General features: G+C 42.9%; 1 protein-coding gene and 1 long non-coding RNA gene across 2 annotated transcripts; one reads left to right on the top strand and one right to left on the bottom strand.

Moving 5' to 3' along the window:
* The first annotated feature begins 35,771 nt into the window (after positions 1–35,771).
* HTR2A (5-hydroxytryptamine receptor 2A) lies at positions 35,772–68,606 on the top strand. The gene is made up of 4 exons (XM_064440860.1): positions 35,772–36,223; positions 36,712–37,366; positions 42,235–42,435; positions 63,496–68,606. Exons 2-4 carry the CDS (start codon positions 36,952–36,954, stop codon positions 64,293–64,295), a joined length of 1,416 nt encoding a protein of 471 aa, XP_064296930.1. The 5' UTR covers positions 35,772–36,223; positions 36,712–36,951; the 3' UTR covers positions 64,296–68,606.
* On the bottom strand, positions 50,804–59,907 carry LOC135318232 (uncharacterized). The gene is made up of 3 exons (XR_010376562.1): positions 59,801–59,907; positions 57,408–57,499; positions 50,804–52,006 (listed from the first exon to the last, which is right to left on the bottom strand). It is a non-coding gene; the product is annotated as an uncharacterized LOC135318232 (long non-coding RNA).
* Positions 68,607–72,089: the final 3,483 nt, after the last annotated feature.

The raw sequence follows: 72,089 nt of genomic DNA, 5'->3' as shown, positions 1-72,089 counted from the left end.
TCATTAGCTTTTCATTGCTTATGGGGTTTTGTGGTTTAACCCAGCAGGCAGCTAAACACCACACACCTGTTCACTCCCTCCGCAGTGGGATGGGTGAGAGAATTGGAAAAAAAGGTAAAACTTGTGGGTTGAGATAAAGACAATTTAATACAATGGAAAAGGAAGGGAAAATAACAATAATGATAAAAAAATACACAAAACAGGTGATGCACAATGCGATTGCTCACCACCTGCTGAGCAATGCCCAGCCAGTTCCCAAGCAGTGGCTACGCCCCCCTGGCCAACTCCTCCCAGTTTTTTTGTTCAGCATGACATCATACAGTGTGGCATATCCCTTTGGCCAATTTGGGTCAGCTGTCCTGGCTGTGCCCCCTCCCAGCCTCTTGTGCACCTTCAGCCTCCTCGCTGGCAGGGCAGCATGAGAAGCTGAAAAGTACTTGGCTTAGTATAAGCACTGATTAGGAACATTTAAAACATCAGTGTGTTATAAACATTATTCTCATACTTAATCCAAAACACAGCACTATACCAGCTACTAGGAAGAAAATTAACTTTGTCCCAGCTGAAACCAGGACAATACCCACCCCTTATTCTGTACCATCTACATGATGCCCAGGTCCCGCACTTCCCAACACATCCCAGTTAATCACCACCACCTTCCCTGCCTTTTGATATATACACACAGATATCATTCCCTTAGTCTATGGGCCATCCCTTTAAAATGTCTGTTGAATTCATTTAGTCTATGAGTTTGGGCTCCATCTCTCAGAACAGTCCTTCAGGGCAGGAGAAATATGTGTGGTGCTCAATTGTTGCATGGCCAGTGCTTGTCTGGTTCTATCACTGCACTTTGCTCAGTTTCATCAAAATGCATTCTTCATTAATTTGGGTGATTCTTACTGTTATACCATTGATATGGCATATAGTGACCATAGTAGTGATGATATACAATATTATGTAGCTATTAACATCATATAATTCAAATCATTGGCTGTTCTCACCCAAAATCAAATCCCCTTGTGCTACACATTGGACTTCCCCATCCTCCTGCATCACCCACCAAGTGCATCCAGGTCCTTGAGAAAAAGCAGTCCCATGGGGGGCTTTGCCTTTGCCTGAGGCAGGAATAACCCAGACTGTCTCCCCAGCATATTTTTTATGTGCACTACAGGGACTTTATCCCCTTCCACAGTACGTAAGAGCTCTGACTGAGCAGGACCAGCTCAATTGGCAGATCCCCTAGAGTTGACCAACAAGCTGTTTTTTGTTAAATATATATCCCAATGTTTGAATGTCCCAGCACCCATTGCTCTCAGTGTAGTCTCTAACAGTACATTGTATCATTCGAATTTCCTGGAGTCTGGTGCACGGCAGGAGATGTTATATACCCACTCAATGCCATGCTCTTTGGCCCAGGTGTCTATGAGGTTGATTTGGAAATGAGCCCCGTTGTCAATTCATTCTGGGGTGTCATGTCACCATAAGACCTGTTTTTCAAGGCCCAGGATAGTGTTCCAGGCAGTGGCGTGGGATCCTCCATAACACAGAGGTTTTAACCACTTCGGTTGCTTGATTGCAGCGCATGTTTCACATTCGTGGATAACCTGTGCAATAGCGCCCATGGTCAAGTCCACCCCTCGATCACGAGCCCACCTGTATGTTGCATCTCTTCCTTGATGGTCTGAGGTGTCATGGGCCCACCAAGCTAGAAGTAGTTCACCCTTATGCTGTCCGTCCAGATCCACCTGAGCCACTTTAATCTTAGCAGCCTGATCTACCTGCTGGTTGTTTCGATGTTCTTCAGTGGCCTGACTTTTGGGTATGTGAGCATCCACGTGACATACTTTCACAGCCAGTTTCTCTACCCGGGCAGCAATATCTTGCCACAATGCAGCATCCCAGATGAGTTTGCCTCTCTGCTGCCAGTTGCTTTGCTTCCACTGCTGTAACCACCCCCACAGGGAATCTGCCACCATCCATGAGTCAGTATAGAGATAGAGCACTGGCCACTTTTCTTGGTCAGCGATGTCTAGAGGTAGCTGGATGGCTTTCACTTCTGAAAATTGCCTCAATTCACCTTCTCCTTCAGCAGTTTCTGCAACTTGTTGTATAGGACTCCATACAGCAGCCTTCCATCTCTGGTGTTTTCCCACAAGATGACAGGACCCATCAGTGAAGAGGGCATATTGCTTCTCATTTTCTGGTAGTTTGTTATACAGCGGGGCCTCTTCAGCACGTGTCACCTCCTCCTCTGGTGATATTCAGAAATCTTTGCCTTCTGGCCAGTCCATAATCACTTCCAAGATTCCTGGGCGACTGGGGTTTCCTACTCGAGCCCGCTGGGTGATCAGTGCGATCCATTTACTCCATGTAGCATCAGTTACATGATGTGCAGAGGGCACCCTTCCTTTGAACATCCAGCCCAGCACCGGCAGCTGGTGTATCAGGAGGAGCTGTGCTTCAGTACCAACCACTTCTGAAGCAGATCGAATCCCTTCATATGCTGCCAATATCTCTTCCTCAGTTAGAGTATAGCGGGCCTCAGACCTTCTGTATCCATGACTCCAAAACCCTAGGGGTCAACCTCAAGTCTAGCCTGGTACTTTCCACCAGAGGCTCCAGGTAGGGCCATTCTCCCCGGCTGCAGTGTAGAGCACATTTTTTACATCTTGTCCTGCCTGGACTGGCCCAAGAGCTACTGCATGAACTATCTCCTGTTTAACTTGTTTGAAGTCCTGTCATTGCTCAAGGTCCCATTTGAAATAATTCTTCTTCCGGGTCATTTGATAGAGGGCTTACAGTCGGACTGTAATTTGGAATATGTATTCTCCAAAAACCCACAATGCCTAAGAAAGCTTGTGTTTCCTTTTTGCTAGTTGGTGGAGACATGACTGTTATTTTGTTGATCACATACATTGGGATCTGGCAATGTCCGTATTGCCATTTTATTCCTAAGAACTGGATTTCTCGTGCAGGTCCTTTGACCTTACTTTGGTTTATCGCAAAATCAGCTTTCAGAAGGATTTGGGCTATTTTCTTTCCCTTCTCAAAAACCTCTTCTGCTGTGTCTGTCCCACATGATGATGTCAACAATGTATTGCAGGTGTTCCAGAGTCTCATCCTGTTTCAGTGCAGTCTGGATCAGACCATGGCAAATGGTAGGACTGTGTTTCTACCCCTGGGGCAGTCGATTCCAGGTGTACCGGACACCCCTCCAAGTGAAAGCAAACTGTGGCCTGCACTCTGCTGCCAGAGGGATTGAGAAGAATGCATTAGTGATATCAGTTGTGGCATACCGCGTGGCTGCCTTCAACTCCAGCTCGTATTGAATTTCCAGCATGTCCGGCATGGCAGCACTCACCGGCAGAGTGACTTCATTCAGGCTGTGATAGTCTGCTGTTAGTCTCCACTCTCCATTAGACTTTCACACTGGTCGTATGGGACTGCTGAAGGGTGGGCAACTCTTGCTAATCACTTATACTTGCCAGTAACATTATCATAGTATTACTGTAGACACTGTAATGGCCACACAGCTGCAGCAAGGAGAGGTGAAAGGAGCAGCTTCTGTTGTAGGAAATAGAATAAAAACAACAAATAAGATAATTTTCATTCCCCCCCCCCCCCACTTTCTTCTCATACGCATTAGCACACTCCTCATATATATACGTAAAGACATATATATGTATTTCTCAGGAATAAAAATAACTAAAAGAAAGGACCTGACCTTGGACTTCAAATTTTAGCTCCTCTGAAGGTGTTAGCAAAGTCCTTTCATCTAACAGCAATACTCAGCTCTGACTGCTCAGGATAGAGCCCAGTACTGTGTGTCAGGCACAGGGAGCATGCTCAAAATGGTGTGGGGAGGCTTTTCTGCATGCCTCTCTGCAGATGCCACAGGATTCTAGCAAAAGTGACAAGAAAAGCAAGTAACACCCTATAGTCATCCTTTATAAGAGGCTTAACTTGATGACAGCCTCACAGCAATACGTTTTCCATTATGCCTTTTCCCTAGCAGAACAGCTCCAGTACCACCCCTCTTCTTTTAGCAGGGCTTTACTTTGTGAGGACCCTGACAGCCAGCAATATTGTCCTCTGAGTCTTTGACAGAGCAAGTTCCCCAAGGAGAACTCAGGTACGTGCATGGAGGAAAGTCATTAAGAACTCAGATTTCAAAGCTCTCTTATTTTGTGTAAGGAGTGAGGGATTTCCTATTTGCAGTTGTGTGGGTTTTTTCCCACAGAAAAAGAAGAAAGAAAATGAGAAATACATTCCCAAAATCAGACAGTCACCCTAGCTGGGACTTACTCAGGTACCCAGAAAGGCAGATAGCAGGTCTGTGAATTCACTTCAAGCTAAGGCCAGGTTCTGTTTAACACAGGTTTTCTTGTGTAGCCATGTTTTAGAAAAACAATACCTCCCAGGCCTTCAGATATATGTCATTCTCTGTGTATGCTTACTGAGATCAATTCATAATGAAATAAATAGTAGTTTCTTTTAAAAGATTCTAGCTAGTTGTACCCCAAACTTACTTCATGATAACCTAAGAAATGCTGCTCAGCTGAAGAGCAATTAAGAGGTAAGATGAAGGATGACAGTCAAGAGAGTGATGGTGTAGGCTAACAGCTTGTAGCTGGTGTGAGAAACCCAGTTATTATCCAACAGCAGATAAATAACTATTCTTAACCTCACCCTGTAAAGGAAAACAAAGAGTGCCTGCCACAGTGTGATTTACCATTCCCTAAACAAGACAACAGAAGAGAAAAAAAGGAAAATAAAAGTTGGCGGAGGAAAAGGAGCTGCTGAGGCAAGCACTACCAGCCTCAAAGGAAGAACTGGAAAAATTATAAAAGTGATCAGAATGAAGAACCTGTGATACCTGGAACAGAAAGCTGAATGTTTTTGGTACCCATGTGCCCCTTGGTACCCCAGGTACCCCAAGTATCCACTGCTCCCTGGACAACAGAGTGGTCAGGTGATATTAAAAAGGACTACATATCACTGCTTATTTTTGTACAATTTTGTTTATTCCCAGTAAGTTTCTCCATTAGACTTGTACCATCTTTACCTTCCCTGCCAACTGTTTGCTTGCTGTCTGGGTTTATCCCTTCAGCTACAGTGGTGGCAGTGAAGCAGAGAAAAAAATGGTGAGGGACCAGGAAAGGAACAGCTTAGGTGACGGCAGAGTTTCTTTCTAAAAGAAAAAGCTGTAGGTGAGAAAATAATAATAGTAAGACAGTGTTCAGTCAGTGGAGTGTAGCTTTAAGTGCAAATTAAAGCTCAGAGGAAAGTGTAACTCTGAAATTGGGCTTGGTGCCAATTAAATAGAAATGCAGCCTGAAACTCTCTGCAAAAGAAACAAGAGTTCCACAGCAATGTCACAAAAGTCTGTTTCCTTCACTGGAAGATGTCTTTCTCATTAAAAAAGCCACATTGACTTGTTCTTGTCTCAAAATAACTCGAAGTTTTCTTCCTTTGGTTATGACTGTTCAGTTCCTTGTCATGGCAGGAAACTGAGTTAAACTGATGAGTTGCAGTTGTAATTTTCTGGAGTCAATTTGAGGTTCATGCAAGATCATCAGGGAGAAATATATAGAGCTCCATGTGGGAGATGGGGTATTAGCGTCGGCTCTGTGTGTGATATCCCCTCTTCTCCAACCCTATTCCAAAATGGTGCATAAACAAGCCAAGTACCCTGCCAGTACCTACTACTATTGCACTGATGACTTCGATTTCTCAAGTAATTTACAGATGACTGAAATGTTACCAGCTCCCAAATTCAGTCTCCAAAATCTTCGCTGCCACTTTTGACCATATGTGTCCTAAATATAACTTGTTTTCTTCTATGAGAGGTATGATTAAGAGACTTGGTGAGCCTTATACTTTTAAAATTGACTCTAGAATTATTTTTCTGTTTCCTACTTTGCAGCTTTTAGAGTTTCCTGTAGCATGAATCCCCATTCTCAGTCTAGGGACTTTGTTACAGCTTTGCCTTTTAAGATCCTGACTGGAGATTACACCAGGATATACAGCCGAGTAGACTAGGGAGCAGCTTGTAAAGAGACCACTTGTTGGTACCTCTAGGCTGTATCTCTGCTAGCTGTCACTGTCTCTGCTAACAAAGGAAGGACATTACAGAAAAAGTAAAAAAAAAAATATCTGGAGTTTATAGTAGATTAGAAGCTGAATATGAGTCAAGAACATGTTGCTGCGAGAAACTTCAATGCAATTGTGGGATGTACAAACAAGTTTCGTAAGTGGCAAAGAATGCTATTTTTCTGCCCCACGCAGCACTGTTGAGAACCTGTCTGGAGTACAAAAGTGTAAAAATAATGGGAAAATCCCAGAACAGAGTAACTCTATTTCTGAGAGCTTTAGAAAACAGACTGATAAGAAACAGTTGTCAAGAATTTTGTTTCTTCCACCTAGAATAGAGACTTGAAGAAGGACATGACAACATAATTCTCATTAATGAAAATACTATTACAAGAGAAACAGAGGTCAAATGTTTTCATGTCCACCAGGTGTCTTCCAATATAAACAAAATTTTCATAAAGAGGACTGCAATCAATGGTTTCATTTTGCACCACACGTGGAACAAAAAGTTCTTTGCCACAAGAGATAAATATCCAAATATAAGGAAAAAAAAACATTCTAAAGGCAGTGATATGTGGAAACATGGATCTTAGGAATATTTGGTACTCTTAACAAGGTTACAAGCAGTGCCAAGGACATACACTTATCCTTCCGCAGAGAAAGGAGATGCCAAAAGGAATTCTTCACATCCCTTCCAGGACTAATAATTTCTGTAATTCATGAACTCATACATGTGCACAACAGAAATCCTACACATTCGACTTTCAGAGTATCCCACCAAGGTGCCCCAACACAGAAACAGCATGCCAAATGCAAAATAATGTTACTGTCATCACCAGAGGCTCCCAGAGAGATTTCATACATCAAATATCTGTTGGTATTAGCTGCCAAGTAGACAGCTGTCCTAGTAGTGAAGTCCTCCCTTTCATGGTTCCTCTCCTTTTACTGGTGATGTTTCCTGCTAGTCTAGTACAGATTGTATATAATCACTGTTCTCTCTCCATTTCTGCTTACAGCAATTTGCTGTCTTCATAGAATTCAAGGACCTTTTGTTTTATTTTATACTGTATATAATATAAATATATGATCACTATAAACCATATGTTAAGCTGACTCTTACAACAGAACAGCTGTATTGGATTTAGTGGGATGGTTCAAAAAGCTCTCAAGAGCACTTACTTTATAATCACTGGAGCAGGTTTGTAGTCCTCTGACAAAGTCCCCAGTGAACTCTTAGCAAGCACATGCCTACTCATGATGTGATATGATCCAGGTGGTAAGAGGAAAGCAGGATAGACATCTGAATAGGGAGGTGCTGTTTCAGCAGCTGAGACTTTACTGAAAAGAAGTGCTTTGTAAGCAGGAGGTGTTGATTGCTGCTACAGTCCCAGCCTAGATTTAACAAAAGCTGGACCACAAAAATGTGTCACATGCACAGTATTTTCCCTGCCTTCGCCTTCTGACTGAAAAGAAGATGAAATGGAAGAATAATGTGTAATGTACTCCTAATGATTTATCCTGACAAACTGTGGTACCTGAGCTCAGTTTAGGTCTATAGTCATCATCTGAAACCCCTTATCACCTATAGTGTTTGCATACAAATTATATTCCCTCCAAAGTCTCATAAATCCTAATTAGCTTTAACTCTGATGCCTTAGAGTCTCTGGTTAAGGAGATTATAGTATCTCACTTTGCTGCAGGATCCCTCAAGAAGCAAAGTACAGCATTTGAAGAATAGTCTGGTATAAGGTTAATAACCTACAAGCACCATGTTCAGACCTGATATCTTTAATTAAGAAAATGCCAGTTGTCCCATTTGGAAGTTCATAAGAAAGAATAGGACAGACAAAAGCAAAACATTTACAATAGGAGAGTGGCCATTTAGCAATGCTGTTCTTGTGACTTCCTTTAAGAAATATTCATATCACAAATGTATTTTATACTGGCGTCGTTTACCACAGAGCAATCTGGGAGCTTGCATCTGAACTATACCCTTACTGGTTTGTAACTGGAAGAGTGCTGAAGGGCTTACTACATTGCTGGTATGAAATGTTGCCTGCAACCTGGGAAGCCCATTTTCCCCTGGGTTATTGTTTTGTCTTCCTATCTCTAATGCTTCCTTAAAAGACACAAAAGCCAGTTGCTTCTCACCCTCTGAAATTCTTGCCTTTATAGATAATGGTCTGTCATACTCTGTGCTTTTTTCCCTTCTGTTCTAGGCTTGTCCTTTATACCCCCAGCCTTTATGGCATGGCTATCAATTTGCTTTTTATTTCCTGCCTGCAAACCCACACTCCTTGTTCCTTTTTTTCACATATGCAAATTTACTTTCTTCCTCAGATATGCTTTTTGAGTGCTACCTTGGAAATTCAATTTGAGCTTCCCTGAGTTAACCTCAGTTTCACTTCACTTGTTGACTGTGTATTCCCAAATAGTTTTTGCAGCATTACAGTCCTCTGCCTATCTTCTTACCTCAGAGAGAGACCTGTAAGGTGTCAACAAGAATAGCATCCATTTCCACTAACGTATTTTAAAGCAAGACTTCTTGCCACATCTGCCTGCACTAAGGCAAACACTCCAGAATGATTTTGTCTTCTTGCAGACACGTAGAGTGCCGTATACACAAATAACGAAGCATAACAAGCAGAGCTGGTTTTAAAAGTATTTCCCATAGGAAATGTTGACCCAAAATTTAAGGGTAAATATGGTTGCCTTATCAAAAGCAAAACCTGTAATGTTTGGATTCCTTGCTATCACCTTCCTCACTGAGTTGTTTTTCTTCTCTCCCTCTCTCTTTCCTTCTGCTGGAAAGAAGTAAGGAAAAAGAGTAAATAGGAAGAATGGAAGAATTCCCCAAATTTTCCTCCTCTAAAGAGTCTCATTCTGTTTTCTTCCTCTCCTTCCCTCCCTCTTTCACAAGCACACTTTTAAAATAGAAAGCAAGGAAGTAAAAGAAACCCTGAAAACTCCTCAACTTTTTATTTTCTTTTCTTTTTAATCTTCTCTCTCCCTTCCCATTTGGAAGGGGAATAAACCACCAAGATACATATATGAAATGACGGAGTTTTCCACATTTTTGCGGCAAACTCCAAAGTCTTCCCGAAGCAAAGCAGTTTATTCAGTTCTGATAATGGATGTCTGTAAGGTGACAAGGTAAAATAAAATGGTTTTCTCTTAGGTCACAGTAAGCAGCTTGAGATCTTAGGTAATATGTAAAGTTTTCCTTTGACTTTGCTTCTCGTTAAAGCATCCTCTACTTCCAAAGGTGACAGACAAACAGCAGCTGTGGGCAGTTTAATTACAGCTGAGTCTGCAGTAATGTCTTCTGCAGAAATTCCCCTGCCTTACATATTCATGCAGCTTTTACCCTCTGCCTGTCTCTCTTCTCAAATTCAATTTGTCCTCAACTCTTTGCAGCATGACACATCTCCACAGGGTGTTTGCATCTGTATTTCAGAGGGATATTTGGCTTCCATACGTGCACAGAAATTGCATCTGCTCTGCTGAATCAGAACATACATCTGTGCGTGAGACTGGATTTGCTGTGCGTTCAGTGGTTGCACCATGAAAACTTCTGAAGCTATGGAAGAGGAAGGGACAACAAAGAGTCCACATTCGGGAGAGCAGGGCAGAAATTTAACCTCACTGATCTCAGGATGGGGGGCTAACACAGCCACATGCTTGTGTCCACAACACAAAGCAGGGAATGGCCTCTCAACAGGGGCACACACAGTCCCTGCTGTCCTTTTCCCTATGAAACCTGCATCTCCGCCAGCCACTTGCAATACCAGAGAAGCATACAATGAAGACCGGGAGCACAAAACCACTGAACAATGAACTCTGGCTATTTACGTTCCCTGTTGACCACAGGATGTTTAGCATTGGGTGATGCAGGTGTTAGGCACAACATGTAGTAGGGTGGGTGACAGGGGGAGATTTGCACTGCCAGGCTGAAGGAAGAAGTACAATTTGAGGTCACATCTTCACTTTTCCCCTGGGCTTCCTGCAGGATGACATCTGCCATCTCCCTGCCAAAACACAGGCATATGTTCTGTTAGCCAGTGTCAGCAAACTGCGTGGTGATGGGTACATTTCTCCTTACACAAGCAGAAGACTTTGTCACAGTAAATGACTACAGTGCTAAACCTAAAAGTGTCATGAAAGGGTTCAACCCCTCTGAAGAACTAAATCTTAGTTTCTATTTGTCTTCTTACTCGGGGAAAAAAATAGAAAACTAATGTTATTTCTTTAGCTGTGACAGAAAACAGAACTAAGAAAAACATTTTGGAAGCTGAGAGTTTTTCCTTTTATATAATAATGCACCAAACCATCTTAAACTAAAAATTTTACAGTGAAAATAAATGTAAGGTATGTGCTGTTTCTTACCATGTAATAAAGAACAATAATTCCTCCCAGGAGGAGACAACAGCACTCCAAGAACTTTTGCTGTCCTACTTACAACAGCAATTCAGCTAGCTATCTCCTGGCACCAGAGGTATATTCAGAAACATATTCCTTCCTATATTCAGAAATCTGATGGCAGGGAAAGAAAAGAGCAAACACCTACACCTCCCATGAGCTGCTGTTAGCACTCATTGCAATGAGTTAATAAGAAGCTATTTGGTCCCACAGCTTCTATGCTCCAGTCAAGTTGGCTGTGGTTTCTAAGAGCTAGTGGGACTGCATGTCTGGAGTGTCAGTTTTTGATTTACATTTATTTTCAACTCCATTAGTCTCTTAAATATTTTTTTCAACAATCTACCTTAGACCACTGCCAACAGGAGTATCTTCTGCCCAACAACTACTCTCTGGTTCCAGATGCTAGAATGCAAGATTACAGCCAGGATTAGGCATTTGGGGTCTAAGGCTGGGCAGGTCAGAGAGGAACAGCCACTGAACCAGACACTAGTGCTTCATGTCTTGGAAGTGGAGCAGCAGCAGCAGGAAGGCCTGAGGTCCTCTTGGACCTGGTGATAGGCAGTCTGAGAACTGGCTGCAATTACCAGCCAGTTCTTCAAAACTGCCTCAGCTTTGTTTCTCACCTGGACCTGTGACCTGGTGATCCAGTGGGTGGCTTTTCTTTATGAGTCAGAACTGATCAACTGCCTCACAGAAACAGGTATAGAAGCTGGTATAGTCATCTTTCAGCTGAGCTCTAAAAGAAAGACTTCTATCATAGAAATAGAAATACCAGCTGGATCCCTATAAGTCGATGGGGCCTAATAAGATTCATCTGAGGGTACTTAATGAGCTGGCTGATGTCATAGTGAGACCTCTCTCAATGATTTTTTAATGCTTTTGGGAATCTGGAGAGGTCCCAGTTGACTGGAGACTGGCAAACATTGTCCCAGTCTTCAAGAAGGGCAACCGGGATGACTCCAGTAACTATGAGCCTGTCAGTCTCACTTCTGTGCCTAGCAAAATTATGGAGAAGATTATTCTGGGAGTTATTCTGAAAAACACCTGAAAGACAAGGCAGTCATTGGTCCCAGCCAGCACAGGTTCATGAGAGGAAAGTCCTTCTTAACAAACTTTATTTCCTTCTATGACAAGGTTACCCACCTTTTGACCAAGGAAAGCCAGTCATTGTAATCTTTTGGATTTCAGTAAAGCTTTCAGTACTGTCTCTCTCAGCACCCTCCTGGACAAAATGTCCAGCATACAGTTGGATAAACACGTAATGCAATGGGTGAGAAATTGGCTGGCGGGTCGGGCCCAAAGGGTCGTAGTAAATGGGGTTACATCGGGGTGGCAGCCAGTCACTATCAGGGTTCTGCAGGGATCCATCTTAGCATCAGTACTCTTTAATCTCTTCATAAATTACTTGGATGCAGGACTGGAAGGAATACTAATTAAGTTTGTTGATGACACAAAATTGGGAGGAGCTGTTGACACTCTCAAGGGGAGACAGGCCCTGCAGAGATATCTAGACAAATTAGAGAGCTGGGCAATCACCAACTATATGAAGTTTAACAAGGGCAAGTGCCAGATTTTGCACCTGGGGCACGGCAACCCTGGATGTACAGACAGACTGGGGGATGAGAGGCTGGAGAACAGGCCCGTGGAGAGGAATCTGGGGGTTCTGGTCAACAGCAAGTCAAACATGAGCCAACAATGTGCCCTGGCAGCCAAGAGGGCCAGCCATGTCCTGGGGTGCACCAAGCACTGCATTGCAGCCAGTCAAGGGAGGTGATTGTCCTGCTCTGTTCTGTGCTGGTGCGGCCTCACCTTGAGTGCTGTGTGCAGTTGTGGGCACCACAGCACATTAAGGATACAAAGCCACTAGCGAGTGTCTAGAGGAGGGCCACGAAGTTGGTGAAGGGTTTAGAGGAAAAACCATATGAGGAGTGGCTAAGGTCACTTGGTTTGTACAGCCTGGAGAAGAGGAGACTGAGGGGAGACCTCATTGTGGTCTGCAGCTTTCCCACAAGGGGAGGAGGAGGGGCAGGTGCTGATCTCTTCTCTCTGGTGACCAATGATAGGACCTGAGGGAATGGCAGGAAGATGTGCCAGGGGAGGTTTAGGTTGGATATTAAGAAAAGGTTCTTCACCCAGAGGGTGGTGGAGCACTGGAACAGGCTCTCCAGGGAGTAGTAACGCACCAAGCCTGACAATATTCAAGAAGCATTTGGACAGCGCCCTCAGAGACATGGTGTGAATTTGGGGTTGTCCTGTGCAGGGGCAGCAGTTGGGCTCGATGATTTCTTGGGTCCCTTCCAACTCAGGACATTCTATGATTCTATGAAATAGAGATTTCATAGCATCTTCTTAAGTGTCCTGGTACTGACCAGTGCTCGCATACTGCATCTCTGGTGGTTTTCTTCTGTCTGCATGAATTCCTAAATTAATTTTCTCATAGAATGTACATTGGGGTCTTATATTTTTAGGGTAATGTCTCTTAAGACAGAAGGCTACCTCAATTCCACAGAAAAAAGAAGAAAAACTTTTCAAAGATAGGGTAAAAATTACCCAGAGCTACTAATTCCAAAGTTAAGCACTGAGAAATATTTTCCCTATATATATGAAGTATGCACAAATACACTATATATAATAGATATATAGTACTATACATAGGGTGTAGTAATAATATAAGTAGGGTACTAATTTGATGTGCAATGAGGAAATGTCAAATTGAATTTGCAATACTTCATAAAATTCAATGTTTGAAGAGATTTTACTTACTTATTAAGTTCTAGTCCAGCCTTTTTGTTAGACTTCAGTTATTGTTTGTTTGTTTTTGTTTTGTTTTGTTTTGTTTTAAGTAAAATATATGTACTGATTAGGTAAGTAACCATTTCTTTGTTGTCACTGCAGTTTCCCAGCTTTACAGAAATCTTCTGCTCTCAGGTATTATTCTCAGTCATGTTCTATATACCTATACAGGTTATTCTGTTATTCTGTAAAACTTGCTTGACAAGGAGAGGGTTTTAGGAAAAAAAAAAAGAAAAAAATAAAAAGCCCAAGTCAACCCCCCTCCATATTCTTTTATTTCACTAATAAAACATTAGTACCTTGGTTATGACCTTTGCTCTGACTCTGTGTATGATTCAGAGAGTATCCATAACAGCCCAACTGGTGTGCAAATAATGGTCAAAAGTTAATTTTGCAAAAAGTATGGAAGGATTAAATGCATAGTAAGTGTGCTCTTAACTTTAAGGGACATTGCAGCTGACCAGCATTATGCAAAGTGTGAATCAGCATAAAGTAGGTAAATTTTTTTTTGTTTTCACCAACACTTGAAGCTCTAAACTGTGTTGAGTGCACCTAATTATAGTATAGTTCTTTGAACAGCGGACAACATATCGGTGCACAGGAGTGCCTCTATTAATTATCAGCTCTTGACAGAGGTTTCAAAAGTGTGCTTATAAAATGTTCGCTAATTTCTAGTAGAAGAATATTAAAACTGTGAGTATCTCTTTTAACCCAGTGTGAAATTCTTACAGTACCTTCCTGCTGGTAGCCTTCAGAGGCTACCTTATGCCTGGGAGGAGGAACTGCCATCAGTAAACTCACAACTCCTCATCATCTCTGAGGAGAAACAATATATCTTAGTGAAGAGAGATCCAAAACTGGGATGTCCCCAGCTTCATGAGACTGTGCGTGGGGAAGGGGATACATTCTGTAAGTGAGGAAAATGTGGCACCAACCTAACTTTGGCTTTGGCCATCAAGCCTGTTCCCACTGGCTCCAATGGGCCCACTGCAGGGCATGGCTGAGCCCAGCAGCCAAGATGGTGGCACGTCTGGGAAAAGTGTTTAGGAAAGGGCAAAAAATGCGAGACAGAGAGGAGAGAAAAAAAAATGTTAGAAACAGCAGTGTGAACACCAAGGTCAGAAGAAAGAGGGGAGGAGGTACTCCAGGTGCTGGAGAGGACCACACTGGAGCAAATATCCACACTGCAGCCTGTGGAGGACCCCATGCCAGAGGAGGTATGCAACCTGCAGCCCATGGAAGACCACCCACCAGAGCAGGTAGGTGCACCGTAAAGAAACTGCAGCCTCTGGAGAGCCCATCTGGAGCAGGTTTATCTTGAAGGACTGCAGCCTGCAGGAAGGGCCCATGCTGGAGCAGGAGGAGTGTGAGGAGGAAGGAGCAGCAGAGAGGAACAGTTATGGACTGACTGTAATCCTCCCTGCCCTCCATTCCTTATTTCTCCTGTGACACTTGTGAGAGGTAGAGAGTTGGGAATGAAGGAGTGAACTTGAGCCTGGGAAGAAGCAGAGGGTACAGGGAAGGTGTTTTAGTTTTTGTCTTTATTTCTTACCATCCTATTCCATTTTTAATTGGCAATAAATGAAATTGATTTTCCCCAAGTTGTGTCTGTTTTGCCCATGACGGTAATTGGTAAACAATTTCCCTGTCTTTTTCCTGACCCATGAGCTTTTTCACACAATTTTCTCTCCCTGTCCTGTTCAGGAGGGGGAGTGAGCAAGCAGCTGGGTGGGTGTTTGGCCCTTAACCAAGGTCAATCCACCTCACCATTGCACAGATGGACTTGGGGAACTTGACACGTGGTCTGCTGGAAAGAGACCGTCTCCTCTCAAAAGTGTGCAAGATGATTATCAATGTTCATATGCTCAGAAGCAGTTCATCCCTGTAGGTGATGACTAATGTAATCATGAAAGTACTTGCAAGTACAGATGAAGCCAACAAGGAACTACACGGAAATAGCAAAATCTACCCTTTCATCTGAGCTGAGCACTCAATTCCCAGTTTACCTCAAAGGCAGAAACTCTGTTTCAATTCACCCTTTATTCAATAAAAGTTATTTTGCTTTTCTGTCAAATGCAGCAAACTATTTAAGCCTCAAATTTAGTGGAAGGGCAATTTAATTAATTCACAGAGTTATTCTTTTAATTGGATGAATGAATCAACTTTTCTGAAACTCAAGAAAGAGGGGTTATTGTCTTGGCTTCACAGATGCTACTCCTGCTTGTATTTCAGCTAGCACTAGAAGCAAGGTTATTTCTCTCTGAGGATGTCAGTCATCCTGTGGCATCCACTGCAGTTTTATTATTTTAGTAACATAAAATGGAAGAAAATGGACTGTTAAGACCAATGTCTCCCCTTCTTAACATATTTTTAAATGATGGAAATATTAATTGGGCTGACACCAACTTGATCATCAACTATCAAGAAAAAAAATAAACAATGACAGGGGAAAAGATTCACACTTTGGTGAGGAAATATTCTTCTCAGCTTCATCATGCAACTGTGGCACTTGATCCACCTGAGCACAGGCTGGTAGATGAGACAGAAGTGATGTCCACAGAAGTGTTGTCGGTTCCCTTTGCCATGCTAAGTAAAGCAAATTCAGTAAAATGGTAAAGAGGAAACAGACTAGTCTACACTAAAATAACAAGAGGCTCCTCCTCCATTCTGGCAGGACTAGCTAGTTGAGACAGTATAAAACCAGGACTGAAAGAAATCAAAAACTCTCAGTAACACCTTTTTAACCTAAAACCACCCTGTCCTGAGGTGGAATTGTCACTCTGTGAACAAGATATGTCAAGGGAAGGATTTTTCTTTATATTTTCAGTTGCAGTGAATTCTTGGGTCATTAGGAAGCGCATAGCTATCATGGTCTCAGCTCCAAACAGCAGGAGCTTATAGATGTGCCACAATGCAACCAATGCTCCTGCTTCCTCTCCCCTGTCCTTCCCAATGCATGGGCAGACAGGAGTGGGCAGTGTGTATTATCAGTGTTTGTGTTTATGTACCATGCATAAGCTGAGGCTGGGGCTGAGCACATGGTCCCCTGATGGCACCAGGCACAGTACAAAAGCTAAATAGGGCACAGTTCTTGCCTCCAGAAGGTTCTAAGTAAGTCCAATGAGACAGGAAATACTTTAAAAGGAAAGAGAACAGAAAGAGGTGAATAGGCTTGGCCCAGGATACCTACTGCCAGAGCTGGGAACTGCTATCAGCTCTCAGGTGTCTGAGGCCCTGTCTTTGATACTGTGCTTGTCTTAAAACCCAGTTGTTTTTGAACATGCTTCCACAGGACCAGCAGTAAACAGTGTCAGAGAAAGTCCCTTACAAGTGAGACATTCAGTGCCACCAGAGGGATTATGTGTAAGAACTCTTTTTTTTTTTTTTTAAAAAAATCTCCCTCAAGCAGCAATATTTACAAAACTGGAATTCAGGTAAGGCAAGGAATTCATATTCTATGTCTGCACTTGTAAACACCAAGGTAGATGTTGACTTTTAATTATTTAATTTTCTCACATTTATATTCCTAAGAGAAATTACACATTCAGTTTACACAGATATATTGCACTTAATTGTTTATCATCATTTGGTATAATATTAAAAAGGTCAAACAAATGTTTTTAATACCTATTGTGAGGTCCTGAGCCCCTGTGGATTACAATGATAAAGTTTTCCCTCTAAACAAAAGAGCAGTCTACATATGAATGTGCACAGATGAAATGGCTTCAGAGGTGGGAAAAAGGCAAAAGTAAAAAGAGGTAAATGCTGGTTTAAGTCCCATGCACAAAAGCACATTTATGGAGGTAAATACTGTCTTCTCTGGAGGGTGGAAATATGTGTGCACTGTTGCATCTGAAGTCCTCAGCTGTGACCTCCTCATTGCCTGTTCCTGAGCAAAGACCCTGGAGGGAAGGCAGCGCATGGTTCTGCTTGTACAGAAGTCTGATAAGATCATTCATTCCCAAGCATTGGGACTCATCTAGTGTTTTGCATTCATACTTTGCAGTAAAGGGAAAATTAGGGGGTTTATTAAACAAAACCATTCTGCAGAAAGCTTTGCTCTCTTTTAAACCCTTTCAGACTCTGAGGAAAAACCTTTCTTTTTCTTAATAAAATATTCATTTTTTTCTAACAATATTTCAATATTTTTCTAATGAATGTTTTCTTTTCCATAAAGCTCTAGTAGACATCTTATGTCAATGACTAATTGTGTAACTGATTATCGTTTAAGGTCAAGATACGATCTTGTGCAATTCAGGTTAGTTCTGCTGAAGTCTGAGGAGTTATGGCCAGTCAGACTATTTTCCAAGATGCTGTGAAGTCTGTACCACTGCACCACATATCCTCTCTCTGTCCGTGCCAGCAAGTGAACCTGCAATGATTAATGCATTGAGTCTTATACACCTCCTTCCCCATTCAGATCAGGGCTGAATTTTCCAGTGGCAATGCCATTATATGCTGGATGAGGGTGTGGTCATCAGTGTATTCCCTTTTCAGTCCTAAATTCCTTTGCATGTTTCCCACATGCAAAGCCCTGAACAGCTTATGAGCTGCCTACTGTGGCTAAATAGGAAATTGTTTCAATCAAACATTTTCCCACTCCGTGATGGCTATATGTACTGTAACTTCTGTGCATGACTCCCACTGACAATTTAGCTTAATATGAATGGGTAACATCACAAAATCTTTTGGCAACAGCAGTGTTAGGATGCCAACCAGAGCTGTTGCCATGAGAGGAAGATTAGTTTAATCTTCTAAACCAGGGGATGATATTTTAGCTAGAAATGCTACAAACTGTGAAGAACTTAATCTGAAAATGAGGATATGGAGTTGTACAAAGTACAGCTGATTTAGGCATGTACATGACTAAACCAGTATGACATTACACTGGCTGTACTTTAGTTTTTATAAATCATACCTTAATACTATAATTGGTACCTTTATTTTGACGGAGGAAGAAATGTCAGAAATTGGTATTCGCCGTGTTTCCTCAGACCAATATTGTTCTGAACAAGTTTCACTGTGACTGTACAAGTAAAAATTACAGTAGGATTTAGGGTTTGGTTGCCATCTTCTAGACTGTCACAGTTAGAGCTGATTGCTAGAGATGACAAAAAACCCTCTCCAGACACTGAGTCTAATTCAATGCAAAACATTTGCTGTCACCTATGTATTTTCCAAAATCCTCATTCACAAGGTTCCCTGTGGTGGATTTCTCCAGAAAGGGAACAAAGTAAAATGGTGGAAGAAAAATTGCCTCTTTTCAAACCAGAAGGGAATTTTTTTTATTTTATTTAAGATGAAGCTTAAACTACTGAGCTGTTCCAGCATGGCTTGTGAAATATAGCACCAGATCCTGTGGAAGTATCATTAAAAAAAAAAATCCACCAGGCTGAAGGCAGTAGCTTAAAGGCAAGGAGTGAATGGAGGCAACTCTGTGCTTGGGGCAGCAGGCAAAGCCCTTCCCTGCCCACCTCACCTTCTCAGGTGCCTCTGTACAATAGGTATGAGGCTCTGGATGTGGAAGGCTAGTCATGGATGATGTGGATGATGGTCAATCTACACCAGAGATGGTGCCAGTGTCAGAAAGGCCTACCCCACATATCATGACCACCTCCATGAGGAAGAAAGGGCAGGTTATATTTGTAGGTGACTCCCTTCTGAGGGGAACAGAGGGTCCAATATACTGGACAGACCCTCCCCTTAGGGAAATCTCCTGCCTCCCTGGGCCCTGGGTTAAGGACATCACTAGGAAACTTCCTAGCCTGGTATGGCCCTCAGACTATTACCTATTCACAGAATCACAGAATCACAGGTTGGAAGGGACCTCAGAGATCATCTAGTCCAACCTTTCTAGGAAGAGCTCAGTCTAGACAAGATGGCCCAGCACCCTGTCCAGACAATTCTTGAAGGTGTCCAACGTGGCCGAGTCAACCACTTCCCTGGGGAGATTATTCCAGTGGTGACTGTCCTCACTGTGAAAAATTCTCCTCTCATGTCCAATCAGAATCTCCCCAAAAGCAATTTGTGGCCATTCCCCCTTGTCCTCTCCATGTGACTCCATGTAAAAAGGGAGTCTCAATCTTCTTTGTAGCTACCCCTTAAGTACTGGTACATGGTGATGAGATCCCCTCTGAGCCTCCTTTTCTCAAGGCTGAACAAACCCAGTTCTCCCAGCCTATCCTCATATGGCAGCTTCCCAGTCCTTTGATCATCTTGGTGGCCCTTCTCTGGACCGCTTCCAGCCTGTCCACATCCTTTTGAACAGAGGGGACCAGAACTGTACACAGGACTCTAGGTGTGGCCTGAAAAGCGCTGAGTAGAGCGGGATAATTACTTCTTTCTCTCTGCTGGCAATGCCCTTTTTGATGCAACCCAGCACCCTGTTGGCCTTCTTGGCTGCAGCAGCACACTGTTCGCTCATGTTGAGCTTCCTGTCCACCAGGACCCCCAGGTCCCTTTCCACAGAGCTGCTCTCCAGCCAGGTGGGTCCCAGTCTGTGCTGCACTCCCGGACTATGTCTTCCCACGTGCGTGACCTTACACTTCTCCTTGTTGAACTTCATAAGGTTCTCTTATGAAGTTCTCTTATGAAAGCCCACTCTTCCAGCCTATCCAGATCTCCCTGCAGAGCAGCTCTCCCTTCCAGAGTGTCTACTTCCCCACTCAACTTGGTGTCATCAGCAAAATCCATCAGGCTACACTTGATGCCGGTATCCAGATCACTTATAAAGATATTGAATAACGCTGGGCCCAATATCGATCCCTGGGGGACTCCACTAGTGACAGGTTGCTTTCCCATGTGGGTAGCAATGAACCCCCAGCATATAGTCCAAGGGTGATCTAAAAAGACTTCAGGGCCTTGGGATGGTTGGTAAGGGAATTTGGAGCATAGGTTATTTTTAACTCTCTTCTTCCAGTTGCAAGCAGGAATATTGGAAGAAACAGACACACACAGTCTGTTAGTGTACCCACCCTGGTCAGTAAGACTGGCAAACTGGTAACAATGGATGAGGAGAAAGCTGAGGGACTCAACAAGTTCTTTGCCTCAGTCTTCACTGGCAACCTCTCTTCCCACGCCTCTCGAGTGGATGGACCTCAGGATGGGGACAGGGGGTGCAAAGTCCCTCCCACTGTAAGAGAAGATCAGGTTCGTGACTGAGGAACCTGAACATGCAGAAATCTATGGGACCTGGCAAGCTGCATCCCAGAGTCCTGAGGGAACTGGCTGATGTACTTGCCGAACCATTCTCCGTGATATTTGAAAAGTCATGGCAGTCAGATGAAGTCCCTGGTGACTGTTGAAAGGGAAATGTTGCACCCATTTTTAAAAAAAGCAGAAAGGAGAGCCCTGGGAACTACTGTCCTGTCAGCCTCACCTCTGTGCCTGGGAAGATCATGGAACAGATCCTCTTAGAAGCTATGCTAAGGCACATGGAGGACAGGGAAGTGATTTGAGACAGCCAGCATGGCTTCACCAAGGGCAAGTCCTGACTAGCCAACCTCATGGCTTTCTGTGATGGAATGACCACATCAGTGGACAAGGGAAGAAAAAAGGATGTAATCTATTTGGACTTCTGTAAGGCCTTTGACATGGTCCCCCACAACATCCTTCTCTCTAAATTGGAGAGATATGAATTTGATGGGTGGAATGTTTGGTGGATGAGGAATTGTTTGGATGGTTGCATCCAGAAAGTAGTGGTCAACAGCTCAATGCCCAGATGAAGATCAGTGACAAGTGGCATCCCTCAGGGGTCTGTACTGGGACAAGTACTGTTCAATATCTTCATCAGTGACACAGTGGGATCATGTCTACCCTCAGCAAGTTTGTAGATGACACCAAGCTGAGTGGAGCAGTTTACATGCCTGAGGGATGGGATGTCATCCAGAGGGACCTGGACAAACTTGAGAAGTGGGCCCACGTGAACCTCATGGGGTTCAACAAGGCCAAGTGCAAGGTCCTGCACCTAGGTTGGGGCAATGCTCAGTATCAATACAGGCTGAGGGATGAAGGGATTGAGAGCAGCCCTGTGGAGGAAGACTTGGGGGTATTCATGGAAGAAAAGCTGGACTTGAGCCAGCAATGTTCACCTGCAGCCTAGAAGGCCAACTGTATCCTGGGCTGCATCAAAAGAAGCGTGGCCAGCAGATTGAGGGAGGTGATTTTGCCCTTCCGCTCTGCTCTGGTGAGACCCCACCTGGAATACTGCATCCAGCGCTGGAGCCCTCAGCACAGGAAAGGCATGGACCTGTTGGAGCAGGTCCACAGGAAGGCCACAAAAATGATCAGAGGGCTGGAGCACCTCTCCTGTGAAGAAAGGCTGAGAGAGTTGGGATTGTTCAGCCTAGAAAAGAGAAGGCTTCAGGGAGACCTTACTGCAGCCTTCTAATACCTGAAGGGGGCTTATAAGAAAAATGGGGACAGACTTTTTACAAAGGCCTGCTGTGATAGGACAAGGGATAATGGTTTTAAAGTAAAAGAGGATAGGTTTTCATTGGGCAGAAGGAAGAAACTTTTTGTGATGAGGATGGTGAAACACTGGCGCAGGTTGCCCAGAGAGGTGGTAGATGCCCCATCCACGGAAACATTCAAGGTCAGGCTAGACAGGTGTCTGAGCAACCTGATCTAGTTGAAGATGTCCCTGCTCACTGCAGGGGTTTGGACTAGATGACCTTTAAAGGTGTCTTCCAAGCCAAACTGTTCTATGATTCTATGTTCCTATATAATATTCTGTAAAGAAATCTGGAAAGCAGGGACATGGGACTCCTTGCAATTTCAGATTAGTTTTCAGAACCAATGTCTCAAGACCCTTCTGTGGCAAGGAGTACATGCAGTCAGAAAACCAGCATGGAGAGTGATGAACGAAGGAGTCAAAATTATCATGGCCAAATGCACAGACTTCTGCAAGAAAAATACATTCAGTAACTTATAAAACATACTGATAGGGCTGAGATCAGCAGGTGCATCAAATATAGATACGAGTATGCCACTGGCCAGGCAACCCTTCTGCAAAATCTGCCCTGTAACTCTGCCTAAGTATAGGTGCATTTTTCTTCCCATAAGACGTGAAACAATTCCACATTTCTTGAGGTCTGGGGTATAAGCAAGCTATCAGAATTACATTCAGAGGCAGTCCTGCTTTGTTTTTCTCATTTATTTGTGTGTACAAGGCAGCGTAAGCACCGACAAATATCTTCCTGCTCAGAACAGGAAGGGAGATACTTGCCGGTTCATAACAATCACGCACAGACCCTCAGTGTTGACTGCTGAATTGTTTCATATGGAGGAACTGCCCAACCCCTAGCTCCTGTGCTCAAGCAGGCATGCAGTTAACCCATATGAAAATGCCCAGCCATATACCATGGAACCTCCAGTTGCACTGTGAACACAAAGCGTCTTGCAAAATGAGGTTTCTTGCACTGTCTGAAACCCCTCTCAAGCACATGTAGCTGGAACTAGGAATGGTGAAACCACTATGACTGATGAATGCAGGCCATTAAGTAATCAAAAAAGGAGCTTCCTACCTCAAACTTGCTTACTGTTTGGGAAATTCTATCATGGGAAAATCATATTCAGTATACCCTGAATGCTTATGGGTGTGGCAGTGCCAAAGACTTAAAATAGGATGGGTCAAGATTGCTTAACACTGACATTCATGTTTGCTGAAGACTATTTCCAGCAGGAAATCCTGGATTGTACATATAAAGAAGAAAAAAAGCAGAGATGTGGCTAAATTCCTAGGAATAAGAGGGCAGCTGAAAAAATGTGTAATTACTGCTCAGAAACAAACCAAACCAACTATTATTTTTACATGCTAATCTCTTCCAGTGGGTTGCTTGCAAACCCCAGTGGGTTGCATGATGCTTCTGTGGCTGTCACCCCCTGGGAAATTCCTGTGACCATTAAGCATCATGGAGCTAAAACCAAACCCAACTGATAAACAGGGCTTCCTTATGCTAATTGCAACAGTAAATATTTTTCAGAGCACCCATTTTCCTGGAGGAACAGGCAGGATTTCACAACTTTATCCAAATATTGTAGCTCCTACTGCATCAGACGCACATCTCTGGAGGGATGTTTCAGTAATAGCAGAATATTCCCCTTCTAGTGCTATAAACTAGGAGATGAATCACTGAATAGAGATTCCCCTTAGAGTTTGGAGTCCTCTTGCTTCCCTGCGGGAGTTTTATCATTAAAGCTCTTACCTCTGCCAATCTTCTTTGTTGCAGTGCCCTGTTATGTCAAGCACATGGTGGTGGAAGACTTCTCTGTCTTAATGCCTGTTCACTCTGCTCCATCTTACCACACCACATCGTCCTATATCAAGACCTACTCTCCGTTCAGAAGTCCTCCCAGAGCATTAGCTCATTTTGAGGTTGCAAATCCAGCTTTTCCATGTTCTCTGCTGCACCATGAAGTCTGCTTTTCTCACCCTACACATCCAGCTGGCGATAAATTTAGTTGACAGCGGTACTACACCACTTCCCTCTCCCCCACTATCCCTCTATCCCATCAGCTGCCACTGCCATATCTCTTCCTCCTGCCACCTCCTGCCTACTTGGCCTCCCCAGTTCAACCTCCCAATGTAATCCTCACTATACCCTCTGCAGCTATCCTGCTCAAAAGTGCCTTTTTCCCCTCTGATGCTCACCAGTCCTCCAAAGCATTTGCCTTGCTTTATCCCCTTTTCCTGTCACCAGCCTCTCCCCATGCCTGACTTTTCCCAAACCCTTTTAGCAATGACAGGGTTAATGATGGAATGAAACAGCTGTGAAATGGGAAGGGCAAAAGCTCCTAATTCACTTCCTCTTTTTTTCATTTCTCCCCCACCCTGTTTTTAAGGGGAAAAAAAAAGCTGCAAATGGAATTTCAAGGACTGAATGTGGCTGAAGTTGCACGGGAGGGGACAATCAGTTCCAGCCGAAAAGGCAGTGGGAAGAGAGTCCAAGCAAAAGCAAATTGTCTCTCTCCAGTTGTAAAATGGAAGAACAATAGGATTAATTATCTTCCACACTGGTGGCAAGGGTTTGGCAAACCTGCCCTGGCTGCTGTATTACCATCAAAGCTGAAATGTTAAGACGTATCCACAGTGAGAAAATGTAAAAATAGAGCAGCAAAAAGGATGTGGGGGCTGCAGGAAGAAAGATTTAAAAGGCTATGCATAGAACTGGACTTAAACACATCTGCAAAAGAAAAGGGACACAGCGATTTTCTTATCAATATTTGAAGGGTCTGAACACCAAGGGGAGTTACCTCCTTCCGCAGAAAGGATGCATTTGGGAACGGTGGGTGAAATCACAAAGTGAATTTAAACTGCCCCTTGTGGAGGGGAAAAAACCAAAAAGGCCTTACATAGGAAGATATTCTAGGAAGTGGGTGTCTCATTGCTTGGGGTGTGGAGAACTAGACTGATTCAACAGAAGCACACTGCTTGCAGCAGTCCTGCACTGCCAGGCACACGCAATAGATGACCTAATCAGTTTTTCCATCTGTTCACTCCATGTTCGGGATTAAATGACCACAAACTCAAGATTTGTATGTGTTTATTAAAGCAGTCTAAGATTGGTTCTTTTCACTGTGTCCCACAATCTGGCATCACTTCGCTTTCCTCTGTTGCCAGCACAAGCACCGCTTCAATTATTAATGGAGTGCTTTTTTTAAAGGTTTCCTATCCCATTATGTTAAATCTCTCTTGGAGTTGTACTACTGTGTAATTAAGTTTAATGCATTTGGGTTGGAGGCACAAATAAGGTGCATGCTGTAGTAGCAGTGTAATGATGGGATTTTTCTCCAGCTGACAATACACCCTGGAGCATTTAAAATTTTCAAATTTTTAATCTAATGGCTCATTCCTCTTCTTTACCAGGGAGCACACATGAGATGGAGATAACGGGTGGAGGCACTGAGCTGCTTATCTCGCAAAAGTCAGTGGCTACAGAGTGTATGTGAATCCAGACCAGTAGCTCATCCCAGAAACTGCAGGGGGCGGGGAAACACAGAAATGAGACTTCAGGAGGTAATTTGCTTGTCGGTTTGGACATTACAGAATCACAGAACTCTTGTGATTGGAAGGTTGGAAGGGACCTCAGGGATCATCTAGTCCAACCTTTCTAGGAAGAGCTCAGTCTAGACAAGATGGCCCAACACCCTGTCCAGATGACTCTTAAAGGTGTCCAACGTGGCCGAGTCAACCACTTCCCTGGGGAGATTATTCCAGTGGTTGACTGTTCTCAGCGTGAAAAATTTTCCTCTCGTGTCCAATCAGAATCTCCCCAAAAGCAATTTGTGTCCATTCCCCCTTGTCCTCTCCATGTGACTCCCTGTAAAAAGGGAGTCTCCGTCTTCTTTGTAGCTATACCTTAAGTACTGCTACAAGTAACTGCTCTCACTTGCCAGCACACATGGATGCCAGGGACCTTACAGGAACTTGGAACAACGTATCTAAACATCCATATAGCAGCAACAGGATGGGGAAATGGGGAGCGAGCCTGATCCCAGACAGCTCCAGGCAGGAGGGATGCACTGTTCTCCAGCATCACGTTTGCATTTTCCTGGAGCTCAGGGCCTCCTGGGACGGCTTTTCTAAAGCACCAGGCTAATTTCTAGTTTCAGTGACTGTATAATAATTAATTTTCCATAGTCTGGACAGTGAGGTGGGTAGCACTGATTTGTTTATTCTAGAGAACCACCTACAAGTCACAGTAATTACTGTGTCCCCATGCCGTAAAGAGTTTGCAGAGTGCAGCCCGTAAAATAGGCCTAGATCAATTCTGTTTAGTACTTAGAGTCACTGAGATAGTTCATGCATTTTGATGCAGGAACTTCTCCTCCACATCCTCCAGCTTACAGTTTGTGGGAGCCTCATTCCACATTCAGTTTACGTTAGTGGCAACACTATTGCTTTTGGAGAATTCACTGTGAGTTAAAAGAACTTTTTGCTTTTACAAAGACTTCCTTTATTTGTCTTGGATCATGCTATTTTCTTTGTTCACCTATCACCACCACAGGGTTCAGGCCGGATGCACCAGTTCAGCAGCCTGATATTTAAGCACATATTTACAGGAAAAAAGGCATTCAACAGCAGTCCTTGACTCAGGACTTAGACTCTGCCAGGCTGGCAGGGCCAAGGGGTTTTGGCCATTAGAAAACAATTCAAGGCTCATCTCTTGTGAGGCGTTTGGGTGGATGCCCAATATACTTTCAGAGGCAAATTTCTGGCTTGAATCTTGCATTTTAATGCCACGCGTTACATTAAACACTACACACAGACCACCGAAGAAGCAATTCAGCGCAATGCTTGCAGCTCTCCTGTGTGATGTATTGATTCCGCCTAGCATGTGCCAGGTATGTCTTGTAGCCTTAACATTTTCCAGCACCACAGAACAGTTGTTTTTGTTCCCCTCTCGGTGTTTCTTGGGGACAAGGTATAAGGCGCAAATGGCAGAAATTACCTCCTTATAGCAGAAGTGTCTCTCCAAAGTCAGTGTTCTTAATAACTCTTCCTACAAAGCAACCAGAAAAGGAGATGCGCTTTTCCCACAGCCTTTCTCCTGTGGATTGTGCAATCCAAAGCCTCGTTATAAAACCAGACACATATAGACATGCAGCCGCTAACCTCTGCCAAGCAGTCCATGGTGGGACTTCCAGTAGCATCAGGAGCCTGCCTCTGTGAACAAAAGATCACACATCCCTATTCTGAATTCGCTCCCCATTATAACCCATGCAACTAGCTATGATTTCTTGCCTACACATAGTTTCTACTGAAAGCTCACATGTCCATTCCAAGCCTTCCTTTACTAAGGTAGGTTCTCTGCTGTTTTCTCTCAGGCTTTCACTGGATTTCTAGTGTCAGAGGTATTCAAAGTCAGTCTCAGACAGGAAAGCATACTGGCACAGCACCTTGGGAAATGGCAGTAAGAAGATCCCTATGGATCGGATTCTGCCCCACTGCAGAACCTGGCTCAGATACACTGTTTCCCTCCCAGACCTAGAAACATGCTGGAGTGAAAACAGGAGATTTTGCATTCACATTGATTTACCAGGGTTTGAAAGATACTGGACTCCCCTGCCAAGCTCTCCTTTTCTTAGTCCAAACAGGGACATGGGTCTAAGTTACTTGGAGAAGTTTTTCTTTCTGCAGCATGCCTGACAAACACATGGAGATAAAGTAGTCTAAGAAATACTGAAGGATAAAAAGGGCATTAAAATAAGGACTTGACATTGTATGAAAGCCAAGAAAGGATTAAAACTTTAAAGAGAGCCCTCCAGGACCCTAAAGACTCTTTTGGACAGAAATGTAAACTTTTTTTTTTTCCCCACTTTGTGTGTTTCTGCATTTGAAGTAACAAACTTCAAACCATGGACGTGGAAAAGGGTCATTCCTGGGCTTACAAAGGAATCTAGCTGGCCACAGTGAGATGGAAGGGAGTTTTTGTCAAAGGCTTATCTGACTCTGCATACCTGATACCTGATTCTTATGAATCTGCATACTATAACTGATAGAGAGATTTTCCTTCCCTCCCCTTTCTTCCCTTCACCCATCAAACATCAAATCTCCTAAACACCCACCACTTTCTGTTCTGCAGGTCCTGCAGCACTTTGCAGCGGCCCCTGCTCCTGGTATCTCTCCTCCTTATCACTGTGAACATCTGCTTTCACATCAGTGTTAAAAGTGCCTTCCTTTTCGCCTGTGCCTCTGCTCACCATGTGAGAGCTGTGGTACTGGGCCCAGTTAGTCACTGCAGTGCTGTGGCTATCGCCACCCTGTATCTGCCAGCATGTCCCGGGAATGCTGTCAGCCTGGAGGGCTCTCCTGGATTCCTCCCATCCATCCTGTGGGCAGCCCTAGGGTGCTCATGCATCCTCCCTGCCCTTGCTGCAGTAGCACTGGCAATCTTCATGAAGTTTTTCCTTGATGGTATCTCACAAGGACATGTACAGGATAGCTGCCAAGGCTAGATAATATGCTAGCAGCCATCCTCATGAGGGATATGTATGCCGTGGGAAGTACTCTGATCTGCCCTAGTCCTGCGACTCTTTCACACACATACATATTCCTTGCAGTGGGTCACGCCAGCATGTCCCTCCAGACTTTCTCACGCGAGATCGCTGCTTCCCCTGGCCAACCACCCCCAGTTAATATACTGGGCATGACAACATATGACATGGAATATCCCTTTGTCCTGTTTGGATCAGACCTCTTGGCTGTGCCCTCTCCTCTCCCGGCTTCTCATGCACCCGGCAGAGCATGGGAAGCTGGAAAAGTCCTTGACTAGTACAAGAACTACCCAGCAACAACTAAAACATCAGTGTGTTATCAACATTGTTTTCAAACTAAGTCCAAAACAGAGCAGTATACCAGCTACAGTGAAGAAAATTAACTCTATCCCAGCTGAAACCATGACAGGCAGGTAACTGGAACAGACCAGCAGCTAAGTGGGATTTATTTGTGTGCAAGAGAGTGATCTAGGCATTAGTTCAGTGACCCTGCATGTACCACAGAAAGCTGCAGTGTCTTGTGTTGTATTAACAGACATTATAAAAACTTGCGGTTGGAAGAAAGGCAATAACTTTTACTGCCCAACACTTTAATACTCTTAATGGTAATGACCGTTCCCTCATTCCGGCCTCTCATCAACAGCTCTCAAGGAAGTACCATTACGAAGGTGTATTCCAGTACAAGAGACATCAGGCTCAGTTCATTTAAAAGAGGTATTTCAATAAAGCTTATCAAACATTCAGACTAGAGGTGCCCTCAGGGATTCCCATGCCTGCCCCACATGGCTCTGATGCTCAGCTGAAGCCCATGTTTGTGTGATACCTGTATGTAAGATATGGAGATGCCCAGTAAGTGTGGGTTTTCCTAAAAGACTATAACATAAGAAGTCAGTCTTTTATTGGACTCCACAATACAGCGGTGCTCAGCCATACGTTAGAGTGTGGGAGGGTATAAATTACACTACATAAAGTGATTGGGTTCTTCACTTATACTCCAACTTATAGTACTTGCATCCCTGGTGGAAATTGATAGAAAACTTGATATTTGGATCCTTGGTGGACTGAAAAATGAGTAGGAAGAAAATTAAAGCCAAAATGTTTACAGAGATGTCAAATGTCACTGGAAAAATATTTTAGCTTTCAGTAGTATTCCACTTGTTTCCTTAAGTGATTCAGTGCTTTAAATAAACAGTTTTGATTGCCTTAAGTGTTCTAAAGAAAAACATTTGGATTCCAGTGATATTCAGGAACTACAGCACAGATAAAGCAGTGTTTATTAAGCCAGGTAAATAATAACAGCTTCTTTTACAAACCAAGTTGTAAGTTTTTGTGATCTCCTCGGGACCTACATAACAGAGTTTTATGGGTTCTGTAGAGGGTACCTGTTCACAAACTGAGTCTAAAAAAGAAGGTGGGAACTAGTTACATCACTAAGCCAAAAGGATGCTACATTTCCTCTGGAACACCTTAAATTCTAGTAAAATTATTCTGCAAGAAATACAGCATTTAAAACATTGGAAGTAAGCAACAAAGTCTCAGCACAGTCAGTTGAGCTGAGTCAACTAGTAGACAGTGCTGTATCTAGATGTAGAAAACTATTTACATACCTGGCATTAACACAGTTCTTTTATTTTGCAGATCTGTCTCAGCTGTCACTGTTTTAAGAACCAGCTGCTGTGAAGACACAATTTGTAGCTTGTGTGTAGCTATGTGAATCACCATCTTACATGAAATGATTAAGGGATGGGATCCAGCACAGCAGCCCAGTGAACGAGTGCCCCTAAATTTACTGACACAGAATCAGTGGAAGCTTTTCCATTGACTCTCAGTGGAGAAACTCAATGCCTTTCCATCAAGGCAATTGTTTTTCTATGCACCTACAATTTAGGTAGATATCTATCTTAAACAGGCAGACTGGACCCTAGTCTATAATGCTAACCCTGTTGACAAGCCAAATATCATAACTGATATTTAAGGACCCAATCAGCCAGCGTATCTCTGTCGGCACCTTCTTGCCAATCCACATTGCCCAAACAACTTGACTTAATGCTGGACTATGTTTGCAAAAAGAAAACAATTTTGCCTAGTTTCACACAAAATTAGACCTGTTGGGGACTGTCCTTTACAGAACTCTTGCATGCATCCATTAAAGCTGTTCTAATCAGTCAAATATAAGTAAACAAATCCTGATAGCAAAAATCTTACATTTACCAAGGAGGAATAACTGCTTATTTCTAGAAATATATTCCACTTTCAATAACAGACATTCATACTGATGCTAATTCATGTGCTGCATAATGTTTTCCACTTTGATGGTTATAAATTACATACTGTAACTTAACAAGTTGGAAAATGTGCTATCCCAGGAATAAGAGAGGGAAAACATAACAGCAGTCACCTGCCAGTTTTAATAGAGAACTGTAACAAATAGCAGCTATATCTATTTTTTTAAGAGCCCCACTTCAGGGCTGCAGCTGTTTAGTTCTTCTATATTTAAGGAGCAAGAATGGTATGCAAAGAAAAAATACTTGTAATCTTAACTCTTGCTGGTCTAGCAGGTCCCCACCTATTTCACAGGTCTCTGGTACCATCTGCCATATGCTGGTGAGCCCATGAGCTTCTGGGGAGACGGGAAGTACAGACGTATTTGGGTTACTCTCTGCCACCACATAACGCTGCTAAGCCAGCAGAGGTGACCCACCTCTTTGGATTCAATATTGATTTTTTTTTTAAAATGCTTCTCCATCCATCAGTGTCCAAGTAGAAGTGTAGCAAGGTCCTCAAGGATTCGGCTTACTCTTGCTTTTCTGCTCCTGTGCTACTAGAGAAACAAAGAAAAAAGAGGCCCAGAGAAATACTGACAAATCCGTGCCTGGAACACAAAAAATTGAAACAACTTCTGTCTTCCTTTTGCAGTATTGTACTGACCTTGAGCAGGAAAAAAGCCTAATTTGAATAAAGCTGGACCTAAAATTACAAGTAAGCATCAGCAGTGAATACAAGAAAAAAAATTAAAACTTTGTCATCTTTTACAAAGCGATGGCATTTATTGGAGGAGGGGAAAGGAAGGAAGGATGAAGCGCACCTACCTTCTCCTGCGGTGTCTATCTCCCGATAAAAGGATAAAGCAGCTTTTTACAGACAGGCCTACAGATGATGCTGGCTTGGCAGAAAGTTCCCACAATGCCACCTTTGTAATATGGTGTATGGTTTTGATTACCCCATTAAAAAGACGTTATTTCACTAGATAATAGCTGTGGTCATACAGGCTTTGGATGATGACCAATGTTAATTGTGGGCAGCAAGAGAGACAGTGCATCTTTAAGCCGTAGACTGAAGCAAATCAAGTGCCAAATGCTCACTACTGTTTGGCATTTTAAATTGAGGAAGAAATTAGAGGAAGAGATTCTGGTACTAATGCTGGAATATAGAGCTTTATGTCATGGGATTTGCACTGATGTGTGTCTGGGTGAAATAAAATTCATTCTAACATGTGGTTAGAAAGCAGAACACCCTACAAATCACCAGGAATACTGCACGTCTTTTCAAAACTCATGAATGACTGAGACAATCTGGCTTTTAAAAGTAAGGGATAAACCACAACATCACCTAGGACTGAACAGAGACTGAAACTAGCATTTTTGTGTGGGATAGACATGAAAGTTTAGAGAGTTTCAGTTGCTTTTATATACATATATATGATATATATTTGCTTATTGCAGATTGCTCAGTATATATTACACTTAGAAATTATAGTTAAACTGAGTGATTCCAGCTTCCGCTTCAGCCTCAATTCAGTTCTCATTCAAAAGCAGTCCAGACCAAATCAATACAGACAGCCAGTTTCACAGCAGAGACCCCCACACCAACACACCACTTACTCCCCACAGGTTTTCAGACATCAGGACCTGCGGCCCATGGGAGGACACAGGGTGCTGGTGCCACAAGACCCAGCTTGCTCAGGATCATCACCCGTGGACATCAAGGGTGAGGGACACTGCTCCTGCATGGATTTCGGAAAGATCTTGTCAGCCTGTTCTCACCTCACTGCAACGGCATGGGTTGAGAAGGGTGAGAGATTCAGAATGAGCTCGACTGCAGAGCGTGCGTCGAAAAGAGAGCAGTGCTGTTTAGTTATTTGTTCTGGTTTGTAATAACTAGGCTCTGATTCACGTCCCAAGGTGCCACAGTATTAACTGCTCCAGCAGCCCCTGATAAATGTAAACAGAGATACCAAATAGTAGTAGTCTTGACCACAACACAAATTATTCACATTCCACTTGCCTCACTTTTAGATGTCAGAGTGAATGATTAACCTCTGCAGTTTATACATTCACTGATTACACAATCCACTCAAAACATCAAGGATGGCAATGGCAAACTCAGAAACTGGGGATTTTCATACCTGAAATAATCCTGAGAACGCTATGTTTAATTTATGTAAGCTACGCTTTTACTTTTCCTCTCTCAGATCAAATTGTTGAAAAGCAGCATTTCTAGGAAGCAGTTATATGCACTATGCCAAGGACAAAAACCCTGCCCAAGAGGACGGGTTAGTGTCCTACGACATTTCCAAGCTGAGCTAGGGAACAGAGGAGGGGCTCTCATGAATCCGGTACGTTGGTGCCTTCCAGAAATTAGAAAGCAATATGTAGACTGTTCCAGTGCCAGCTGTGTTTCCAAAGAATGCTTTATGTCTAATGCAGACCACATTATTGCCATTTTAAGCTAAGATTTCACTTAATTTACATAGACTGAGACAGACTGCTGCTGTCTCTGTTCTTAGTGCAGACATTCTGCCTGGGATTGCAGGTCACAGCACGTGAAGTTCTGCCGCTATCAGACCGCAAGCTTGTTCGTTTAAAAATGGAAGACCATGGGGCCTACAGTTTTCCAGAGCTATTCACCTTTAGGAAAAGCAATGACCAAGACTGGCTTTAGACATGACAATATCTCACTGCTCTTCCAAGGCAGAGTGCGTCATCAGTTCTGCCAGGAGAAGAGACCACATGTGGAAGCCCTGGTACACTCCTTTCACTGGGTTCAGGCCAGGAAGGTTGGATACTTTTTTGTTGCTTGATGCCTGTAAGGATAGTATATGGAAGGGAAGACATTTTCAGGTTCGTTCTTTGTTAAAGTCAAATAAAACCCCCTGAGATAAACAATTATACTTGTGCTCAGTAGCACATCCAACATACTTTGCTAGAAGACATCGTAAGATCATGGTTTTGTTTCTGACATACTGGGCCACATGGAAGTGGTTTCTGACTCATCCAGATTTCATGTGCAAACCTAAAAAAGGCATTTCATCTACCTGTGTCTCAGCTTCACATATATCAAATAGTTTTTGGGGACGGACACACACACACACACACACAGAGTAGTGCTCAGAGGGCACTCGGACCTTATGGTGATGTGTCTACAGCTAGACCAAAGGAAATGGTTCAGTGCCTATCTGAAGCACTTATAACTGCACCTGCAAAAGTCTTAGTCAAGGCAACATTCAGCCTGTTTGCAACTACCTTCTATGTTCCTGATGTCCAGAGTAGAGACACAGCCTTAAATGAGTCATTGGAACAGAGGAAGAATGAAGTATCTGAGTGAAAGTTATGCCACTGCAGTGAAGGGGAGATAAAGCTGCTCTGTAAGGAACAGGAAGGTCCTTCAGGCATCCACTTCAGGTCTACAGGGAGCTGCAGATGCAAAATCAGGATTCACAGGCCTTTTACACACAGCCTATTTCTTAGCGTATTCATTCAGAAAAGTAGAAGTCCAGGTCCAAAACCTTCATCTCATCCTTGGAGAGGGAGAAAGGTGCACAGCTCTGCTTGGTGAAACTGGGCTTTGCTGGCAGCTACAGCCTCTGACCCACAGTTTGGGTATTCACCTGCAAAAAAGTACCTCCCACCCATGACTGTTACACTAAAGAGTCATCAGAGCCTGGAGGGAGCCATCTAAGAAAGTAACGGGACACCTGGGTTCCTCACAAAGGATTATATGTGGCCGTACCAAGGGGTTGTGCCCACTGTTTTGCACAGTAGCTATGTTCAAAAGAAGTGTAGCACAACCTCTGCAGCAGACCTGCACTCTCACGTTAAGGGCATCTTCACAGGGGCAGCCGCCAAACCCTCTGGAACATGGATGCCAAATTCACTTGGTGATCACAGTAACCCAGTTTGTTATCGTGTTAAAGAAGAGAGGAAAAGGGTCTGTTCTGGCCTTTGGACAGGACTGCCAGGGTGGAGATATTTCTTGCTAAATTCAGCATTATCAGCCTTTTTTGCCAGCTTGTGTTGCCTGACAGTCCGTCTTCTGGCCTCACCTACGGGACTGAGAAACTTAAGTGCTGGGATGACTCATTTCCTACTCCCAAGCGGGCATCAGTGGGAGCTAGTGCCTGGGTGCTCTGTCCTGCTGTGACAGCTGCTGGTGTGGGCTCAGCTGGGAGCAAAACCAGCCCCAAAGGAACTTTACTGTCAAAGGCTTTCTGTAACATCTCCTCGGAGATTCAGATGGGCTTTGGCGGGTGCTCTGAAACTCACTTTGATAAGCTTTGTCCCCTGAAGAGATTAGCACCTGCCAGCTGAGCTGTGGTAACTCTCCATGTGTTTGCAGCCCCCCGGGATCTGCAGTGGAGTTAGCAGTGCTGCGTGTAGAGCTCAGCTATTGGAGCACACTGCAGCTCCCGTGCACGCCGGGACCCACTGGTGCCTGGTGATGCTCACACCTCTCTGAGCTCTCACTCCAAACTGCCTGAGCCTGCCTGCACAAAGCCATTGCCCTCTACCCGAGGGAAATCTGCAATATATTTCAGGATGGGCAGGGGAGCAGCGGACCCCCTCAGCTATAAGTCTCAGTGAATTTTGGAGTAGGTTTTGTGTTACGTTGAAAATTGAGGAGCTGGCTACTTCTCATTCATGTTCTGGCAGCAGAGGTACAAGGCAGAAACAGTGGAAGGCAGTTTTGTTTTCCCCTCTGCTGCATACCATTTTGCCTTACTGAACTGCTTTACTGGGGACACTTCCTTGGGACAGGCTGCTGGGGTTAATTGTTACACCCACCTCCTGACAAAGGAGCGTGACATCAGAGTGACTTCAATTTTTTATAAATATCTATTGCAAATTTGATTAATATGTCAGCACAGACCCAGAGTTAAAACTGAAAGGGACCGAATATTACTCCTTCCTTCTAAGGGTGTCATAATTTCCCCTCTATATGGAAAAAGCTTCACACTTACATTTTTCACTAGTATCTACCATCAGAAGCCTTAGATTTTGTCTCTTCTAAGCCTGTATCCTGTAAAACACTGGAATTGCATGCAGCTGTGTTTGTAAGCCACCCTCTGCAAATGGAAAGCGTGCATTGAAAAAGCACCCAAGCAGAGGACCTCCAAAATACACACTGCAAAAACTGCTAGTTTACCAGAAAGACCCTCTCTGGTCTGCCCTCCCCTGCCTTCCTCTGCTGTTGCTACCTTGCAGTTTATGACATCCAGATAGTGGGAGGTCTGACAAACCGAACAAGGCAGCAAGCAAGAAATTCCATTCCTGTTGAAATCAGTAATTCCTCCGTGCAGGCTGCTTTTTCGTGTGTGTGTGTGTGCTCTTCCTTTTGTGTCACTTCAAGAAGGGCTCTGATATTATTATTATTTTAAATATAGCTTGCCCTGGGGCGGGGAAATGCACAAGGAAAGAGTCAGCAAGCAGCCTATCTCTCAGAAGAAGAGAGCAAGCCTCGCAGCACAGGAACAGTCTTCACTCAAGTGTGCAGTTTAGAAGTCAAAAAACTATTCCGAATACCACCATTTTGGAGGAGGCTGAAGAAAAAGGACATGAAACTGGCTAAACACAGTGAAGAATATTGTAAATCAGGGTACAAAGTGCACCTAATTGCTGTTTAAGCGTGGGCTCTGAGGTACAATGTAAGTCTTCCTTAAATTGTATTTTTTTATCACAGTATCTAGTTGTTTAATTTCCATTCTGAAGCCAGGCTGGGCCAGAAGGTACAATTAGCTATAAAAATCAGCATGGAGCAGAATGTGTAATCTCTGATATGAGGCTGAAAATAATACTGAAATACAAGAGAAGTCAGAGACTATCAGCCATATTATGGAAGATGAACTATAAATAAGAGCATATCTAATTATTTCAAGAGAAAGATGCTGGATGGACTTTTTAATCAACTTTCTTAATAGGGAAGTGAGAGCTCTGCTGTTTTGTATGGCAAGCTATTTTAATACTGCTGTGTTTAGAATTGTGTGATTATAGTTACCAATAGCAATAAGATATAGCTCTAGTGGGGAGTCCTAGTGGTTGCAAAAGTTTTTTCCTCTTTTATTTCTCAAGCGTTTTTGCTCTCTGAAGCCTCAACTCCACATTCTCTATCCTACAGTTTGGTTTTGCTTTTCAGCTGGATTTTCAATGTATGCCTACACTGGACTTCCTATGGAACTGAAAACAAAATGTTCCAGCATTCGGAGTAATTCTGGTATGATATTCTACATCACGCTGGTGGCAAAAATACAGTCGATAAAGGATTGTGCTCCCTCAACTTCTGGCATGGACAGCTGAGGAATATAAAGCCTGATGGTGACAAAGGGTGATAACTCCCTATTTTTCACTACTTATCTCACTGGTTTTGGACTTAGCAATGGATATTCTTTGTGATGAGGAGAGCTCGGTGAACCCAACTGCAAACTCCTTAATACAAACAAATCATGAGAGAAGACTCTACAGAAATGTTTACGGAGCTGGAGACATTAATATATCACATCTCTTTAACTTGACTGTGGACTCTGAAAACCTAACCAATCTTTCCTGTGAAAGTAACATGAGTCCACCGTGCTACTCTTCCCTGCCTCACCTTTCACAGAAAAACTGGCCAGCTTTGCTGACAGTGATAGTGATTGTTTTAACCATTGCTGGAAATATTCTTGTCATCATGGCTGTATCACTGGAGAAGAAACTCCAGAATGCCACTAACTATTTTCTAATGTCACTTGCAATAGCTGATATGCTGCTGGGTTTCCTTGTCATGCCTGTGTCAATGTTAACCATACTGTACGGTGAGTATTAGCTATGTAACCTACTGCATGTATTGAGGAGCTTTAAACATTGCATGCACATGTTGTTGTTGTTGTTATTTCATTCTCTTACGACAAAAAATTGTAATCACTCACTACAAGTTGAAATATATGTAATTGGTTAATGGATGTGAGAATAGGTGAAGTACTTGAATCCTTTTCCTACCTCATATTTCTAATTACAGGCATTTTAAGCACACTCCAGGACATTAACTTATTACTCAGTTGCTGGAGGAATTGTCTCAAAGTGTATATGAAGATGCTTTGTTCTCTTTATTCTTTCAGGTTTTTTATCCCTGGCTCATAAATTTCAATATTCCTAATGAGAATGTAGGGTCCTGCCAGTTACTTTGCTCTGCAGCTATGCACAGAAGCAGTAATTACTACCTTTAGATTCAAAGTAGACAACCCCTTTACATTTTATAATGAAATAATGCAAACATAAATAATCTCTTAACATCATTACCCTGCTTAGACATCTACTTACCAGCAAATGCTGGAATAAATATTGTAGGAGTTAAAAAATGTATGGGAATTAATTCTACATAATTTTTAGTAACATTTACAAATGCAAAGCTATGATTTCTTAAGATAAGTTATTTAAGAATTAAGTGAATAATGACTCACAGTTCATACCCTTGTAGGTGATCAATAGCAGATCTTTCTTCTCATTTTCACCAAAACCACTTGCAGCACAGCTCACGTAGAAAATAGCAGCAGCCTGTGTGTTCAGTACCAATATTGTGAGGCTGTTATAATCACTAAACTTTGAGAAATGAGTTTGCCGGTACCACAACTGAAGTGCTACAGTTCAAGGAAAAGCCAGATATGTCAGAAGGAAAGTGAGGTTGTTTGCAGAGATTTCTACTGTTTCAGTCTTTTGGGACTAAAGGTCCAAGCGTGAGCCTGTGAGTTGAGAGGTTTAATCCAGAAAACTGGAACTTTATTTCCCAGTTTCAATATTTCTACACAGATTGCCCTCAGTAGCATTTGTAAACTGTATTTGGCATCAGTGATAGTGTAACATTGTGATTTATTGTATTAGTGGTGCAATTACCTCTGGTGGGAGCCACGGGAGCAGAAATTGTCCGATGCATATTAGTAAAACCCTTTTAAATCCTGTGTGATTCCCTGAGACGTGCAACAGGGACTCCTGCTGGCCAGGCTCCGCTGCCAAGGAAAGAGGTGCCCGAAATCCACAGCTCAAAAATTATTTGGGGGTTGTGATGCTGGATTTCCTGCACACAGCGAAGTTGAAACCCTTGCCTCAGGGGAAAGGCAGCGCTGCCCTCTTTTGTGATTGCTGTCGTGGAGGAGCAGCAGGGCACCTAAAGCCACAGGGGAGAGGGAGTTGCTGGCTTTGCCTCATCTCCCCCTGCTTTCTCCCTTGCAAGGTCAAGAAGGGGAGGCTTCTGCAAGGTAACTTGGTGTGAAAAATCATCTGGTGGTGCATGCAGGTACCAGAAGAGCCATCTCAGCACGGTGCACTGTCAACCTCCAGGGCAGCCAGTGATGGCGCAGAGGGAAACCTCCCCTTACACAGGAGCATTTTCTTTGCCTCAGTTGCCCAGAGAAAGACCAGGATGCAGCTGGCATCAGCCATATCACCTGTGTTGACAGTCCTGAGCCCAAACTGGGGGCCTTTACACCCTCCTCGCCCTGTAGGGGCACCTCTGAGGCTGTGGAACAAGAGTGTTCCACCACCCGCCCCGCAGGCCCCTGAAGGGGGTTTGTGACTGTTTTGCTCAAAAGAGATGATTTCTGCTTTATGGCTACTATGGGCAATTCCCACTCGGGTGCCCAGCCACACCAGCCATGTGGCTGCCCAGCCTGCACCCTTTGGGCCAGGCAGGCTTCTCCTTCCACCCAGCAGCACCAGCCTCCGCTGGAAAAAAAGACACCCAGCAAGTCCTGCCAAGGTGGACGCGCCCACAGAGCATAAAACTCACAGAGCTGAACAACAGCGCTGGTTCTCACCCAAAAACACATAGGTTGCTGGATGCCTGTTGCTGCTGCCTCAAAGGTTCGTCTCATGCCGTGGGGCGACAGTAACAGCATGGAGCAGATGTCGGGATTATTGGCAGATGATGCATAACTCCCTGCTGCAGTGGAAGGACCAGGGATCCTGCCAAACCCAGTGCTGACCCCAGACATAGCCTCGGCCGATGCGCTTCTGACAAGGCAGGATGGTGCACAGGTCCTCCTCAGCACCTGCCCGTGCCTACAGACTCTCCTCTCTTCTTTCCTTACAGCACTTCCTTAGCCTTTCACTCAAAACAGTTTTCTGTACCTCCTGTTACAAAGAAACAGCAGCCCAGCCAGCCTGGCCAGCCTGGCTTGTTTGCCTCCTCACCTGAAAGGCCTGTGAGAAAATGTTTCTTCTCTCCTGGATGCTACTATCTGGCAACATCAGGAAGAAAATCTTACCCTAGGGGCTACGTGCCCTCCCTCTCAGCCTCTCAACCTGAAAATGTATAGATGCACAAGCATCACTTGCCTGTCCATTGGACCGGACTCCTTCATATGAGCTCCTGGACATCATGAGCTCTCAGGGACCACATGAAATCCTGGACCTTGTAAAACTTTCCTTGCCTACCCAGTCTTTAAATTGTAGCCATGTTTTGCTTTGTTTTGTTTCCCCTTGGATATGTTGAGGGGTGAATTGGACAGTGGCCAGAGCACAGCACAAGGCAAAGGTGCCCTGTGCCGTGTGCCACATAAAATGTCCCAAGGCCTGCCTGGAGGATGTTATCTACACCTTTCCTAACTCTTATTGCATCCATAGTTGGCTTCTTTCATGTACCTTCCCTTCCCCTTCTTGTCCCTGTAGTCTCCAAGGTAGTATATCTGATGGATGCTGTTTTATCCCTGCCCCATCCAGGTTTGGAGGAAGGACAAGAGATCTAGAAGGATATGACAAATGTGTTCCCAAAGACCACTGAAGCAAGAGAACAGATGCATGTTGTCAAGTGTAAAAATACTTTATCACTTTTCCCTGTGTAACCTGGCCTGGCCTGACAGAAAGATGCTGCTGGGAGGACATGCCCCTGAAAGCCAGCTCTCATGTAACATACTCTGGAGACCAGATTCCTCATTGGAAGCCAGAAAACAAGATAAAACATATCCATAAAAGCTGTATGGCTTGTCAGGGTCAGCTCATATTACAGCAGCCCAAGCGCTCCAACAAATAGGTCTTCTCAGTGCTTACTGAGACTAAATTTAATTAGGCATGGACCTACCTCCTTCCCCTCTCCTTCTGTTCCTCCTGTTACAAATCTTGTACTGTATACATAAAGGAGACAGGCACCCCCCGAAACACTAGCGTGTTCTCACAATACCAGCTATGGCATTGCCCCATGCCTCACTGTCATGGGCAGCTTGGGTAATTATGCTCTAAATTAAATCACTACACGATAAGGACATGGCTAACTGCAAAACTTGCTCCAAGGAGAGTTATTAGTGGTTCCCTGCAGGACTAGAAGGACATTTGAATGGGGGTCCTGCAGGGCTCTGCTTAGCCTGGGTCTACTCAGTACTGCTCCTAACAACTTGGACAGTGTGAAGAGTGTGAGCTTACACAGCTTTCCAAAAGCACCAAGCTGCGAGAGGTTACAAGTGCTCAGAGGGACAGGATCAGAGTCATCAACAATCATCTGGACCCCTGAAGAGAAGTCTGAAATGAACAATAACATTCAGTGAGGAAAAATGCAAAGATACCTACTTAGGAAAAAGATAGCAAACCAACCACTGCTGGGGAAATTTGTCCAGGCTTCAGGAATGCTGAACAAGATCTGGCTGTCAAAATGGATCATAAGCTAAGCATGTGTCACTAGTATGATATTTTTATACAAAGGCACTCATCATTCCAGGCTGTGTAAATATAAGGACATTCCCTGCAAGACCCGTGAATCAATCTTGTATTTCACTTAGCAGTCAGGAGGCATTTGCAAGAGAACCAAGTCCTGTTTTGGTCACTGAATGATAAGCAAGGTGCGGATAAATTAAATAGATTCCAGGGCAAAGAAACAAGAAGCAGAAAAGTTTTAAAAGCATCATATGTAAGCAAAAGATAAAGGAATTGGCTTTGCTTAGTCTGGAAGAGCAAAAGAAAAAAACAGGCAAGACATGATAGCCATCTTCCAATATCTTCCAGAAAGGACAGCAATCAATTATTTTTCATGGCTAGTAGAAAGAACAAGTGAAAAGGGAAGGCTTAATTTGCAGAAAAGAAGATGTAGGTTGGATATTGGTAAACACTAACGCATTTGCTTTCAATGGCTCTCTCTGGAGGGGCCTATTTGTTGATACAGGGAATATCCTTATTTAAGTATGTGGTAGGTACCACAGGTGAGATAAATGTCATTGGTATGCAACAGAATACATTCATTTCTTCAGCTGCCACTAAATCTAAAGTTTCAGTTTCAGAATTTAGGTGGCTTTGCATATCAGCAGTTGTTAATAATGCAGTAATTATGTGGATAAAATGTCCTAAAACAAAACTGAGAACTTGCAGGTTTACAATGACAAAATTGCTCTCTTTCCACAGATTTGCTGCCAGAAATGGTTAATTGTAACATCAAGCATTAGCATTATGCAAATAGAGTTAAAAAGAAAAATACATACACTGCTTGTAGCCTGAGAAAGAAGCAGAGTTAATCCCAAAAGCTACGGAGTTAGAACGTTGCAAGCAAATAAAAAAGGTTTCTTTAAACAGTGTTAGGCAGCTTCTATTGAAGGCATCACTTACTACCAGATTCTACTAGAAGGATATATGCACTAAGATATATGTGTCACAATAAAAGATGTGAGTATGTCACATTCTTAGCTGATGTCAACTTTTTCTTGTGCAGGATACACATGGCCTCTACCTACAAAGCTCTGTGCCATTTGGATCTACTTGGACGTGCTTTTCTCCACTGCCTCCATCATGCACCTCTGTGCCATCTCACTGGATCGCTATATTGCCATTCGAAACCCCATCCATCACAGCCGGTTTAACTCAAGAACTAAGGCTTTTGCAAAAATAATTGCTGTTTGGACCATATCAGTTGGTAAGTGAGGCAATATTTCAGCCTGTAATTGCAGATTTCTAGTCTTTGAGAGAATTTGACATATATATTGTGGTCTAAAACTGCATTCTCTGCCTGCAATATTTTGCTTGCCACAGTCTAAGAAGTGCTCTAATGTAGTAATTACGCAATGGAAATCAATGACGACAATGGGAAATGGAGGAGAACTGAGCAGCACTGTCACTGAAAGAATATACATCACTGATAGGACTGCTGGGTTCAAGTTTGTTTTAAAGATGTGTCTATTTCCCATATTGATTATCCTTCATTACCTTAACATCTGAAAAGAAAAAATTATCTCAACTGAAAAAAAGACTTCCCTGTTTTATGTAAACCAATTTTTCACAGCATCTTATTTGGGTAATTTTCTTAGAGATGATTCTTATGGGCAGATATTTTCTGCCTTTCTTGGTGCATAGGGTAGGGTATTTACACATCCGTTTAGAAGGCATTATACACTCGGTGTACACCATAAATGAAAGAAGTTTCCCCACAGGACAGTTCAGAGTTGCAGCCTAAAAGAGGTGCCCTGAATGACTCCCTAGATTAATCTATTTGCACTGGCAAAACCCAGAGGCTCATAACTAGGAGTGGAAGTGTTACTCTTGCATTCCCGTGGTGGCAGCACCCTCAGTGCGGAGCAGTTTCATGGCAAGGGAGGTAGATAGAGCTTGGCGCCTGATGCCATCAGGGATTTCCTCATACACCTGGGGCAATGGCTCTCAAATGTGTTAAAGGCATGGCTCCCCTTCAGCTCATCCGGTTTTGTAGACCCACTCTTCTCCCCCACTCGAGCATTGGCAGCTCTCTTATTAGGAAGGAGGAAAAATTCACTCCCTTGCCCTGGAAGAGATGAGTGTTGCCAGCAATCAAAGATAATTAGCCGCTTCCCTGGCTAATGTAAATCATTGCAAGTGGTAACTGTAATGCACTACCATTCTTCCAAGGGGAAGGAAAGGAGATGATGCTTAACGCTACTGCCTGCCTACAGCTCTGAATCACCTCCTGGCCTCCCACTTGATTTTGGCCCAGAATCTGAGTAAAAGCAGCCTAGGACATTTATGGCTTGAGTTAGCTGTATCTTCTGCAGCACAGGAAGAAACAGTGGGAGCCCTCTCTCAACAGGAGGACAGATCTGTATCCTCCAAGACCCGTCGAGGTTCAACAGCATCACGCGTGTCTCTGGGGTGTGTTCAACTCATCAGCTGTAGACATCTAGCACAGGCCAGGTGAACTCTACCCTAAAATACTTAGCTTTCAACTATAAAGGAAGCCTAGAGCAATTCAGACGCAGATGTCTTCATTTAGATGAGATGAATCACATCATATATCTCTACAGTCACTTTTTTTATCAATTCAGTAGAAAACGTATTACTTAATCGGCCCATTTTTTTCCAGTCTTGGACCTTGCTAAGTGACGGAACTTTCGGTGCATTCTCCATATAACATAAAAAAGTCAAGCATTCCTTAAATTTGTACTTACCGTGTTTTTCTGCACTTATGTGTGGTACCTATCCCTAGGTGTGAAATTGCTGTGCTCTGCTTTTCGATCACTAAAAAATTCAAAGAACGATCAGAATGACCATTCCGAGGGCAAACAAGTGGTCCATGCTGCTCCGCATCTTTCCTCAGACAGTGTCTCACTATTGAAATGAATCCAGAAAGAAGTATTATTTATGACCTAATAGTTAGAACATGGTTTATGTCCTCTAGCAGGCGGGGTTAGTTCTTTGATATCTTGACATTTAATTTCAAAAGTTAGGACTATTCTTTGCACTAATAACTGATAACAACGTACACATTGTAAAAACACCTTTTGTGCTCTCTAGAGAATTTTGTTTTAACTGTGATCAGATGAGACACAGATGTTATTTGTTATTTTGCAAGTTACAACAACACGGTCCCTATTTATAGAACTGAAAAATGCAAACCCTTATTTTATTGGAAAGCACACAAGTGTGGCATGAGTGAAGAGAAGAGAGACCTGCTTTCCTGCAGTTGGATACAGTCACATGTAAGGGAATGGTGGATATTAGGCAAATAGGTAGGCTAATAGGGTAAACTTGATCTCATTCACACAGCACTTGTCACCACAACAGTGAGTATGTTAAATAGATATAAATGAATGCAGGCAAGCACACCAAGGTGTGCAGAAATGAACTGATGCTGAGCTGGTTTGCTAGTCCTGTGGAAGCAAGGGGCATTGGGAGACAAGCTGAAGTAAACCAGGTTGGTTCCTGGCCTGGCAACTGCGTTGTGAATGAGCTCCGGCAAATGTGATGTGCTCCAGAGGACAGACAGGGAAGCAAACACACAGCAAGCTGTAAAGAAGGTGCTGAGCTAGTCACTGCCAGGCTGGACTGAGATTGCACCATGGCATATTGCTATACCAATAGAATAAAGAAAAATGCTGGTATTATAAGAAACCTTGATAGATCCCAGATCACCCACGCAACTTGCTGTCAGTTGGTCATTGACCCTGTCCTCCTGATCTGCCAGGATCCAACTCAGAATAGATAGGAAATGGTTTCTGAGGAACGAGGTGCTTTCTATATCATTTACTAATAGGAAATGGCTTCTGAACAGAAAGGTGCTCTATGTGTCATTTACCAGTCCCCACGCTCTCACGGCTACTTAGCGTAGCAGGGTTATAAATTATTTAACTCTTTGCATTTTCACATAGCTATAGCTGCCACAGGCAGAGCTGGTGTTGGGCGCAGTGTGCTCTCTGCAGTGCACGGTGTGGCTGCTCTCACTGACAGATTTGGAGAGGTGAGAGTTTCTCAAGGTTTTGCCCTTCAGCCTCAGTTAGATATCCTTTGGCTTCCCTTTGCTCCTGCAGTTTGCAGCTGAGCTGGTGCCCTGTGAATTTTCATGATGTATGAAACAGAGGGTAAAAAGCAGGAGCAAGAAATGAAAGACACCATGTTCCTCTTGTAGAGGCTCATTTTACCAGTGGAAGAGGGGGAACCTGCTGATCAGAGACCCTCAGTAGCTCCCTCACTGTAAAAATCCTCAATCCATCCTCTCCCATAGTCCCCTTCAATGATTGCTTTACCAGGCTGAGTCCCAATCTATTTAGTCTCTGTGTGGCAGATCTCAGGTCATCTTTGTACCCATCTCTGAATTTTTTCTAGTGCTTCTACACGGTGGTCAGACCACAATATTCAAGACATGGACACGCCATAAATTCCTGTGGTGTAATAATGTTTTCTGCCTTGTTCTCAATTCCCACCTTCATAAGCCCTGCCTTTCTTTTAGTCTTTAGGACCATCCCTGCACACTGAGTTCAGTGGCTCCAAAATCACGGAATCACAGAATGGAAGGAAGGGCTGGAAGGAACCTTTAAAGATCATCTAGTCCAACCTCTCTGCCATGGGCAGGGACATCTATTATTAGATCAGGCTGCTCAATGCACTGTCCAACCTTACCTTGAACACCTCCAGGGATGGGGCATCCACAACTTTTCTGGGCAACCTGTGCCAGTTGCCACCCTCATCATAAAAAATGTCTTCCTTATGTTCAACCTAAATCTACTCTCTTTTGGTTTACAACCATTGCCCCTTGTCCTGTCACTACAGGCATTGGTAAAAAGTCTTTCTTCATCTTTCTTGTAAGCTTTCTTTATACATTGAAAGGATGTAATAAGATCTCCCCAGAGCCTTCTCTTCTCCAGGCTAAACCCCAACTCTTTTAGTCTTTCTTCATAGGAGAGGTGTTCCAGCCCTCTGACCATTTTCATGGCCCTCTTCTCTTTCCTGAGTAATGACAAATAGTTTTGCATAGCAAGACAGGGTTCCCCCAGCTAACGTACAACTCTCTACTTCTTAGCACTGAATTTTCTCTGCTACTTTGGTGTTCATCAGCTGAGATTTATAAGTGCCTTCTGCAATTCTCTGCAGCCAACAGCTGCGTGTCGCCAGCACATACATTCAGTTCCCGTGTCCACGCAGACAGGTCACAGATGGACTGAACAGCACTGATGAACACAGAGGGCTGCTGGACGCCACCTTCTACCGCCCTCACTGTGGAAACAAACCATTTAATCCTTCCCCTTGCTTTCTGTCTTTCAACCAACCCTTTTTTTTTACAAGGGGACCTTTCTTCTTCTGCCATTAGAGTTTAATTTCTTTAACAGTCTTTGACAAAACAGTGTTGTAAGAGCATTCTGGAAATCCAGGAACATTATATCAGCTGGATCACCCTTATCTACCTGCTCACTGACTCCTGCAAATGCTTCTAGCTGATATGTGGGACATGCAGAAGTTCTCCTAGTGCTTCCCAATCTATCCATATCTCTTTCATTATGGCTTCTAATTTCCATAAGTATTAACACTTTCATTCGCTAAATTTGTAATTTTCATTTTATTCACTAAATTTAGAAATTTATTCAGTGAATTTGATCCAAAGACCAGTGAATTGGTGGTATTTTTACTGTTGGCTTCACTGATATATGAAGAACAGCATTAAAAAGGACAGATAATTTGATTTACTTGACTTCTGACATCTTGACTTTCTTAGATTAAAACAAAAAATTGTACTAACATTTGTTTCTGCATTTACTGGAAGAAGAGCATTCAGCCAGCAGCCTTTCTTTCACTAGACCATGTAATGCCACAGGCAATTGGTTTAAAATGGATTCTAATTACTGTAACAGATTCTAATCGTGTCTTTAATTCTTAAATCATCCAGTACCCAGAGAGGCTAGATAATTAAGTTATTTGTAGCTGTTGAAGGCAAAAGCCCATTAAACCCTGAAAATTATTCTATTTGTTTTAAAGCACAGAGGTCATTACTGAGAACAGGTGTAAAAAGCCCAAGCATTTCTCCTTCCTAGAAAAAAATAGAGTTGAATTTTGAGTAGCATTTAACTGGAATCTATAGAATTGCAAATAGAGCCTATGCTGAAAAATACAGGTAAAGCACCTTTGAGTCCTAAGTGGGCCTAAGAAACATAGTGCTCTGCAAGAGGCCAACAATGCATAATTCTCCCCTTTAAAAATCCTGGAAAGGGCCACATAAAAGAATTTCAGTCACAAATGTTAAGCCCTTATATATCATTCCTCAGTCCCTATTTCTCTCTATTCCTCTGTTAATGGTCTAAGTAACGTGAAGTTTGATGAAGCCCAAATCCTCTTAGCTGAGTTTTCTCTTATCATTTCTCACTCAGCCTATACATCTGTTCACTGCCTTCAGGCAGTCTCTGCTCTCCTCAGTCACTAGCGACTTAGATTTATTTAGTACTTTTCATGCAGAAAAAAAGTCCAAAGTGGAGCTGGATGAAGCTGGTGAAATGTCTCCCACCACAACTCTCTTAAAATTTTGCCATTGCTTTTGAGGCTTCAAAAATACAGAAATACTGTAGTACGTGAAGCAATATTCTCAAAAGTGCAGGGTGCAAAAAGTCACCTCCAGGTGTATGAAACAAGCCCAGTGCAACTGAGCCCTCTGATAATTTGGCAGTGGGAAGCTTTATGGTGACATAGAGGCTTATACCTCTTCCTCAGGCAGCCTGCAATTCCTCTGCGTGACTTCTTGCTGTCCCACCGAGTACAAAGGGCCAGGGATGCAGCTGGGATTTGGAACGTACAACTACCAGTGTCTCCAGATCATGGTTTGTTGACAGCTTTGGCCTCCTTCAGCTCACTCCTCCTCCTGCCAAGGACAGCCTTAATTTGAAAGTCCCTTTACTGTTTTCAAACGGCACAAATAGCCACGGGGCTGCAGGTTGGGAATCCCTGTTCCAGATGCACCATGTCCTCCATTTCTTCCAGATGACATCATTTGCCAATTCGTTCAAGTCTAATTTAGGGATGGCTTGGCATAGGAAAAGACCACTTGTTAAAACATAGAATATACTGCCAAAACACATAAAATTGCAAATAATTACACACAGCACTGTAGTCCAATGATATAGATTTAAAGTTGAGCACCTAAATTTGGAAGTGCTGGAGCTAAACTCAAAATATCTGCTACACTACTGTCTTTACCATGTAGTCATTCACTTGTCTTCCAGTTCTTCTTTCGAAAACTTGGCTTTGCAGTCTTAGCATTACTTATAATCTTTTCATTAGTTAACACTTTTTTTTAATCATACTTATGAAATCGTCTCCCAGTGAGTGAATGTACTGTTTGCTCTTTCTAACTAGAGGCTCTCAAGGGCAAAAATTATAGTTTTCGTGTTTGGGCAATCCCCTGGGACCTTTCCCATTTGTGGATGTAGATGCCAGCATAAAAATAAAATGCCATAAAAATGTCAAAAACCATGACACAACATATAAAGAAATTTACATTAACTGTTATGAAGGGCCACAGAACAAAATTTTGCAAACTAAGTATTAGAGCTTCACCACCACCTCACAGAAATAGCATCTTCATTGTATCATTTTACAGAGACACAACGTATGAGCTCTGTAGTCAGCAACAGTTATGCCAGTAGAAAGTTCACTGACATACTAATGACCCCACAAGCAGTGACATCTAATGAGTAAACAAGCACTGTCTGAGGGAAGGTAACATTCACAGAATCACAGAACCACAGAATGGCAGGGGCTGGAAGGGACCGCTGGAGATCATCTTGTCCAACCCCCCTGCTTGAGTAGGCACACCCAGAGCAGGGGGCACAGGACCATGTCCAGGTGGGGTTTGAACATCTCCAGGGAAGGGACTCCACAGCCTCCCTGGGCAGCCTGTTCCACTGCTCTGGCACCCTCACAGGAAAGAAGTCTTTTTCTCATATTTAAGTGGAACTTCCTCTGTTCAGTGCTGTGATGGACATTTCTGAGTTGGCTAGCATGTACATTCTGGTTATGAGACGTTACTTAAGATGGTTCTGAGAAAGATATAAATATTATATTTACTTTCCTCATTGACGTAAATTATTCCCATATTTCCCATGTAACAGAATCCTTTGCTTGATTTGTTCCTCCCAAAAGAGTGAACACATTTCATCCACCAGACCAACAACTTACCACACATAAATCCCTCTCATTACTGAAGGTTAAACAAGCTTGCATTTTGACCTCGTATGCGTTGTTTTCATTATGTGACAAGGAGGTGTTACCAACCTTATACTTTTTTTTCATGAAAAATGGTTCAAATGAATGGTAATGATTGAACTGCTTTCTAAATTCTCCAAATTTGGAAACACAGAGATAAAGAAACATAAAAACCCATAGGGCCGCTTTTCCAAACCAGAGACAGTGAGCAATGTGGGACACATCAGGATGGGGGGAAAATACATTATACCAGTACATATGTATTGTCAAATGAAGAATAATTATTATGTATATATTTACCATTTTCATTGTCATCACCTGATTATCAAGATGAGATGAAAGCTTTTGCCTATGAAAAAGGTGCACACCCATTCTGTGAGCTCCTCTTTTGCAAGAAACATTGCTTTACAGGTGAAAAAAGGAACGAGGAGTGGTCACAACATTGATGTGTGGCTTTTCTTTCTGCTTTGGTTTTATTTTTAAGGGCAAGCTATGTGGAAAGAACCTGGTTAGTCAAGGTAGTGATGACAGAATTTGTTCACTGTCTTTTTTTTTTAGAAAAAAAACTTGTCTTTGCTTTGAAGACCATAAGGACCATGTTCTTCTTCCCCTTGAAGTTACCCGCAAAAAAGCATTACGTTCAGTTGGAGCAGTCTGGTCCTATTATCAGGTTTCTCTGAATGAAGAAGGAACTGCTCTTTGTTGGCAATATGACCTATAATCAGCCAGTCTCTCTTTGTAGGATACTTCAGAGTAAATGAAATGTTTTAAGAAAAAAAGACAGTAGCAGTACAGTGCCTATTTTAAGTTATTCCTCCTTCTCTGAAAGGCTATATTTTTTAGACAGCATGCAATACATACAAGATTCCAGAATGGATTCCCCATCCAGAAGGGGAAGGATGAGTCTAGGTCCCACCACAGGATAACCTTTTTCTGCAGAAAGTGCTATGTGAGATGCTGCAAAATGCAGAAAAGACATGTTCACGGGTCTGCTCTGATCTTTTTCTGGTAGATCCCTACAACAGTATATGCTCAAAAGGGGATCCTATATTGGCCAAGAAATTACTTGAGCATCTTTAATCAGAGGAACTGGCATTTCTGCATAGCAGAAGCCACATGCAATATAAATGAGCAGAAAAGAAGTGTACGAGGAATCATGTTGGGATTTATAAACTCTGTCATCTGTACACTGCAATTGCATTTAATCACCTTATAAATTAAAAATAGTGTTGTTAAAGTAGCAGCGTATTGCATAAAAGAAAATGTCAAGAACAAGGAAATTTTCTGTCATTTTAAAATTATACAGAGCAATTTCACAGCTTCTTTTATGTATTTTAGAGAATTATATTTTATTTAAGCCAGATTTTGCATTCCATAATATTAGGAAAGAGAAATGTATCACAGAATTCTGCTTTAAAATGAAATCCTTACATGTACCCCAATCAGCAGGAACACTGCAAACTATCACACACTCAGGCTGCAATTAACTTTCCCCACACATTTCCTGGCCTATGCTATTGGCATAATTTCCAAGCAGAGGCCCAGCTAACAAAAATCAGGGGTTCTGTCAGAGCTGAGACACCATATTCCTAATTACCTACAACAAATCTAGAAATACCTGTCAGCTGATTTTTCCTTTGATGTCCTCCAGAGTCACTGATGGAAAAGAGCTGGTCAAACTCCTATGACGTTGTGAAAGCAGGCTGAGGCATCGCGATAAAGGCTCTCTTTTCTGGCTGATCAAAATTGGAGCTGTGTATTTCACAGTATTCAGCCCTGCATTTATGTTGCAAGTAAATCACTCCCACTGGGAAGACTCGCTTCCTTTTGGCAGAACATAACCTTCGTTATGAGTTTGTATTTGATCTGAGTTTTGAAATGTCAAATTGACCTCTATTGCTAGGATCATAGGCTGAGCTGAACTGTGAGTATCCTGCAAGAAATACCGTGTGGTTTTTGGTCTCAGGTGCACTGAGTGAGCAGCGTAACTTTCTCCTTACAAGCGTAAAAGTGCCCAAAAGTTTTAGGTTGAATGTTCCCAGGGTAAAACAAGCCCTGCCTTGCATACCACTGAAGGACATGAGAAGGTCCCTCCAGCATGCAGAGTAGCCATTTCTAATTGCAAGAGTAGTTCATGTATTTATTTTTTCAGTTTTCAAGCTGGTTTGTGACATTTAGCAGAAAGATAAGTCTAGGGATTATGCTATAGCACATACTCAGTAACCTGTAGATGGGAAATACAGGCAGATACGATCTATCACTTTTTCATCTCCTCTTTAACCCTGCCATCCTCCAAATGTGACCAAGGCACTGACTGATCTGACAAAAGAGCAGTTCAGTCAGGGTGAAGGGCATTATCCATCAGGTGGGCAGTGGAGCATGAAGCCCAGGACCCCCAATCTTGCTGTTCAGATCAGCACAGGTCTCTAAGCTGCTTCTTATCCTGTTTTTCTTTCCAAATCATCCATCGCATCAGGACATCTACTTCAATAACTGTCCAGCTGTTGTCCTTGTATATCTGGTAGGAAGCTGACCATTTGCTTAAACAGCAGCCTCTGCACAAAAGCAGACATGGAGAGACAAGACAAAGATTGGATTAAAGTGGGTCCCTGAGGTCTAGAAAATCCAGAAGAATTACAGTGTTGGTTGTCTGTGCCCTTCAGGCTCAGCGCAAAATTGCTGCTAAAAACCCCCCACATTAAACAACTTATCTGATAGTTACATTTGGTCTCCTGTTAAACTACACAACGAGGTCAAGCAGCACTGCTGGAGAAATATCAGAGACATACCGACAGAAATCTCTGTTCAGTTCAGTGGAAGAGTAAGGCAGAGTTAAGCAAATTACCAGCATTCAACAAATTATACAAAGTAATAATTAAAAGCCTGGAAGTGTAAAAACTGTAGAGGACCTTTTCACTTAGACTGCTCCAGGAACCATCACATTAGTAGCTTATGATAGTGGAACATCTAAAATCTTTCCACAAATTCTGTCTTATTGCTATTATATATATACACACAAAGCATTACTGTGAACATAGAATGTATAGGATATATTAAGTTAGCCCTGAGGAGCCTTCAGGTGCTTCATAGCTAAAAAGGCAGACTGATAACATGTGATCTGGGAAGATCCTGATACAAATGTATGGTGCTTCTTTCTTTCCCAAAGCACAATTATCCCCAAACCTATTCTCCTAGGGGCCTATGAGTGAAAATTGCGAAGTCATCTGACAGGGAATACAAAAAGGTCCTATGCTAAACAGGAGGGATATCACAAGTGGCCGGAGTTGTTCGCACTTAAAGACCCTTTTCCTTTTCAAATTAACATATTTACCTAAGCCAGTGACAACAGTAAATTTGTAACTTCTTTCAAGTAGGAATTAAACCATTGCTACAGGGAACTTAAAAACACCAATGCAATTTAAACAACATTAATTGAATACACAGAAAGGGAAAAGGGTGTTTGACCCACTCTGCTGCATTTTGCTGAGGCACAGAGGTAGCAGGTTTGTTCGTCAAGGAGCTTTAAATAAGAATGAGTAGCACCTTGTCCCTCTGCGCAGAGCTGGGATGGAGACCTGTGCCACCTCTTGCAATTTTTCAAACTAAATATTCAGCTCTTTATCATAAGGTCAGTCACTTCTAATCACATCTAATCACCATGGATGAAGTGGTTACACAGCTGCCATCAGCCTACATCCCCTGGAGGAGAACACTAAGGCCAGCTCCCTCCCGACTCGCAGCTGACAGCAGGACGGTAGCTGCCGCCTGGTTACCTCTGCTCAGCCAGCATACCCCAGGCAAGCCGCTTCCTTGGCCTCCTGTCCGTGCTCAGCCAGACACCACCTTACTCCCTTCTCTTCACTCGCTGATAGTGTCAGATAGTCTCAGTCTCACCAAGATGGTGACCAGTCTCAATCTCACCAAAGACCAGACTGCAAATAAGCTGGTATTGTAAATAATAATGCAGTTAAATTACAGGGTGGGAGCTCTTAAAAGCTTTTTATTGTTATGTTAGAAACCTTCCCCACCCTTAGAATTTTGCAGCTGCTGTTTGATTTCCTCCAGGCACTGTGCAGTGTGACACACCATCCTCTCTCCCTCCTGGCAGGACTTCCCTGGTGGGAGGCAGGGACTGAAGTGCAGGCAGATGCACAGAGCAAGCTGGGGTCCCTGTAGAAGGGCTGGCACACAGGGCCATGTGCCCCGTCAACCTCACCTGAAATACAATGCCACCATCCCAGCCGGGAGTGCTGGGATAGAGAGCAGGATGATGTGTCAGCAGAGGACTCCTCCCAGGAGGCTTCACCAGACCCAAATGAAAATATACATGTTAACGACAAACTACAGGGCCACAAAACTTGCAGAAATCTCCACTGCTACCCTATACCCTTTCTACCCTACGCACTTCGAGAGATGGCAGGACATCTCCTTTGAAATAACAGATACAGCAGCACTGATGCCAAACCACAGGCTAAAGGTTTCACAGCACTGGTCTTGTTGGTCATCGGGGCATCACTGATGTTTGTAACGACCTGCACACAGTTATCAAAATGAGGCTGATGTAAGTAGTGATGGCTTCAGATCATGAAAACCTAGCTTGTAATTCAATTATTTAAAAAAGCTGGCTATCTTAGTTGAGCAGGCATGTGCGCACATGTTGTTGGGTGTGTGCCCGTGTGAAATTAGTGCTTATTTTCAGCCTTGCTTCTTTTAATGTGACATGTTATGGTATCCACATGCCTCTGAGCCAAGAAGGATATAGAGTACTCATGCCTTTCCACTCCTTGTCATATTTCATATTCTCAGATTTTAAAATGTACCTGAGGTTGCAGGCAGGTCTCCCTGACCTTCCAAATTTCAGGCACTTCCCCATGAGAATAGCTGGCCTGAGGGAGGGCTAATGAGAAAGAAGACAGTTATGACATCCATAGAGGTGGCCTGTATGGAGTGGGGTTTGCCCTTCTCCCAGTGCTCCTTCAGCATTGCCACTCTGACACTGGCTGTCCATGAGCTCTCAGGATCATCTGGGAACCATGGGCAGGGCAGAGGAGAAGCAATTTCATCCTGGATGTGATATGGAAGTGTGGTGCCAAAACACTGCGAAACACTTCCATACACATTTATTTGTCCCATCTCTAAGGATGAGCTAAGTTTTCACCTGGGGAGCACAGGGATGGTGCATTCTCAGGTGAACAAGTTTGCTCTACATGGCACAATGGCATGCTCCTTACTGGAGATCAGGTTGAGTGGGTTCCTCTGGATCCATAAAAAGGAAAAGGATTTTTAGGCTGTCTCTATTATTGGCATTTAACCTCGTGGACATCCTGGAGCTAAACAGCTCTGTCTGGCCTTCTGCTGCAAAAGCATCCTCCCTCTTCTTCTCTGTAGATGCATTTATAACAACTTGTATTTGCACAGTAATCTACATAAGGTAAAGAGACCTACTTTTTATCTAAAAGTTGACACACATACTGTCTCTAGGGCTGGTGTCTTTTGGCATCTTTCTCCATGCTTAGCATCACTAAAATATTCAGAATCAGGCTGTGGGATCTAAACAAGCACAGTAAAAAGGGAGATTCATCGAATCCATGGGAGGCCTGTGGAAGAATCTGGCATGTGGTACACCTTATTTTTTCCTTTAGTCATATTGTGCAAAAATTTATTTACTGGGCAGTTTGCTATTTCTTACTTATTTAGGAAAAGTTCTGTGCCTCAGTAGATTTAAATTTTACAGTAAACAACCATCTGGAATTCAAGTACATGTGTCATCTAAAACAAAAAATTCTGCATAAAGTATTTCAATTTTCTGAGCTTCCCACTGATCAAGACCATACTTTTTCTGTTTGCTGGCCCTAGAGGTGAAGGTTTTGCCTGTGGCTGTCCCATACTGCAAGTCACCAGTGTGCTAACTCCAAGCAGAAATACTTTTTCTCTACAAAGACCAAAGCACTGCAATGCTTCAGTTAAAATGAGGCAACTTTCAGTCAAGAGCCAAGGAGGTCATTAACTGCGAATAACTAAAACCACATCAGGAAATAACTAAAAAAAATCTAATATTCAAATGGATACCAAGACTAGCTTTGGGGAGTATGACTGCCTCCCTGCTTATGAAAGACCAGAATAGGCAGCACAGCTTTCTCCAGCAATTTCTTATCCCTTCGAGGCATCCCTTCTTCACACTGCAGTTGGCAGAAGGTGAAGGCAGACTGTGGAGACAGTCCTGTACTGGCACTAAATTAGTTTATGTTTGGGGTTGCAATAGCAAGAATCTCTATTTCAGACTGTTCAGTTGAAACCACTGGAGTTTGTTCACCATTGCTCCTTGCTGCGTACATGAATGGCATAATCTGAAATTCCCAGTCCCTAAACCCTTTTAAAAATAAAGTTCTCCAGGACATTTATGAATATCTTCCCTCCCTCCCTCCCTCCCTCCCTTCCTTCCTTCCTTCCTTCCTCCCTTCCTTCCTTCCTTCCTCCCTCCCTCCCTCCCTCCCTCCCTTCCTTCCTTCCTTCCTTCCTCCCTCCCTCCCTTCCTTCCTCCCTCCCTCCCTCCCTCCCTCCCTCCCTTCCTTCCTTCCTTCCTTCCTCCCTTCCTTCCTTCCTTCCTTCCTTCCTTCCTTCCTTCCTTCCTTCCTTCCTTCCTTCCTTCCTTCCTTCCTTCCTTCCTTCCTTCCTTCCTTCCTTCCTTCCTTCCTTCCTTCCTTCCTTCCTTCCTTCCTTCCTTCCTTCCTTCCTTCCTTCCTTCCTTCCTTCCTTCCTTCCTTCCTTCCTTCCTTCCTTCCTTCCTTCCTTCCTTCCTTCCTTCCTTCCTTCCTTCCTTCCTTCCTTCCTTCCTTCCTTTCCTTCCTTTCCTTCCTTCCTTCTTGCTATTTGATAAGTGTAGACTTCTATATGCCTCTGTTAGTCCCTTTAGTGACCAGATAATCATATTACACAGAGGGATAAAAACTTCTTTTGACTTGAGATAGCTGTGAGAAGCCAATAAGCACCTTGGCAAAAGCCTCTGCCCAAACTAAAGATAATGTCACTAGATGAAAAGCAAAGACTGTATTGGTGGAGACGCTCCATAAAAATTGCTATGCAAAAGGTCATGCTTTCCTCAGATGCTCAGAAGGACTGGAAAATCCAACAAGGAAACAAGAAGGGCCAGAGATGGACACAGAACTGCTGTAAACAAGTCCTGTAGCACAGCTAAGAAAGGGGATTTGAGGTATGTATAGGCAGGAATAGCACTTAAAGCCGAGAGCAAAGAAACTGCTTCCTGCTGTTGGATTCTTGCTGCCTCTAGGCAACAGGGCTGCATGCACATTTTGTAAGGGAACAGGATTATACCAAAGCAGTAAATAACTCCGTCAGCAGTTTCCTCTCATAACTCAGCCCACCCTGGAGCCCAGGGTTTCTAATCAGTTGGGACAACAAGGGGGAAATGTCCTTCATTTCTTGCTCTGTCCTCCCTGTAAGGCTTCTCTAATTCTGTTTCTATTTAATTTATTATCACAGTCGTACAAATTAATTTGGAGACACGCATCTCTGTTCTTGTAAGAAATAGGCTTCAGGACTGAGGACATAAACGACAAACATATGAGGAAGACACTGAGACTTTTCTGATTTTGCTTTTCTAAAGTGAAATAGATGATTTACAGCATTATATTAATATAAATGATTATTTACAATAATTTTCTCACATAAAAAGAACTGCGTATGCCTCCTAGGCTAAATGTTTCCTTAGAGATTTTCTGAGCTGCCAAGAACAAAGCCATTTCAAACTTTATAGGATAATCCAAGTATTACCTGGTAGCCCCTATGTGAAGTTAAGTAGTTTTCCTTTCAGTTGTATTAAATAGAACATGTGTGACCAAATAAAGTGTTCCAAGGGAAAGATACGGAAAACCAGCTCTGTGTGTGCCCTTGAATAAGAAAATAAATTTGGTCTATAGATAGTGGTAAGGAAAATACCTGGACCTGCTCTGCCTTCAGTCATGTGAGGATGGCGCCGCTGGGATGCAGACAGGAGGTGATGCTCCACCAGCACTGTGACTCACTTAGCTCTAGAGAAAATCCATATGAAAGTAAATATTAGGTGGGGATTCGTGAGAGAAAGCTTCTCGCCCACTCCTGCCCCCACCAACACGCACACCTGTTGCTAGAGAAGAGGTCCATGCTTGTTTCACATGTGAGGAGAAATTCTAGCTTAGGACTTTGGGGACACTGCCACACTAAGAAAGGCAGAAGGTTTTTAACATTCATGCTAACCAGATGCAGCCTCAGATGGTGATTCCCAAAGCACCCAGAGCTTTTCAACATCCCTTCTCCCCAGGTGGAAATTTCTGCTTTTGCACTACCACCCATCAGCAAACTGCACAACCTTGCTATTGGCAATGTGGCTGGCGCTATTTGGGTAGCAACAAAATTATAACATGAAAGGTTTGTCATGACTGGAAATGAGTCAGTTGGGAAATAGCATTTTCAGGTGTGTGCAGAAATCAGCTAAGTGTTTGCAGGTCTGGGGAAACGGTGACTCCCGTAACGGTGAGTGCTACATGCCAAGCAGAGACATAGAGCCAGACCGAGAGCCTCCTCTGCACATGCTTAAGTGAAAGTGCATAAGTAGCTAAACTCCAGCTGCTGATATAAGCCCCAGACATATTTGCATCCTTGATACTCAGACGACATGGTCCACAGTCCCCCCACAAGTGGCTCACTGTGGTGTGTGTCAAACATCCACACAGGGCACCATGGTAGCCCAAAGGAATAAATACTATTTTGTGTGGTTATTTCAGTCCAAAATATTGGAAATAATGTAATCGTTGTGTTGCATGAGGGCAATTTTTATACAAGATGAAACTGAGGGTATGTGTTGTATGCCTTCGGAGGTAGCATGTGAGTATACAGGGATGGCTGTTTCTGGTTTGACTGTGTACATGTACCAAAGCAGGACATTCATAGAGTCATAGAATGCCCTGAGCTGGAAGGGACCTGCAAAGATCATTGATTCCAACTCCTGTCCCTGCATAGGACAGCCCAAAATTCACACCATGTGTCTGAGGGCATTGTCCAAGTGCTTCTTGAATATTGTCAGGCTTGGCACCATGACTGCCTCCCTGGGTACAGAAACGCATCAGGTACCAGGCATGGGCTTTTCTAAAGGAATTAGACACCGAGCTTCTCTAAGGAGAGACTGGCCTTCTGCAAGCAGCAATCCTTTCAGAGGTCCCTAGTGTCACAGACCACGTCTGTGCAGTGGCCCATGATCTGGCCCATAACCTGAGTGTGTCTGAATCAATGAGATTGCTAAAACTTGAGCTGGGGGGGAGCTATTTTCTTTTTCATGTGAAGGTGAATAAAGGTGCCAAATGTTATTGAGAAATGTAATGACATTTCTAAAAGGTATTTCCTATCCCTTGGGACATTTATTAAAGCACATAGTCATGCTCATTTGTATTCGGATCAATTGAAATGGATATATGTGAGGTGAAAGCATGTGACTGACAGTTTCTGCTTGAAGGACACTTCACAAAAGGAACCTTGATTTTATCAGTTCACTCCCCCTTCCCTCTCTTCATCCTAAATTGCCCAAGTGTGCCACCCTGCAGGGCATATTGTAAATTCTGGCTTTGATTCATTGATAGTTGCAGCAGCTCAAGGCAGCTGCAAACCCAGTTCACCGGTCCAGTTAAAGTGGTTTTATGGCTGCTGTATACCTCCGAAGATTTGCAAACCAGTAATGTGTGCCACTAAATCAACCTTTGTCAGTTTTACCAGGCTTTTTGAGAGAACGACAAGAAGGATGCTATTGCTTTACTTCTTAACCTTTGGTGTTTTCAAGAGCCTTTTGTCATTCTGAAGTTGTGCCCAAATGCTTGAGTTTTAATGCAGGATTTATTACTCATCTTTATTGTTTGGGCTCTGTTTTGCAGTTTATTAAAGTCCATAGAGTTTGAAACAGCCTCCTGTGTATAAATCAAACTATATAAATAAACCACCTTCTACCAGAGGAACACAGTATTTAGGGTTTGTCCACAAGGGAAAATGTTCTGATATAAGTGGGAACGGCAACAGAAAACACAGCAGCTAATGTACCTCCAGTGCTTGAATGGGTGCTCCCATTCTGTGCTGAGTGCTTCCTTGAGCCTAACCTTATTTTGATGTGGAAGATGAGTAACATAAACCATAAAGAAGCACTCAGGGGTTATTAAGACTTTTTCCAGACTGATCTTGAGCTAGTGGGAGTCAGGGATGTGGAATGGGCAGGGTGTGGACTAGCTGTTCTGTTACAGCCCTGCCAGGTTGCTTCCTCCAGATCTACTGTTTGCACATGGTCCATTTCCCAAATACCTGCTCGTCCCCACCTGGTAGGTCTGCACAATCCTTTCCTGAGAAGCTGACTTTCTTCTCTTGGCGTTTGAATACACAGGCACAACCTGTGTCTTCTTAAACAGCCACAGTCACCAAGATCAGGGAGCTGGAAAGCAAGGACAATAAAACCAGCAAGAAATCATATATCTGAATCATCAAGGAGAAATAGATTTGTCAGCTTCAATCTTTAAAGAATTAATTCAGTCATCTGCAATAATGCTAATACAGCTTAGACCAGGACTTTTTGTTATGTGTCTACAGGACAAGCTTGATCTTGACCAAACCCGAGTGACATCTGGGTGACATTCTTAGCCATCTGTGATGCTTCCTAAAAATCCCATCAAAATAGTGGGCATGTGTTGCACATGGAAGCTCCCTTATTTACAGCTTAAATATGACTGCCTTTGAATTTGGTCCCTGTGTCCTCAGTGGGATTTGCGATCCTCATGCTACAGAAGCCAGAAGCTACCTGTTGAAAAGGGAAAGACTCTGCTCCTTTGGAGAGGGGAGCAATAAATTTAGTTCCTGTAGACATATGAAAAGAGGCAATTGGGCTGGATGTCAACTTATTCCAATCAGGAATGCCACAATACCATTTTAGAGGATCCCCCGCAACAGCTGAACTGGGGTGTACTCAAAAAGCAGGTCACAGCTGTCAATGTTCTCCTCTACCAAACCATGGTACCTCTGGTATTTTCAAACTGTATACAGGCCAGTTACCCGTGGCTGTAGGGGAAAGATGCCTTGATTCAGAAAAACTTACATGACTAGCAGTGCCTGCTACAGCTCTGCTGTGAACAACACTTTTGCACTTGTTAAAGGAATGACAAGGAAATGTGGAAACTCAAGCTGAAGCTGAAGCTCATTTCCATTTTTTTAAAGCCAGAAATCTGGATTTAGATGCCAGTCTCCAGAAGCTGCTAACAACAAAAGAAAGCAGGCGACAAATTGCTGCCCTTGTATTTCAGGTCCAGAGTTGTAACTGACTTCAGGCTTTTACCTGAAAAAGCTTGCAATTACACTAAAATTTCCCTCTTTGTAGTGCTGCTGCCTCTCCTCCCATGCCTCCTGAAGCAGCTGAACCATAAGGTCTGTAGTAATGAAAGGCATCTTTTTGCTCTGTCAATACCATTGTTTATTTTATCTCTGCAGCTCACACTAGGTCTTTGAATGAAATGGAAAAACAGCCCTGCTGTTATCAGTACGGGGCAGAACCGAACGGGAAACTTGTGGTATTGCTCTGACTAGTGCTGCGTCTTCATGCAGCTGAAGTGTAATGCTGGGAGGTGCTGGGTGCCTTCCGTATCCCTTCAACTCATCCAAAAAAGAAAAGGAACTTGAAAGCATTCCCCATTTCCCTGGAGGTGTTCGGCACCCCAGGTTACTCAGCCATGGCAATGTCAGGGCAATGTGGCTCCTGCCGGTGACCTCTCCCTCCATGCTGTCAGTCAGACTGACTTGGACGTTTTTAGGCAGCAGCTTTCCTGGAGTCACTGGAGGTTTCCATCAGCTCGACCCAGCAGCTGCCACACACTGCATGAGTTTGCACCTCATCCAGTGGCTTCTCATAGGCCAAGTTCAAGCAGTTAGGGCCTGTGCAGCAGGAACAGAAAGGGCAATACCGCAGGCCTTCTACCAGCTTCTGCCCTGGGCAGATAAGAACAGCACTTCTGTAAATTGGCCCGTGGCATTGCCATGACTCAGTTCAAAGCTGTGCAGATAAAATAAGCTAGTGTTGTTAGAAAAATAAAGAGCAGTGGTGTTAGAAAAATAAAGAGCTTTGTAAAATCTCCAGAAGCACCAAAATAATGGATCATTTGAAGAGAATAATAGTCTATTATTATTATTACTGTTATTATTATTATTTTGTACTGTGCCTGGACTTTGCAGCCTCCCTCTAGGTCTGGAGCTGTTATGCTGGGCACTGGAAATGTGTGAAGTGAAGAGCCAGCCTGTGCTTTTAAAGGGCTCACAGTCTATGCATGAGAGTGGGAAGAAGGGAAAGGAAGGGAGGTAGAGGGAGGTACCATTGAAATGCTGATGTTGAGAGGATGAGTTCAAGGGCTCATCTGTGAACCAGTAAGGACATTCTTGGGCACACAAGGGACAAGGTAGGGCACAGCATCATCCTGACCTCATAAGAAATTCTTCTCTAATTAATTTTTTTCTTCCTTAGAAGCCAAATACAGCACCTGGGGTTTCTGTTCAAAGATGCAAAGGGGACGGAAACTCCCAGATTATGATAACCTTCTGGAGGAGTCAGACTTGTAGCTGCTTTTTTTCCAAACAGGGCTGCATTATTGCTCCGTGCTTCACAACTTCACTTTTGCTGTCTTCACAGCACATCATCCCTTTTGCTGTCTGAACGTTGCCTCTCTTGCAGAGACAGCATCCATTTGGGGGGGCGGCGAGGAGACAAATATTGAAAACAATCCAAAACCAAGAACCAAAGAAACAGCAGCTGTTTGGTTTTGCTCAGACACAAGCAGCATTTGCAGAAGCCCCCGAGGAAATGATTGAGTGGGCTTGAATCAGAAAGAGCAGTCCAAGGAGGATGGACTTTATCACCTGGCCTTGCCGTTCATGACAGGGCAAGGATACAGCATATGCTCCAGGGAAAGACAAAGTTTGCATGGCTGCTGCTGCCTTTGGGGTTGTATGTTGAGAGGGCAGCCTGTAGCAGTTGGCAATATGGAGAAGGGACCTTTGTAGTCCTGCAGGGTGAACCACATCTCAGGCTGCCTCATATCGGTGTCTCTCAATGCTTAATTTGTCCCCATCATTCCTCTGGCCATTGCCATGGAAAGTGTTTTTAGCATTTAGACTGTGTTGACTGTATGGAGATTACAGGGAGAAAAGAAAAAGACCCAGTGAAAGATTACTCTCAGACCTAAGACAAAAATCTATCTTTTCACCTAAAATCAGTATTTCACAGCACAGTCAGAAACCATTACTCAGAACACTTTTAATCCTCTTATGAAGAACAGCCCAGGACCACTCTTAAGACACTCCAGAAAAGAAAGTCATGGTATCATCTTGATCATAGTTGATGAAGGCCTTTGCCAAGGTGGCAGGAACCAAGGAGCAAGTCTGGAGATCATTAGAGGGGGCCCAAGATCCAGGAATATAAGGAGTTATGCTTTTGTTGCTACAAGGTGTCATGGGAAAGTTGGATAGAAGCAAATGTATTCTACCTGTGGCTGAGGTTTCTTTGAAGGAGAGAGGGAATTCAGATTAGAGCAACTGCAAAATCCCATGTAACACCAGTGCTCCTCTTCCCCTGCACTGTCTTTGCTGGGATTGTGTAAAGGTGGTGGCAGCACAAATGCCAGAGCCTGGCAGAACACAGCTTAGTTCCTGAAACTCAATATCTGCAAGACCAACATTTCACACAGCATCTTTTCTTAGTGTAGCCACAGTAAAATGTCACAAGAACAGGACTAGCATTGTGCTGCTGCTGAAACATGAGATGCAATTTTTTTCCTTCCCCCGTGTAAGTTCAGTTTGCTTTGGGATGTTTATCAATTGTGGCACTGTCTGTTAGCATTCATTTGTGTCCTAGAACCATTTATGCTTTAAGAAATGATCTGTGTAATGCTAAGAGTGTTTTGTTTATTTTTTCTTGGAGATTGGAAATGGTGTCTTTTATTGTTGTGCTTAACCTCTTCTTTCTCTAAACCACCTTCAGGTATCTCCATGCCTATACCTGTCTTTGGACTACAAGATGACTCCAAAGTGTTTAAGAAAGGCAGCTGCTTGCTTGTGGATGACAATTTTGTCCTAGTAGGCTCTTTTGTGGCATTCTTCATCCCTCTAACCATCATGGTGGTCACCTACTTTTTAACTATCAAGTCACTGCAGAAGGAAGCTATGCTATGCGTGAATGGCACTGGCCCAAAGACCAAGTTTGCTTCATTTAGCTTCCTCCCTCAGAGTTCCCTGTCCTCAGAGAAACTCTTTCAGCGCTCTTTGAACAGAGACGTTGGGACTTCTGGGAGGAGAACCATGCAATCCATCAGCAACGAGCAGAAGGCTTCCAAGGTTCTTGGCATTGTCTTCTTTCTGTTTGTTGTGATGTGGTGCCCGTTTTTCATCACCAATGTGATGGCTGTAATTTGCAAGGAGTCATGCAATCAAAAAATCATTGGAGGACTACTTAACGTATTTGTGTGGATTGGCTACCTTTCTTCGGCTGTCAACCCACTCGTATATACATTGTTCAATAAAACCTACCGTTCAGCTTTCGCTCGTTATATTCAGTGTCGCTACAAGGAGGAGAAGAAACCTTTCCAGCTGATTTTAGTGAACACTATCCCAGCACTTGCGTATAATTCCAGCCAGCTCCAGCTAGCACAAATGAAGAGTTTGAAAAAAGAGGCAAAAATGATGGCTAAGGATTATTCGATGGTCACGATAGGAATACATCATTTGGATGCTACCTCCAAGGGAAGTATCAGCCCAGCAAACGAAAAGGTTAGCGGCGTGTGACAGTCAGCAGCTGCCATGACAACCGCCGTGCGTACGCTGAAAATTTCACCTGGCTGTGAGAAGCTCTGATAGCTTAGCAAAATCAGCCCTGTTCAAGAGACCTTCCAATAACATCACATACTCCTCATATTAACCTGTGGATGAAAAGCAGGGTTGAAATAGTATCAAATGTGCAATTTTTTTTCATACAATACCTTGGCTGTTTTAAGCACAGGCTTTATTAAACTTATTTTTTTAATATTCTAAAGGATATATTTCTTAAAGGAAAAAAAAAAAAAAGCAATTTCTGGTATTACAACATGGGCTGTGAAGAAACCTACGCATTTCTTTTCTTTTTGCAAATAAAAGCTAAGCTGTCCTTTGATGTCCTCGCAGAGTAGGCTCCAGCTAGTTTGTCTTGCTACAATGGTATTTTGTTATCATTATCTGAATGAGCACTTTACAGAATTTTAATAAAATAATGGTTAATTTGCTGATATATATTTAAAATAGATTTTAAAGTATTAAAGCAAAACCTATAAAACCTGTATAGATTAACTATATGACATTTTGGTAACAGTGTTTTTATGGCCATTTTTTTTCTTCTGAGTGACCACCTGAAATTTTACTGGGCTTTTCTGCCATTTGTTCTATAATTCAAATTAGCAATCTTCAAAGGTAAATTATACTTGAATGATCCTTTGTTTCCACCACCATTCGTAATCTTTATTTTATGTCTTGTACTTTATTTCCATTCAAAAACTTTCATCTGTTCAGCTTAAAACTTGAAAGTAATTTTTTCAAAAGTAATTACTGGGCTTGATTCCCTGCTCCTTCCAGCTGTTTTTGAAAGGAAAGTGAAGTGAGAGAAGAGTGGAAAATCAGGCACAACATTGCTAAATAATTTCAGGAATGATTCTAACGTCCACGCCCCTTTTCAATTCCAACAGAGTCTGATTTAAATAATGTCAGTGGAAGTTTTGCATGAGTAAAGCCTTCAGTAAAAAGTTGCAGCAGATCCTCTCTCATCGTTTCTCTTTGGTTAAAATGTCTGTTGTGAAGATGTCCTCCTGGTTTTGTTTTAGGGCTGGTAAAGCCAGAATTATTAGAAAACTGTTAGTTGCTCAAAATTGTTTTCCCTGGTTTTGCTGTTGTGATAGATTGCTCAGGAATGGTAGGTAGCTTGCACTATTAGGACTCAGCCTTAATGAAATATGTGTGGGCAAATGGGGCCCACTTGAAAAATAACAGGATTTATAAATGGCACTGTATTTCACCTGCATAACTCCAAGGGCAGAATACATTACATAAAGGACATCAAATACATTGCTTGACAGAAATGCCTAGTCATGAAACTCTTTCCTTTCAGGCATCATAGACAATTCCACTGCAGCCAGTGGGACTCTGCTGGAGAGCAGAAATATAAACGTTACATCCACTTGCAAAACCTAAATCCAAGCATTTGGATTCGTTCCATGAATTTCATAGCCATAATCATCAGAAGCAGGATGTATTTCAGCTTCAGATCCTGTCCACTCTGAAAAAACCACAGCCTGTCTAGAAGCCAAATTCCAAGGCCTTCATCAGTCCTTCTATTGAAGTTGTTCAGTTTTCACTGTCCAACTAAATTTCCACTATGGCAAAGAAAGAAAGAGACAGGGAGACTCTGATTCTAGCCTACTAGCTGCAGGTCTTTGGAAGAAGACTTTTAGCTTAAAATACTGACCTGTGGTAGAAGAGGACTTGTAACTTGGCTGGGTATTTGGCCGATTTCCAAGAAACTGCTTTTGTTGTTCACTTGCCAGTATAATAACTAAATCTGCCAGTTTTATGAGCCATTTCCTCCAATGTGGGATAGGTCAGAACCACTGTGCACAGGTCACACAGGAGCCCTGCATGCATGTGGTAACACTGACTCACTCCACAGCCCTCAGCCTCCATGCCTGGGTCAAAGTGTTGCACTATAGTCCTGTTGCAGCGATGTCATGCACGTCATCCATCAGCTCGTGGCCATTAATAGTTTCTCCCCTGAAATGGGGAATTTAGGATCGCCTGATAAATCCAGTGGTATAAATGCTGTGCTGACCGAGGTGGTTTATGCAGTCTCTCTGGCTCTAGGTACACTTGATCACTACAATCAAACTGAACAACTTCAGCAGAAGGAAAGCCGAACTCACTGCTCCTGCCTCCCTGTGCACACCCTGCTCCCACACAGCGCCATGTGAGGGGTGCCACACAGGCACAGAAGGGATTTCAGGAGGCATCTCCTAAATGCAGCTGTGCATGGGAACCACTGTAGTAGTAGGTGGGAGCAGTGACTTTCCACTGTTTCCTGATTAGTTTGATGTAAATCAGGGGCGTTGAGCTAAGGATAATCGCCAGCTCATATCACACAGGCCAGCCAAGCAAGGGATGGAGCACTGGTGGAGCACAAGTGGTCCAGGACACCCCATGGAACAGGGTATTGAAGTACCTCCTGGTGTCCAGATGTCTCCACTCCACAATTGGAGTGATGGTTTTGAGGATTCACCCTTGGGAATGGGCACCCCAGGGAAGAAGTAGGCAGTAATAAAACCAAAGGCCTTTCATGAGAAGAGGCCTGAGGCTCAGGATCTGCCACCAAACCAGATTGCCTTCATATGATGGACACTGACACAAGATCAAAGGTCTCTACCCCTGCGTGTGAGGGGAAAGAAAACACAGATGCTTCCACCAGTGGAGGAACTGCCACATTTCGTGCAATTTGTGCCCATCTTGATGCAAGTATCTCTGGCATTGCAGGAGAAAGAAGCAGACGGGACGGAGAGCTCAGGTCCTGTTGCCCACTTGTGCCAAGGAGCAGAGCCTGCCTGCATACTGTGTGACGTATATGGCACCCTGCACTTCTCCAAAGCTCAGTTCCTCCCAAAACTCCTGAGGTTGCGGGTCTGCACAGCCTCCTTCACCAGCTTGCGATTGATAAACTGTTACTGAGCTTTTAACATTCACTGCTTATGCCTCTGCTTACTGTCTGCATTTCGCCCACGTGGCAGAGCAAATCAGTCCCCCCCACCCCCCGTTTCTCTTTCATTTCACCTTCTGTTCCTCTTTCACAATGTCAAATTGCTCAGGTTGCAAATACTGACGGAGAATGTTTCACTACAAACAGAGAGGGTTTCAATTACTTGCTTGATGTTTCATTAGAAGATGACTCTGAACAATAATTATTTTCTAGCTTATTAAAATAAAACCTATGTTTTGGACCTAAGACACTTGACGGCATTTCTTTAATTGACAGCTGGAGGTAACAAACCACTTATTTTTCCCTTAGAAGCAGGGATATCTGATGCCTGACATTTTAATTCTGCAAGCACTCGGATAGGTGGTTTTATTGAGTGATCAGCAGCTTTTGCCTAAGAAGCCTCTCAAAGCCAAGAATGCACAGCAGATAAAGACCAGTATCTTCAGCTCTTTAATGGATATCTTTGACAGTTTAGCAAGGCCTGATTCTGCCACCTTGCACCAAAATGTTAATAGATATTTGTGTGGTTTGCCTTAGTGAGGATGACAGAGTCAGCGTCTGAATTTGTTCTACCCACCATGCCAGAACTGCGGGACGTTGTTCATCAGTAGGCAGCAATTAATAGAGTCATTATACTGCAGAAAGACGACAAAGTTCAGCTGTTCTAAACCCGAATTTATAGCACTGGGCCCATGATTGGGATGAGCACTACAGTTTAGTATGACCAGCTTCAGAGCAACACCTCCATCTTGCAAAAAACTGTGAGTGTTTTCATTATGCATCAGACTGGAATGGAAACTTTTGTAATTTACCAGGCAAAAAAAGAGAAGACATTCACACAGACTAGCTCAGAGGTTAGGGCCTTCCCCCACCTTACAGGAAAAGCATGCTGAATAAGTCTGTCATATCTGCATCTAAAAAATCCACTTTGTCTGAAAAAAAATGTTTTCACCAACATTTTTTCAAGTAGATCTACATTTATTACTGTTAAGACTGCATCTGAAAAATGTCCAAAGACATGAAGCTCACCATGTATCTCCTAAGCTGGTGTGCATCCTTTACACACTTCAGGGTAAAAAGTCCTATGTATCTATCCCATTCAGCCAACCATGCACTGTACTTATGTAATTATTGCCAGACGGTGAGATGCGTTCTATTTTGAATACCTATATGTTTGCTTATGTAAATACATAGAGAAAAACATTTGCTGTATTTTGTTAATGTTAATTTAAAATGGTGTTCCAATGCTTTATTGTTTTGTCAGATCCCACTGCTGGTAAAGCAGATTAAAATATTTAAATGCCATCAGTTGTTTTATAAACTGGAGGTTTGTCTTAACTAGTTATTTTGGTTTGGTTTAATGTCTCCTATACATATTCACAGTACAATGTCTGCTGAAGGCTAAAGTAATTTTAAATATTTTGCTGGACAAAGAGAAAGAGCATGTTGCAGAATTTAACTGCCTCGGTAAACGGGTCCAAAATGAGCCACTGCAATCTGTCCTCTTTTTCTAAGGACAGCTGTTCTTCTACTGAAAAGGTATATTCTTTAGAGAAGTACATATAGCTTAAAACATTTCAGTCTCAGGAACAACGTACTTGCAGTAGTAATAAGACAGTTAAATTAATTTCGCTAAGAAGTAGCACTATAAGATTAAAATTAATAAGCAGCGTAAATAAATAGTATTGCACTGTTGCACGGACATGAAGAACACCCGAGTGACAGAACCGCAGTGCCATCTATTGGTAGCATTTCCTTTCACAAAGAGTATTCAAGAAACCAAAAGGGATTTTGTTACCTTTTTGTTTTCTCCATCTTAAAATCAGAGTGAGTTTATTCCTCCAACTGATCTTACAGCATACACGCTCTAGTTTACAATTGCCTTGCATATCAAAGTAGTATGGCTGTTAATAAGAAGCTCCCTCAACACCTTGCTGTAATCTCAAGGTTTCATCACGCTTTATAATGTGTAGGAAAAAGCGTAGAAAGGCATATTTTTCAGAAGTTATCAAACAAAGGGAAACAGATTGTTTCAGCTACAAACCTGTGAGGCACCATAGGGCGAAACATGCCAGATAAGATCCCTGAATTGAAAATCCACTCAGTTTTACCTCTGTAGTACTAGACTACTGTACGTAGATTCCAGGGTATCATAATTTCTTACATTTGTTGGAAAATTTCTTGTCAGATTTACCTGTATTGGCATACTTTGCACTGACCATTGGAAGATAATACATTCATCTTATTCATCTGGCACTGCAAGGCATAAATGCAAAGATATTTGAAAAAGAAGATATTGGGTCTTCCGATTTATAGTATAATCTTCTGAGGACACTCCCTGAAATGTGGCAAAAGGGTCTTTGGAAATTTTGTGTAATGCAGTGAAGTGCTTTGATATACCTGCAGCTTTGACATGTGAGACTTGGCAAATAGGCACAGCAATTCCAAAGCCTCCTTGATTGAATTTTATTATGTCTGATTTAATTTAATCACAAACATACCACGTTATCTGACCCTGAAAATAGTTCTAACATGGTTCTGCAAACCATAATTAATTATGTCCAAAGTTATTTGACTACATAAAAGCTCAACATTTTCAGTCAGATTGAAATCTTAATTTTAGGAGAAAGAAAAGCTGAAAAACTCAATAGTTTTATTCAAATTCAGTGTGTCAGTTTACATGTCTAAAGTTACTCATATTCTTAGTGTTTGCAGGACATGAGTTGGGAGTAACTGCATCTGAGTTGCTTGCGTTATATCACTGTGTCAGCAGTACAAAGCCATGCAAAATAGGTGATGGTTATAGTTATGTTCATATTTTAAATACCAAAATCCTATCAGAATGGAAAATTAAAAACTAGCGCAAACAAAGAATTTAGGTGGTTGTGGAGAAAAATTAGAGCTCATCATGGCCAGGCACTGTAATTTTTCAAGTGCTGGATTTGTTTGGGTTTTATCTAAAATGTGCAAGGTAATATATTTTAAATATGACTACTTTGCCACCCTGGGTGTGAACAGAGTGTGCAGAGAATCAGACCTGGGATCTTTCCTTAGGAGATCTTAACCTATAAGCAGAAAAACTTTCCTTCTTCTTTTTTTTTTAAATCTGTGTTCACACCAGGGATGCTTGGGAATGATCCTATGTCAGCAGACTTCCTTATGGTCATGTGTCAGAAGATTTGCCTCACATCAAATTGTCAGTAAAAAGATAAAGAAACAAAAGTGAAAGCTATACAGAGATTACATAAAGGACATAAACCAATTTACGTACGTATTCTCTGAAGGGAGTCAGTATGTACGTGCATCAGCATGGTCCTTCATCAAAGGCTCAAGAGAAACTAACCACAAGTTAAGACAGAAGGTTCTTGCACGGGGGAAGAACCCTTGGGAGACAGGAAACAGGCAAGACAGAATAATCAGTCTTCACCACAGAGGCAGGACACCAGTGAGTCCTACAGGGGCCTCTAGAGAAAAAAAATATATCAAAAGTGACAGCGTGCATAGCGGAGAACTGATTGCAAAGGCCACGTGATGCTCTGTGATGGCTCTGGCAATGGCAGGTAAAATTCAAAGACGAAAAAGTAAGATGATGCATTTTTTTTTAAAAAAAATTCAACTCTAGCTTTACATACAGAATAATATGCTCTAAACTGACCATTATTACATGGGAATGAGACTTTTGTGTTATGGTACTATGAAAAAAATGATCAGCAGTAGTTAAAATAGTATATGACGATAACTGTAAAGGGTCCAGAGAAAGGCAATAAGGACAATCAAAATTACAGGATGGTTTCCATACAGGTAAATATCTAAATAGATTAGGACTCTTAAAAGATTGGGCAAATTCATGAAGCCAAAGAGAGCTCTTTAACATAGAGATGATAGACGTTTCTAGCCAGAGAACTGAAGTGATCTCAGATGGCTAGATGTTAGCGGGCGCTCTCTGGAGCTGCTTGTCAAATACTTGTGCTCTTCCTTCTACCAGTTTATGCTACAGCTCATCTTCAAAACCGGGTGTTGGTCTGCACAACTACAGCTGCTCTTCTTTCAGATTTCAAATGAAAAATCGGTCTATATATGAATTTAATTAAGCAGTTCCCCATTTTTTTCTGTTTCTGCTTTTCCATAAATATTTCTGCAAGTGCATTTGCAATTGACCTAAAAAACCTTATGGAGTTAATTTGTAAATTCTTAGGTCAAAATTCACTGACAATATAAATATTAGTATTTTGTGAACTCACTGTTATTCTTCCAGTTATATGATAAGTATTCTGTAGCAATAGAAAAGATTGCTAGTCTGAAAATCCTTTAACACTTCTTCACTGCTCTCATGGACCCAGTAATAAAAATTATGTTAATGCAACCACACAACCACTGCAGGAAATGGAAGCAAAGAAAACAGTAGTTAAAATGATGGTTGCTGATTTTCCAAGCAAATTTACAACATGCTTGTTTTGTGAAGTCTCTGCCGCTGACTGATTTGAAATGACAAAGATGTTTGGGTGATTTCTGTCTCTGCATAAAAAGCAAAACGGGTGCGAGTTGAAAAACTCATTGAGTCATTTAGGCTGGGAATTGCTAGGGGTCTGCTAGTTAAGTGTCCAGGTCTAAGCCAGTTGACCCAGCTCCTAAAGGCAATGGAGAAAGAGAAGCAGCCTAAAAAGAGGATTTAAGGCAAGTGGAAAGAATCGCCATTTGGAATTGCCTACTGGAGAAAATCCCAGCCTTCAAATCCATGAGTATAAAATAGCTTAATTCACAACTAACAGCAGCTATAATGTAGCCATATAACACTGCTTTTCAAAACTAAATAC

Source organism: Phalacrocorax carbo, chromosome 1 (genome assembly GCF_963921805.1).
Source record: "Phalacrocorax carbo chromosome 1, bPhaCar2.1, whole genome shotgun sequence".
Lineage (NCBI taxonomy): Eukaryota > Metazoa > Chordata > Aves > Suliformes > Phalacrocoracidae > Phalacrocorax > Phalacrocorax carbo.
Note: the sequence above shows the minus strand (reverse complement) of the source record. Positions and strands in the feature narration are given on the sequence as shown.

Excerpts from the sequence above, each read along its gene's own strand:
- HTR2A (XM_064440860.1), top strand. The coding sequence starts at position 36,952 with ATGGATATTCTTTGTGATGAGGAGAGCTCGGTGAACCCAACTGCAAAC. Across the intron at positions 37,367-42,234 it reads AATGTTAACCATACTGTACG|GATACACATGGCCTCTACCT; the intron begins GTGAGTATTAGC and ends TTTCTTGTGCAG. Across the intron at positions 42,436-63,495 it reads TGTTTGGACCATATCAGTTG|GTATCTCCATGCCTATACCT; the intron begins GTAAGTGAGGCA and ends AACCACCTTCAG.